At 35.5% G+C, this 72,089-nt stretch overlaps 1 protein-coding gene across 1 annotated transcript; it reads left to right on the top strand.

Annotated features, from left to right (window-relative positions):
- The first annotated feature begins 23,773 nt into the window (after nucleotides 1-23,773).
- On the top strand, nucleotides 23,774-65,355 carry LOC134850927 (uncharacterized). The gene is made up of 13 exons (XM_063866743.1): nucleotides 23,774-24,283; nucleotides 24,668-24,823; nucleotides 25,104-25,266; nucleotides 57,623-57,807; nucleotides 57,930-58,345; nucleotides 58,769-58,975; nucleotides 59,575-59,737; nucleotides 60,987-61,136; nucleotides 61,228-61,387; nucleotides 62,447-62,637; nucleotides 63,091-63,509; nucleotides 64,220-64,439; nucleotides 64,927-65,355. Exons 1-13 carry the CDS (start codon nucleotides 24,109-24,111, stop codon nucleotides 65,145-65,147), a joined length of 2,826 nt encoding a protein of 941 aa, XP_063722813.1. The 5' UTR covers nucleotides 23,774-24,108; the 3' UTR covers nucleotides 65,148-65,355.
- The last annotated feature ends 6,734 nt before the right edge of the window (nucleotides 65,356-72,089 follow it).

Raw genomic sequence — 72,089 nt, 5'->3', positions numbered from 1 at the left:
TTTTTTAAGTTTCAAGCAAAATATCAAATCTAATATATTATTTTAAAAACTTATGTTTTTGTCAGTATTTCTAAGGTCCTTTTCATAATGCCAGTAATTTTTTTGTTTCAAGTTTAGAAAAAAATTTACGGAATATGTAAAATCAGAAGGATTTTGGATTCAGAGTGACCGTCAATTTTAGATTAACTGTTTTGATGGACGCTTTTTTATGCTACGGAGGTTTTAAGCGGTTTAGTTAACAACCCGGGTTCACCAAAAATGATAATCATACATTTTTTACATATGGAAAAGTGCTGTTCATTCAATTTTCAAGCTACTTCATAAAAACAAAAAATGCATGAAAACTTTCATGAAGTTAGTGATTTTTTATGCAAGGAATTTGTATGACGCAAAAAACTTGATACGCAAAAACTTTTATTTGATACGCAAAAAACTTGATTTTTATTTGATTAAACCAAAAAAAATTTTATTTTGAATTTTTGGACTGTGCTTGTAACCAAACACAGCCACAAAGACCTTGGTTTACTCGAAACCAGAGTCAACAAGATTTGCGCGGTCTTGCATTTGCAATGCATAGAAGACAAACTGAATGGTTTTAGCGTTGTCTTACACAAATGATACAGAGGAAGTATCATGCTTTGCGATTTCCGCAAATTTTTTCAAGGATGGAAACTTTGAAATTTTGAAATTTCAATTATTCGAGCATTGATCATGGCATACGTAATCACGCTATCAAAAAGAAATGGGCGTTTTAAATGTTTTGTAAAAAATTTAAACAGTAAAACAAAAAAGGCAGCTTTTATGTATCCAGGACTACATTTTGTACATAAACATTTGTTTTTTTTTGTCTGCAATAAAACTTGTTTTGCGGTTGAAACATTGACAAATAACTTTTGAAAACAATTTCACAATCAATTCGGAAATAATTTTTTTTTGTCGCCACTAAAAAAATAAATTCATACAGTTTCCATATACAAAAATTATACGACTTACATTTCACGAAAAAACTTTTTTAATATATTTATGACGATACACTGACTTTTATGTCAAAGCAAGAAGATAATTCTTGAAAATTCGAAGCCACCGTTTTAGCAAAATTGATGAAATAAATATGTTTTTTTTCAAAGATTAGTTTATGGATTTGTATGATTCTCATTTTTTGTCGCGGCAGCATACTTTTGCAAAAAATCATGCGGGATATGGTCAAAATTTGTCATAAAATTGGGTTTTTTGCGCCCTTTTAATTATTTAGCCATAACATGATTTGCCATCTAAACGGCAAAAATAAGCAGGGACATAGTATCATTGGCCAAAAAAAAATCACCGATATTCCAACCGCAGTGAATTTGTTCCAGAGAATTTTCAAAATTTTGAATAATAATTATAGTAATAATAATAACATTGAATTATACCCACAAGACGGGGATTAGTTGCTCTTAGTCATTGATAACAAAGTTAGTAAAATAAACTTCAAAAGCATGAATCTGGATAAAGCGAGTATTTAAATGTTTATAGTTTGTCGACCAATAACAGGTTCAAGTTCTTTCTGAAGATTACAGGTTCTTAAAAAGGATCATAGCCAGGCAAATTGTTCGATCTCGCGAAGGAGTTTGACATTTCTGCGACACGGTAAAAGAAATTTTCACGAAGTTTAATCCGTGTTATCATTGGCATTCTCAAAAACGTTTTGTTTACCGTTCGATTTGACTCAGGGTCCTTGTCGATTGTCCAAAAATCAAAGAAAATTTATGGGAAAGTTAAAAAGAATCTTAAAAAGCAAAATTAAATCGCTACTGAGTACGTCAGTGAAATTGGCATCAGTTTGCTTTTATTCAAGTACAAAACATTATCCTCATCATTCATTTCATGTTATTTGTAACCCCATTTTAAGCATCGTCGTTGAAATTTTTCCTTTCGCTTATATTGGTTTTTAGTTGCAAAACAAACTGGAGATGCATAAAAAAATTAAATTGCATGTTTGCTTTTCTGAGCCTTTTGGTGATGTGATATACCCATGACATTTTGAAACTGCACCAAACACCAAGGTCTTTCACGGTGTCTTTCAAAACTATTTCTTCTCCATTAATAGATAAAAGATGACTTGAAGGGTAACACTTGTTTGATTTTTGAAGTCTTATTTGTTCAAATTTTTCAAAATTGAAGTCAGTTCTGTTTTCTGCTCCCCAGGTGATTATATTGCTTAAATCCGTTTGAATCGAAGAAAGGTCAAACCATTTTCCAAAAGTTTTTGTATCGTCAGCAAATAATAATACAATGCATAAAATGGAAAAATGCTTGTCATACAACTCCATAATTTAATTGATTTGAAACCCTCTGGGAAGCCAATCTGTTTATTTTGTGAATTGCCAGCTAATTCCTCTATAAGATTGCTCTCTTTGATCTTTCTGATCTTGTGTTTTATTTGATTGTAATATTTCCAAAACACTGTTTGTTTTGACTCTGTAAGGTTTCTATGACGTAGAACCCGGGTGGAGATTGTTGAGTCCTGCAGGGCCGCGAGTTTTTTTTGGATTCTAAATTTAGGTCAAACAGGTTCGATGCATAAGTCAAAAGGGCCAACACATGAATGAAACAACCATTGGGACTTTTGGCGTTGGGACATTTGGATTTCTTTCGCCATATATGATAAAATTGTCGCATGAAAATTGCATTTTTTTAAAGCACGTAGGAAATGCGTCGAACTTTTTGGCCTAAATGACTTATCTTCGAATTAAGTTGAGGAGCTTCAATCGATCTAAAACCCTGTTAATAAACATAATTTATATATCATTTTGTACTTAAATTGGGAGGAGAGCAAAACTTTTATTCACAAAAACCAAAAACTTAAAGAAAAAAATCTTTAAAATACATAATAACCCTCAAGGTGCTCAGAAAAAGTTTTATATAAAGTTTTGATAAACTAAAAAAACAAAAAAATCAAACCAATGATTCTGATTTTATTATTGTGTTTTTTAAGTTTCAAGCTAATTATCAAATCTATTATATTATTTTAAAAAACTTATGATTTTGTCAGTATTTCTAAGGTCCTTTTCATAATGCCAGTAATCTTTTTTTTCCAAGTTTCGAAAAAAAATTACAGAATATGTAAAATTAGAAGGATTTTGGATTCAGAGTGACCGTCAATTTTAGATTAACTGTTTTCATGGACGCTTTTTTATGCTACGGAGGTTTTAAGCGGTTTAGTTAACAACCAGGGTTCACCAAAAATAATAATCATACATTTTTTACATATGGAAAAGTGCTGTTCATTCAATTTTCAAGCAACTTCATAAAAACAAAAAATGCATGAAAACTTTCATGAAGTTAGTGATTTTTTATGCAAGGAATTTGTATGACTAGAACTTTTTGATACGCAAAAAACTTGATTTTTATTTGATTAAACCAAAAAAAATTTTATTTTGAATTTTTGGACTGTGCTTGTAACCAAACACAGCCACAAAGACCTTGGTTTACTCAAAACCAGAGTCAACAAGATTTGCGCGGTCTTGCATTTGCAATGCATAGAAGACAAACTGAATGGTTTTAGCGTTGTCTTACACAAATGATACAGAGGAAGTATCATGCTTTGCGATTTCCGCAAATTTTTTCAAGGATGGAAACTTTGAAAATTTGAAATTTCAATTATTCGAGCATTGATCAAGGCATACGTAATCACGCTATCAAAAAGAAATGGGCGTTTTAAATGTTTTGTAAAAAAAATTTAACCAGTAAAACAAAAAAGCCAGCTTTTTTGTATCCAGGACTACGTTATGTACATAAAAATAATTTATTTTTTTTTGTCTGCAAAAAAAACTTGTTTTGCGGTTGAAACATTGACAAATAAGTTTTAAAAATATTTTCACAATCAATTCGGAAATAATTTTTTTTGTCGCCACTAAAAAAATTTATTCATACAGTTTCCATATACAAAATTTGTACGACTTACATTTCACGAAAAAACTTTTTTAATATATTTATGACGATACACTTGCTTTTATGTCAAAGCAAGAAGATAATTCTTGAAAATTCGAAGCCACCGTTTTAGCAAAATTGATGAAATAAATATGTTTTTTTTTCAAAGATTAGTTTATGGATTTGTATGATTCTCATTTTTTGTCGCGGCAGTATACTTTTGCAAAAAATCATGCGGGATATGGTCAAAATTTGTCATAAAATTGGGTTTTTTGCGCCCTTTTAATTATTTAGCCATAACATGATTTGCCATCTAAACGGCAAAAATAAGCAGGGACATAGTATCATTGGCCGAAAAAAAAATCACCGATATTCCAACCGCAGTGAATTTGTTCCAGAGAATTTTAAAAATTTTGAATAATAATTATAGTAATAATAATAACTTTGAATTATACCCACAAGACGGTGATTAGTTGCTCTTAGTCATTGATAACAAAGTTAGTAAAATAAACTTCAAAACCATGAATCTGGATAAAGCGAGTATTTAAATGACTATAGTTTGTCGACCAATAACAGGTTCAAGTTCTTTCTGAAGATTACAGGTTCTTAAAAAAGATCATAGCCAGGCAAATTGTTCGATCTCGCGAAGGAGTTTGACATTTCTGCGACACGGTAAAAGAAATTTTCACGAAGTTTAATCCGTGTTATCATTGGCATTCTCAAAAACGTTTTGTTTACCGTTCGATTTGACTCAGGGCCCTTGTCGATTGTCCAAAAATCAAAGAAAATTTATGGGAAAGTTAAAAAGAATCTGAAAAAGCAAAATTAAATCGCTACTGAGTACGTCAGTGAAATTGGCATCAGTTTGCTTTTATTCAAGTACAAAACATTATCCTCATCATTTATTTCATGTTATTTGTAACCCCATTTTAAGCATCGTCGTTGAAATTTTTCCTTTCGCTTATATTGGTTTTTAGTTGCAAAACAAACTGGAGATGCATAAAAAAATTAAATTGCATGTTTGCTTTTCTGAGCCTTTTGGTGATGTGATATACCCATGACATTTTGAAACTGCACCAAACACCAAGGTCTTTCACGGTGTCTTTCAAAACTATTTCTTCTCCATTAATAGATAAAAAATGACTTGAAGGGTAACACTTGTTTGATTTTTGAAGTCTTATTTGTTCAAATTTTTCAAAATTGAAGTCATTTCTGTTTTCTGCTCCCCAGGTGATTATATTGCTTAAATCCGTTTGAATCGAAGAAAGGTCAAACAATTTTTGACGGGGCATTTTTTGAAAAAACGCCCCGTCAAAAATTTGGAATGAAAAGAATCAAAAAAATTGCAACAAATATTTCCTAGGTTTTTCTGATGATCTTGCGGCGGGATTTTTCATGATTTTCATTTAATAACTTTACTCTGGCAACCGGAAAACGAAACCTGTTTGCTCGCTTTAATGGCTCAAAATTAGGCAAAAAACAAAAATTGTCAGCCTATTGCCTTCAACGCCGAGAATGACCTTAACCATTTTCAAGCTTGCTGTTCTCTCAGCCTAGATGGTGTTGCTAAGAATTTTTTTCGACTCAACCTGATGATTACTTGAGGTGCCTAGTTTTACGTTAAAAAAATGAAACGTTTTTTTTTCAACAAAGACATAACCAATAATTTTATCTCACCGGAAATCCTCTAGGTTGGTTCGCAAAACCACGCATATAACTGGCATTTAAAGAGTTGCCATTTAAGTTGAAGTACTGAGTTTTACACTTAGCCAATCGAAGCCAAAAAACGGAAAATAAAATGTGAATAGAATTTTTCTATGGTTTGGACTATTTGAAAAAAATTTGATTAATCAGAATTAGCTGAAGTGATTTTTTGGCTAAAACAGGGAACAAAAAAATTTCCACAATTTCGGATTTTAAGTTTTTTGTCTACAAATTCCACAAAACTCGAAGCAGAGCAAAAGGACGACTATCTCCCATTTGGTACCAAGTAACGAATTTCTTCGTCTACAAAAAAGTTCAAAGGCTGAGTGGTATTGAATGTTGTACCTTGCAAGCTTTTCCCCCCGTTATTTGGCAAAAGAGGAGAAATATCTCACAAAATGAGTTTGATTTTAAAAATTTTGAAACGACAAATCTGGCCGCAAAATCATCAAACAAAGAGTTTTTTCTTGCTTTAAAATTTGACCACGAAAAACTGCACATTATCAACGGCAAAACCAGACATACGGCATTGCAGTTTTAAAATAAAATTTTTTCCAGTCAGCTTATTATTTAAAATCTGATTTCAAAATTAGCGTCAACAAAACTGCTGTAGACTTCAAATGACTATTTTTGGAGCCATCAGGCGTGTCAGTTTAGTTTTGCTAAGAAAGCGTCTAAAAATTTAGTTTTTTGTACAGGCGATTTTCATAGCTTTGTTTGGGCACGCGTGAAATACATGTAGAAAAACGCTTCGCATCAAAAAATATGTAGAAAAATCAAAAAACTAAAAATTTAATTACAATTTTCATTTATTCTCCAGAAAGAGCTATATCTTTGATAGTTTTTTTTAAGTTATCCGGTGAGTGAATATCATCAATATCAATCAACATCTCATAGGTAGTCGGCAAGGATAACCCAGGTGCAGTATAAATAAAATTTTGGGTGGCGAAAAATTTAAAATATTTTCAAAATTTTCTGGTAACTAATCAATCCAAAGAGTTTCAGGAGTGTTTTTTTGAGAAATTTTTTTCTTGAAAGCTTGTAAAGTGTCTTTCGCTTACTTTGTTTTCGTTGTTTGAACTTTGAAAAAATATAAACAGCAACTAAAAAATACTTGACTCCATTGTTTTGACTAGCTAACTTGTCTACAAAAGCCAAGTCCATACACCAGATTTCATTGGTATATTTGGAAAAAGTCTTCGAAAACGCCTGATTGGTGGACCAAATTTTGTATACGATGTCTTGCTTTAAAAGATTTGTTGTACTTTCTTTTTTGATAAAGTTTTGAGTTAAACCCTACGCAGCTCAACCCCTAGAATACAATCAGTTTAGTCTTACCTTTTCATATTTTGAAAAGGAACCAAATTCCTCTGTCTTTTGTTTTGGCGTTCTTGTTAATAACAAGTTTAGGTGGTAGTTGAGTTGCTTCCAAAATAGTCAATCGATTGTCTGGAAAATTGGTGTTTTTTTGCTTTAGTGCACACACAAAGTCTACGATAGATTCTTTTGTATCTCGTTTATCCAATATAATTTTTTCGGCTGAGTTTAATTCTAGCAAATTTCAAAAATAAATCAGAAAGGTGCTTATTGTAACTAGTTTTATACCTCGCATTTACAGCACTGTAAAAAAATCAAAATTTTTTTGTGCAATCTCCTCTTTTTCTTGTTTCTGTTCCAATTTTTGTTTTCTTTGAAGTGTACTTTCTGATTGATCAACTGAGTACGGAACTAAAACAAATTTTTCCATCCTATGTCAATCATTTAATGACAAAAAGGATGATGAGAGATATCAATTGTAATCCTTTAGTTGAACTTGAAATAATTATTATTTTGTGTAGAGGAACTCTTTTTTGCGTTAGAAAGTTTCTTTTTGGTATTTTACTTTGTCTTCATTCCCAAGGTTTTAGGGAAATTGTTTGAAATATTGAATGAATTGAGACGTATCGTGTACTCATCGTCTAAAATTTTTGACACTATTCCAGCTGGCTAGTCAAATTGTGTCTGAACTGAGCCACTATTAGAGCAAAACCTTAGTGAAACAACTGTTTTTGGGGTTAAATCATTAAGTAAAAGACCATAAGAAACTGATATTGCATCCTGATACCACACTTTCAATTGAGATCCTAGACCTAGTTGTTGACTTAATGTATTGATTTGTAAAACATCTCTCGGTGAGTTGAACAAGGTTATGTGTGTATTTTGTAATTCTACATCTCTTCCAAATTGCTTTGATGAAACAAATTGCGTTTGATGTAAAATGAAATCAGACCCCTGTGTCTCCCAGCAGTGGCAAAGTTTTCAAATTGTTTGGAATTTAAAATTTCATCACAAGAATCATCAAATATAAGCAGATACTTAGTTCCGTTATTGGGAAGATTTTTAATCAAGTAAAAATCTACCCCCTTGGAAAAATTTAAGGTTTTTTTTTGCATTTGACTATGAGGAGGTTATTAAAATTGATAAAAGTAAAAAATTGTTATCGTATGCTGGTTGAAAAGTACCAATTTTCAACCAGTTAAAAATAACTTGAGATTTTCCAGATCCACTTGGCCCAAGATGCGAAACAAAAATTCGTTCTTTGGTAGAGATTATTTTATTCATAGCTTCGGAGAAGGTAGAATATAACCAACTGTACCTGATCAGGTAGCTACCCAAACTGTCGTTTCTTCACATATTGTGGATAACATTATTCGACCGATTGCACATACTAGCATCTAAACTACAACAAAAATTTGGCACAAAAAAGAGATCTATTACTTGTACGTCCAAACAACTTACATGATTTTCATTCATTTTTTTCTTCGTCAAAAACAAAATTTCGTAAAATTACGAGTTTGTCAAATTGATTGACCATCTCAACTGTAGAAAGAAAAAGTTGACAATGACATTTAATCAAAGTTTTAAAAAGGTAGTACTATAAGATTATTATGATTAACATTTTGTTGCAAATGAACATTGAGTCCAAGTTCCGTATGCAAACGCTTTTCGTTCTGCTTAATGAATAGTTTTAGCATGACAAAAAGGGGAGTTGCTACACCTCCAATCATATTCGTCATCTTTGAATATCAAAAACTGAACTTTTGGGCCAGCGTAGTCATCCAAATCAATAATTTTTGTTACCAAAACTTCGGACAGAATCTTACGTTTTTCATAAATTTTTGCGGTAAATTCCATTTCTGTGGCTTCTACATTTTTCAATATTTTCTCAAGTTCAGTATATTTTTCGTAATCACTGCTCCAACTGTTTCTATGAAGATGCTTGTACACCAAGAAGATTGGGATGTAGGTTTGAATTTTTTGGGAGGAAGAAAGTAATATCGTACAGTTTTTCCATCGTTAAAAAATTCTAATTCTTTCACTATATCTTATATAACAATCCAAATCCAAAACAACCAGGCACATTCTGTTTAACGGTTTTCTCTGGAGTTTTTTTGTTAGAATGATTAACAATCGAACAATGCATATACTGATGAAGCAAATATATTAACAGATAAACAGAAAAGTTATACAATTACGTGACCAAGAAAGCATAAAATGGGGAGACTTGGTGCAACCTAATAACACACTGGTCTTTTTTCCGTAGTAGATTTTGCAGATCCAGCAGATTCAAGTAGAATGGCTTGTAGTCTATAGACTTTGGAGTTTGCAAAAAAAATAATCCAAACAGGAATTTCCGTATCAAACTAGACCTCCAAAAGGAAATTTTTTGTACATTTCTTTCAAATTGATGTCCGGGTCCAAAACAATACAGGTACAATAAAATATTTTTTTGTTTTCGTTTTTGACGGAAAATCTTGCTTTTTAACCTCGAAGTTCCTTAAAATTTGATTCAATTTCTGTACGTTCGTTTTCTACAGTGCATTCGCCAATAATGATGCAAGATTTTTTGAATGTCTCTACAAAACCTAGTAATGAAGGAAGTAACACAAATTTGTTTATCATATTCTTCTCTCTGTAGTTCTAAAGATTGATTATTTTTTCATTGATTTCCTTTTCTACGATATTCCATTAGATCTATCTTTTTTTGGTATTGGCTCAGTATTCTATGGAATTTTTTTTCTTCCATTATGCAGAGTCCACTCAAAATGATACATTTGTGAGTGTAGGTCCAAACTGTTTGCAAGTTTTGTAATTTTTAAGATTCTATAAAATTAGTGCAATGTTGTGGTTTTTTTTGTCGAATCTAAATTTAGGTAGGTTTGTTAACATTGTACTTCTTGATCGGGACTCACGTTTGTATTATCTTGTAAGTAGCTATGTCATACAATTTGCTGCAGTTGGCAAGCTCCTGATCCATAGAAGAGTCCTTGTCAGAAGTGAGTTCCAATATAGGAAGGAGTCCAACTTGTTCAGCATCGTGAACAACAGTATTTCTAATTGCCGAGATTGCTTCTCCTTCTTTTTCACCAAGATAGCCTGTCTTTTTTCGAGTTGTCCCAACTCATTTTTTTTGATTAGTTGAAAGCAGTCTTCAAAATGAATTTCCCCTTGTAGGATTTTTGGGACCAAGCAAATCTCCTAATTCTTGTTTGATTTCTTGAGAATTCAATATAATTGGGACTAATAACTTTTCTTGAGTACATTTTCAATAAGAGAACAGACTGGTCAGGTGAGAAGAAATGAGAGGAAATATTTTGAGATTAAATGAAAATGGAACTAAACAAAATGAGTCATTCAGGTAACCATAAAAGGAAATGAAATTATAAAGGGAGCTATCGTGTGAAGTATCCATATACGGAATTGTATAGGTGTTAGTGTTCCTATATACATCCACATTTCTCAGCAAAATCATTGATCCAGATGGCTGCTGATATGTCTCAAGCTCTTCCCTGCCCTTTTTCAGATTCTTGTCAAAAAACATAACCAATAATTTTATCTCACCGGAAATCCTCTAGGTTGGTTCGCAAAACCACGCATATAACTGGCATTTAAAGAGTTGCCATTTAAGTTGAAGTACTGAGTTTTACACTTAGCCAATCGAAGCCAAAAAACGGAAAATAAAATGTGAATAGAATTTTTCTATGGTTTGGACTATTTGAAAAAAATTTGATTAATCAGAATTAGCTGAAGTGATTTTTTGGCTAAAACAGGGAACAAAAAAATTTCCACAATTTCGGATTTTAAGTTTTTTGTCTACAAATTCCACAAAACTCGAAGCAGAGCAAAAGGACGACTATCTCCCATTTGGTACCAAGTAACGAATTTCTTCGTCTACAAAAAAGTTCAAAGGCTGAGTGGTATTGAATGTTGTACCTTGCAAGCTTTTCCCCCCGTTATTTGGCAAAAGAGGAGAAATATCTCACAAAATGAGTTTGATTTTAAAAATTTTGAAACGACAAATCTGGCCGCAAAATCATCAAACAAAGAGTTTTTTCTTGCTTTAAAATTTGACCACGAAAAACTGCACATTATCAACGGCAAAACCAGACATACGGCATTGCAGTTTTAAAATAAAATTTTTTCCAGTCAGCTTATTATTTAAAATCTGATTTCAAAATTAGCGTCAACAAAACTGCTGTAGACTTCAAATGACTATTTTTGGAGCCATCAGGCGTGTCAGTTTAGTTTTGCTAAGAAAGCGTCTAAAAATTTAGTTTTTTGTACAGGCGATTTTCATAGCTTTGTTTGGGCACGCGTGAAATACATGTAGAAAAACGCTTCGCATCAAAAAATATGTAGAAAAATCAAAAAACTAAAAATTTAATTACAATTTTCATTTATTCTCCAGAAAGAGCTATATCTTTGATAGTTTTTTTTAAGTTATCCGGTGAGTGAATATCATCAATATCAATCAACATCTCATAGGTAGTCGGCAAGGATAACCCAGGTGCAGTATAAATAAAATTTTGGGTGGCGAAAAATTTAAAATATTTTCAAAATTTTCTGGTAACTAATCAATCCAAAGAGTTTCAGGAGTGTTTTTTTGAGAAATTTTTTTCTTGAAAGCTTGTAAAGTGTCTTTCGCTTACTTTGTTTTCGTTGTTTGAACTTTGAAAAAATATAAACAGCAACTAAAAAATACTTGACTCCATTGTTTTGACTAGCTAACTTGTCTACAAAAGCCAAGTCCATACACCAGATTTCATTGGTATATTTGGAAAAAGTCTTCGAAAACGCCTGATTGGTGGACCAAATTTTGTATACGATGTCTTGCTTTAAAAGATTTGTTGTACTTTCTTTTTTGATAAAGTTTTGAGTTAAACCCTACGCAGCTCAACCCCTAGAATACAATCAGTTTAGTCTTACCTTTTCATATTTTGAAAAGGAACCAAATTCCTCTGTCTTTTGTTTTGGCGTTCTTGTTAATAACAAGTTTAGGTGGTAGTTGAGTTGCTTCCAAAATAGTCAATCGATTGTCTGGAAAATTGGTGTTTTTTTGCTTTAGTGCACACACAAAGTCTACGATAGATTCTTTTGTATCTCGTTTATCCAATATAATTTTTTCGGCTGAGTTTAATTCTAGCAAATTTCAAAAATAAATCAGAAAGGTGCTTATTGTAACTAGTTTTATACCTCGCATTTACAGCACTGTAAAAAAATCAAAATTTTTTTGTGCAATCTCCTCTTTTTCTTGTTTCTGTTCCAATTTTTGTTTTCTTTGAAGTGTACTTTCTGATTGATCAACTGAGTACGGAACTAAAACAAATTTTTCCATCCTATGTCAATCATTTAATGACAAAAAGGATGATGAGAGATATCAATTGTAATCCTTTAGTTGAACTTGAAATAATTATTATTTTGTGTAGAGGAACTCTTTTTTGCGTTAGAAAGTTTCTTTTTGGTATTTTACTTTGTCTTCATTCCCAAGGTTTTAGGGAAATTGTTTGAAATATTGAATGAATTGAGACGTATCGTGTACTCATCGTCTAAAATTTTTGACACTATTCCAGCTGGCTAGTCAAATTGTGTCTGAACTGAGCCACTATTAGAGCAAAACCTTAGTGAAACAACTGTTTTTGGGGTTAAATCATTAAGTAAAAGACCATAAGAAACTGATATTGCATCCTGATACCACACTTTCAATTGAGATCCTAGACCTAGTTGTTGACTTAATGTATTGATTTGTAAAACATCTCTCGGTGAGTTGAACAAGGTTATGTGTGTATTTTGTAATTCTACATCTCTTCCAAATTGCTTTGATGAAACAAATTGCGTTTGATGTAAAATGAAATCAGACCCCTGTGTCTCCCAGCAGTGGCAAAGTTTTCAAATTGTTTGGAATTTAAAATTTCATCACAAGAATCATCAAATATAAGCAGATACTTAGTTCCGTTATTGGGAAGATTTTTAATCAAGTAAAAATCTACCCCCTTGGAAAAATTTAAGGTTTTTTTTTGCATTTGACTATGAGGAGGTTATTAAAATTGATAAAAGTAAAAAATTGTTATCGTATGCTGGTTGAAAAGTACCAATTTTCAACCAGTTAAAAATAACTTGAGATTTTCCAGATCCACTTGGCCCAAGATGCGAAACAAAAATTCGTTCTTTGGTAGAGATTATTTTATTCATAGCTTCGGAGAAGGTAGAATATAACCAACTGTACCTGATCAGGTAGCTACCCAAACTGTCGTTTCTTCACATATTGTGGATAACATTATTCGACCGATTGCACATACTAGCATCTAAACTACAACAAAAATTTGGCACAAAAAAGAGATCTATTACTTGTACGTCCAAACAACTTACATGATTTTCATTCATTTTTTTCTTCGTCAAAAACAAAATTTCGTAAAATTACGAGTTTGTCAAATTGATTGACCATCTCAACTGTAGAAAGAAAAAGTTGACAATGACATTTAATCAAAGTTTTAAAAAGGTAGTACTATAAGATTATTATGATTAACATTTTGTTGCAAATGAACATTGAGTCCAAGTTCCGTATGCAAACGCTTTTCGTTCTGCTTAATGAATAGTTTTAGCATGACAAAAAGGGGAGTTGCTACACCTCCAATCATATTCGTCATCTTTGAATATCAAAAACTGAACTTTTGGGCCAGCGTAGTCATCCAAATCAATAATTTTTGTTACCAAAACTTCGGACAGAATCTTACGTTTTTCATAAATTTTTGCGGTAAATTCCATTTCTGTGGCTTCTACATTTTTCAATATTTTCTCAAGTTCAGTATATTTTTCGTAATCACTGCTCCAACTGTTTCTATGAAGATGCTTGTACACCAAGAAGATTGGGATGTAGGTTTGAATTTTTTGGGAGGAAGAAAGTAATATCGTACAGTTTTTCCATCGTTAAAAAATTCTAATTCTTTCACTATATCTTATATAACAATCCAAATCCAAAACAACCAGGCACATTCTGTTTAACGGTTTTCTCTGGAGTTTTTTTGTTAGAATGATTAACAATCGAACAATGCATATACTGATGAAGCAAATATATTAACAGATAAACAGAAAAGTTATACAATTACGTGACCAAGAAAGCATAAAATGGGGAGACTTGGTGCAACCTAATAACACACTGGTCTTTTTTCCGTAGTAGATTTTGCAGATCCAGCAGATTCAAGTAGAATGGCTTGTAGTCTATAGACTTTGGAGTTTGCAAAAAAAATAATCCAAACAGGAATTTCCGTATCAAACTAGACCTCCAAAAGGAAATTTTTTGTACATTTCTTTCAAATTGATGTCCGGGTCCAAAACAATACAGGTACAATAAAATATTTTTTTGTTTTCGTTTTTGACGGAAAATCTTGCTTTTTAACCTCGAAGTTCCTTAAAATTTGATTCAATTTCTGTACGTTCGTTTTCTACAGTGCATTCGCCAATAATGATGCAAGATTTTTTGAATGTCTCTACAAAACCTAGTAATGAAGGAAGTAACACAAATTTGTTTATCATATTCTTCTCTCTGTAGTTCTAAAGATTGATTATTTTTTCATTGATTTCCTTTTCTACGATATTCCATTAGATCTATCTTTTTTTGGTATTGGCTCAGTATTCTATGGAATTTTTTTTCTTCCATTATGCAGAGTCCACTCAAAATGATACATTTGTGAGTGTAGGTCCAAACTGTTTGCAAGTTTTGTAATTTTTAAGATTCTATAAAATTAGTGCAATGTTGTGGTTTTTTTTGTCGAATCTAAATTTAGGTAGGTTTGTTAACATTGTACTTCTTGATCGGGACTCACGTTTGTATTATCTTGTAAGTAGCTATGTCATACAATTTGCTGCAGTTGGCAAGCTCCTGATCCATAGAAGAGTCCTTGTCAGAAGTGAGTTCCAATATAGGAAGGAGTCCAACTTGTTCAGCATCGTGAACAACAGTATTTCTAATTGCCGAGATTGCTTCTCCTTCTTTTTCACCAAGATAGCCTGTCTTTTTTCGAGTTGTCCCAACTCATTTTTTTTGATTAGTTGAAAGCAGTCTTCAAAATGAATTTCCCCTTGTAGGATTTTTGGGACCAAGCAAATCTCCTAATTCTTGTTTGATTTCTTGAGAATTCAATATAATTGGGACTAATAACTTTTCTTGAGTACATTTTCAATAAGAGAACAGACTGGTCAGGTGAGAAGAAATGAGAGGAAATATTTTGAGATTAAATGAAAATGGAACTAAACAAAATGAGTCATTCAGGTAACCATAAAAGGAAATGAAATTATAAAGGGAGCTATCGTGTGAAGTATCCATATACGGAATTGTATAGGTGTTAGTGTTCCTATATACATCCACATTTCTCAGCAAAATCATTGATCCAGATGGCTGCTGATATGTCTCAAGCTCTTCCCTGCCCTTTTTCAGATTCTTGTCAAAAAACGCTTCTAATTCCGTTTCCAGTGATTTTTACGAAAAATATAAAAAACCTATAAAATTTGTGTCTCTACCCACAATTCTTACAGCTCTTTGAAAAATTGTAAGTTCTACATTTTCTGATTGGTTCATCTTTCGGTCAAATTTTTCAACGATTGGGTAATTTTCATTTCACATTCCAAAATTTCGATTATCTTTAGACTCTTTACAAATACAAATTTTTTTTTAAAGTTATTTGATCAACTAGCGATGTTTTCAAACAACTTCATCGCGCTGTTCATCACAATTTGAATTGGAAAGGAGCAGAAAAAAAGCCAAGTATTGCTAAGAAAAAAATGTTACGCAAAAAAATTCAAACGTCATTATTTAAGTTCTTACTAGAAACTAAGAAACAAGCTTCCACACAAACTATTGGTTCAACATTTCTGGAAAGGGTTCGTAAAGTACAAAACTCAAATTACGAACTTGAATTGTTTAAAGTAATTGATTGTTTTGTTTATAGCTACGGATTTGTAAATAGTAACCATGTCAAGTTTTCAATGAAAAATTAAAAAACTTTTGATAGTCTATTTTTTTTTCAAATGTTAACAAAAATACTGAAAAATTTGAAAAAAAAAATCAAAATAATGGAGGAAATTGCAAAAAATCTCTGGAATTTTGTAAGCCAGATGGTGTATTTTCGTCTGACTTTCATGAAGCTCTAAAAAACATTTCAATTTTTTTAAACAAATTCTGAAAAGTTTTTCAATTTTTTTGACAAGATGCAAAAATTTTTTCACTTTTTTGACAAAACGCGAGAAGTTTTTTAATTTTTTAACAACATGGAAAAAGTGTTTCATTTTTTTTGACAAAATATGAAAAGAGGAAAAGAGTTTCACTTTTTTCCTACAAAATGCGAAAAGTGCTTCTTTTTTTCTACAAATGCGAAACGTGTTTTAGTTTATTTGACAAAAAAATTAGGTTTTTTTTCACTTGTGTACGACTTTTCTATTGTTTTTTCTCTAATATGTGTGCAAAAATTAACTAAGTTTCCTAACATGTGTGCAAATTGGGAGCACTAATTTATGTTTTATTCTAATTGTTTTTCAATGGTTTACCCTGAATTCGCATTTTTTCTCATAAATAAATTGAAATTGGAAATTAATCAATTATAAAGAACAAAATAAGTATCAAACATCAATTATTTAGAAAAAAAATCAATCAAAGAGCTGTCGAGCAGCAGAAAAGTTCTGGAGGTTTTCTATACAACTCAGAGCTGGACGAGGTTCCATCGCTGGTGGTTATTGTGGAGGGGTGTTTTGAGGAGTTTTTGTTTCTGAGAAGCCCTCATCTCCATCTATTGTGATGGGGTTTTCGGCTGATCCCATCTCCCTCTCCCAAGGAAAGAGGAAATTGTTGACCTGTTGAGCGACATATCTAGAGTCAGGAATCTCGGGGTAGCTCATTCCCACATGGTCAGACACTTCTTCCATCATTTGCATTGTTCCAAGTTAGTTCTCTGTGATGGGTACTTGTATCAAATGATGCTCGTTGAAATCTCTTCGCATCACTCCCACCAAGTGCCAGACTTGGATTGGGATTTCCATTCATGCCAAAAACACTCCAGACACTGTTTCTCGTACTTGAATTTAAACTAGATCAGGCGAAAGTTCTACAGAGTACATAAGGTTGCTGTTTTGCACTGAGAAGATCATTTTGAGCAAAAAACTGAGTACAAGAAACAGCGTAAAAACAAGAAAGATTTAGAGCTGAGAGAGAGGGTAGCTGACGGTTTAATTATTGTAATTAAATTGTTTAGAGCTGAGAGAGGAGGTAGTTGACGGTAGTTAAGTTGAAAATGAAATGATTTTTAGTTAGGAGTGAGGGGTACCTTCAACCCGAATCAGAATTAATTTTTCATAATTATTCCGTAGCCGTGTCCAACCAGATTTTAGCTTTTTTAAATGGAAATTTTTATATATTAGTCGTGACCAATCGGAATCAAAGTTCCATTTTAAGATCTTTTTACATTTTGTTGTTTCCAATCTCAAAAACGTTCTTTTATGTTATGGTATTGTATCAAATAAGAGAACTATTTCAGGGACTTAAATTTTCCAAATAAGTAAAAACGTAAACGAAAGCAATCGCAAAAATTATTATTCAAAAGTTGCTTGCTCTAAAATTAAGAAATTTTGCCGATAAAAAAAAAGAAAATTAATATCAGTAGCATATCCACAATTTTTTTCATCAAGTTATTTGATTAAATTTTTTGTATGTAATCAATAAGAGTTTGCTGATTTTTAATTAGATTGTCAAGTTTTTTGTTTTAGATGTAAAGTTTTAGAAAAATTGATGTAAAACTGTAGTTGGAGAATTAGCCAGGCGAGGTATTGGAAAAATTGAGAAAACCGAGAAATTGTTATGGTTCAACAACCATATCCTTCACACAATTGATATTGATTCTTTTTTCAAGTGTTTTCGATGTCCTAGATGTGAAATTTTCTTCCACAAATCAGATCACTCCAACGAGCATCTAATCAGATGTAAAGATAGAGTGCGACATATTTTTCCCAAAAACGCGTACACACTACGTGAGACAATTTTCGAGAAACTCGACGGGTTCAACATTCCTTACGCCGAAGAACATAAATCATTTAGCAATATAGCAATCTTTGACTTCGAATCATTTGGTGTTCCCACGGACGAATTGAGAGCAACGGAAACAACTACTTGGATTGAAAATCATGTCCTCATTTCCATCTCAAAATGTTCAAACTTGCAAGATGATCCAATTTTCTTGTGTGAAAGATCCAGAACTCCTAATACTTGCTTTTGTTTCCAACTTGGAATTCTGGCTGAAAAAAAAACAACCAAAAACTACAAAGTTTCGAATCAGAACCAAGTTTCAAGAAATCAAAAACGCTGTTATTGATCGAGTCGAAAAGATTTTTGATAAACTCAACGCTAGAACTTGAACTACAAAACTAGAAGTCTTCAATTATGAAGATGAATGTTTTGAAAACGGAGAGGAGGATGACACGTCGACTCGTTTCTTGAGAATTCAAAAAACCAGCTGATCGGCTCGAAACAGCATTTAGAGCGTTATGTTATTACCTTACCGGTGTTAGTTTCAATAGCGGTAGATACGATCTAAACCGTATCAAGTTCTATTCAATCCAGTAATTTATATCTGATAAAGAAGTTGAACCAATAGTCATTAAAAAATGCAAAATATTTCATATCGTTCAAAATTGGAGATAAAAAAATTCTAGACATAATGAAGTTTCTTGCAGGAGCAACAACATTGGATTCGTTTCTGACAGCTTATAAAGCAAATGAAAACAAAGGTTTTTTCCCTACGAAAAGTTTGACAGTCCATACAAGCTGGAATGTATAGAATTGCCTCTATATGAAACTTTTTCCTGCAAACTGAGAAAGCACAACCCTCTCGAGAAAGTTTCCAACGATTACCAAAAACTGGCTAATGGAGGACGTGATCACTAAAGTGTGTTTTACCAAAGAGAGAGAGAGAGAGTTTTACCATGATAAGGGCCATGACATGCTGAAACTGGGATTAACGCTTCCAAATCTTGCAAATATCTGCTTACACAAATCGACAAATCACAAATTCTACCCGTTCTTTGAAGGAGACAAGGACTTATACGAGAAAATTAGAGAAGACATGACTGGTGGTCCATCAATAGTTTTTACGCGAAAAGCTGTTATCGATCAAACTTATATCCGTAACTCGTCAATTGTTTGCTGACAATAGTTGGAATTGACTCTAGCCGATTATATTCATTCTCAATGTGTCAAGAGATGCCAACCGAACTTTACACAAGATGGGAGTTGGACTCTGAAACTGATCGATTGAAAGCTAGAGATAACAGAACAAGAAATTTCGAGAACATGGTTATGTCCTTCTATCAAGAATTGAGACCAGAGTGTAAAATTGAGAGTTTTTACACAGCCGGAAAGCAGAAAATAATTGACTGATTCCATGTTGAAGGCTACTGCGATCACTGTAAAACAGTATTTGAAGCTATGGTTTCCTACTATCACTTCTGCTTATGCCTAGAAACCCGTCTATTTTTGTCAGAACAAGCTATTGAAAGGGGAAATAAGAAGCAAGAAATGGATGAGATGAGACGAGAGTACATAAAAGAAAGAGGTTACAATATTCAAGAAATGTGGGAGTGTGCCTGGTAGGAACATTTTAACACAGATTCTTCAGTCAAGAATCATGTCAAGACAAGTTGGCTTTATGAAAGACCTTTGTCTACTGATTCTTTACTTGAAAAAACAAAAAACGGATCTATTTTTGACTATGTGCAATGCGATTTAATAGCTCCCGACCAGTTGAAGCCCACATTCTCAAATTTTCCTACAAAATTTTAAAACATATATATTGACCTCTGCCATAACCATATTGCAGAATACATGAAAAAAATCTGGTGAAGAAAAAGATTTGCTGAAAAAACCACAACGAATGTTGATTTCCAGTTTTAAATTAGAAAACTGCACAACCATTACACCCTTTCTTAACTTCTTTCTAAACTTTGGACTGCAATGTACACAAATTTTTCGGTTTGTTGAGTACACACCTGAGAAATATTTCAACAATTTTGTTCAACGCGTACACACTACGTGAGACAATTTTCGAGAAACTCGACGGGTTCAACATTCCTTACGCCGAAGAACATAAATCATTTAGCAATATAGCAATCTTTGACTTCGAATCATTTGGTGTTCCCACTGACGAATTGAGAGCAACGGAAACAACTACTTGGATTGAAAATCATGTCCTCATTTCCATCTCAAAATGTTCAAACTTGCAAGATGATCCAATTTTCTTGTGTGAAAGATCCAGAACTCCTAATACTTGCTTTTGTTTCCAACTTGGAATTCTGGCTGAAAAAAAAACAACCAAAAACTACAAAGTTTCGAATCAGAACCAAGTTTCAAGAAATCAAAAACGCTGTTATTGATCGAGTCGAAAAGATTTTTGATAAACTCAACGCTAGAACTTGAACTACAAAACTAGAAGTCTTCAATTATGAAGATGAATGTTTTGAAAACGGAGAGGAGGATGACACGTCGACTCGTTTCTTGAGAATTCAAAAAACCAGCTGATCGGCTCGAAACAGCATTTAGAGCGTTATGTTATTACCTTACCGGTGTTAGTTTCAATAGCGGTAGATACGATCTAAACCGTATCAAGTTCTATTCAATCCAGTAATTTATATCTGATAAAGAAGTTGAACCAATAGTCATTAAAAAATGCAAAATATTTCATATCGTTCAAAATTGGAGATAAAAAAATTCTAGACATAATGAAGTTTCTTGCAGGAGCAACAACATTGGATTCGTTTCTGACAGCTTATAAAGCAAATGAAAACAAAGGTTTTTTCCCTACGAAAAGTTTGACAGTCCATACAAGCTGGAATGTATAGAATTGCCTCTATATGAAACTTTTTCCTGCAAACTGAGAAAGCACAACCCTCTCGAGAAAGTTTCCAACGATTACCAAAAACTGGCTAATGGAGGACGTGATCACTAAAGTGTGTTTTACCAAAGAAAGAGAGAGAGTTTTACCATGATAAGGGCCATGACATGCTGAAACTGGGATTAACGCTTCCAAATCTTGCAAATATCTGCTTACACAAATCGACAAATCACAAATTCTACCCGTTCTTTGAAGGAGACAAGGACTTATACGAGAAAATTAGAGAAGACATGACTGGTGGTCCATCAATAGTTTTTACGCGAAAAGCTGTTATCGATCAAACTTATATCCGTAACTCGTCAATTGTTTGCTGACAATAGTTGGAATTGACTCTAGCCGATTATATTCATTCTCAATGTGTCAAGAGATGCCAACCGAACTTTACACAAGATGGGAGTTGGACTCTGAAACTGATCGATTGAAAGCTAGAGATAACAGAACAAGAAATTTCGAGAACATGGTTATGTCCTTCTATCAAGAATTGAGACCAGAGTGTAAAATTGAGAGTTTTTACACAGCCGGAAAGCAGAAAATAATTGACTGATTCCATGTTGAAGGCTACTGCGATCACTGTAAAACAGTATTTGAAGCTATGGTTTCCTACTATCACTTCTGCTTATGCCTAGAAACCCGTCTATTTTTGTCAGAACAAGCTATTGAAAGGGGAAATAAGAAGCAAGAAATGGATGAGATGAGACGAGAGTACATAAAAGAAAGAGGTTACAATATTCAAGAAATGTGGGAGTGTGCCTGGTAGGAACATTTTAACACAGATTCTTCAGTCAAGAATCATGTCAAGACAAGTTGGCTTTATGAAAGACCTTTGTCTACTGATTCTTTACTTGAAAAAATAAAAAACGGATCTATTTTTGACTATGTGCAATGCGATTTAATAGTTCCCGACCAGTTGAAGCCCACATTCTCAAATTTTCCTACAAAATTTTAAAACATATATATTGACCTCTGCCATAACCATATTGCAGAATACATGAAAAAAATCTGGTGAAGAAACAGATTTGCTGAAAAAACCACAACGAATGTTGATTTCCAGTTTTAAATTAGAAAACTGCACAACCATTACACCCTTTCTTAACTTCTTTCTAAACTTTGGACTGCAATGTACACAAATTTTTCGGTTTGTTGAGTACACACCTGAGAAATGTTTCAACAATTTTGTTCAACTTGTTGTTGATGCTCGACGAGAAGGAGACGAGAATCCACATTCTGGAGTTGTTGCTGAGACGAGGAAACTTCTCGGTAATAGCTCGTACTGTTATCACATTATGGGCAGATACAGACAAAGATCTCGGCAATGAGAAGACACACAATGCAGTATATGATAAATTTTTCAAGCTTTCAAGCAATTGAGCAAAAAAACACTTAATTGAATTAGAACTGTTGAAGTCAGCAATCAAACATAGAGAACCAATTATTGTAGGCTTTTTCATTCGTCAATATGCCGAACTTAGAATGTTGGAGTTATACTACAATTTCTTCCACAAGTATGCGATGAGAAAAATTTCGAGGAATTGGAGATTGACACGGACTGTTTGTATCTACCATTAGCAGAAGATAACATAGACGATTGTTTATTACCTGAGAAGAAAACTCAGTAGACACTGTTTCGTCGAAATGATTGTAGAGGCGACTTTATAGCTAATGCATAGAGGAATTTTTTCCACGTAAATGCTGCCCTGTTCATAAAAAGCATGAAAAACGTTAAGCTGGATTATTCGACGAAGAGTTTCGCTGTACTGAAATGTTGTGCCTGTGCAGCAAGACGTATTGCTCCTATTATAGTAAAAGCGACAAATTTAAATTTACTAGCAAAAGACTCAATTAAAGAACGCTAGAAGATACTGGGGATGAATCAATGTCCAAATACAGATGAGTTCTTGATGAAGCTGTAAATTTCAAGTCGACGAATCGCGGATTGAAAATCTCCATCCATTTAGTCGGAACAGATGAACAAACTAAAAAAGGACTCAGTTACTTTTACCCGAAAAGGGAAGTACTTAATGATGGAATACATACTAAGCCTTTGAACCTGTAAATTTAACCTGAAAACTGCAGTAAAATTTTGTACGATGCAAGGATTTTTATGTTATTCAACTTTTCAACTGTAATATGACAATTTACACTAGTTTAATTTTTTTAATGAAAAACTTCATTTCTTCTTCGGCGCTTCAGTTAGGTTTCAGCATAGTTTCAGACACTTTAAATATAAACTCAAATGGTTTAGAACAATATCAAAAAAATATCTTAGTCCTTTGAGAAAACTATGCCCTATCGGATTGGCGCCGAAAAATTTTTCTGAAACTTACCATCTCAAACCTATGGTAAAACCTATAACCCATCTTAATACATAGGAAATCCATTCGCTATCTTAATACATTGGTTGGTGACCGGATACTCCATTCCCTAATTTAATACATAAAGGTCACCGCTCACCCTCCCCCCTCCTCCTCACTTACGCCTCAACATATACTACTACTAACAATAATATTCTCAAGCAACTTGAGGGCCTCTCATTCAATTTCGGTTTTTAGTTCTTTACTTTAACCTTTTCATCTAATTTCTTTTGATCTGATCAAAGCTTTTACCGCTACTAATTGTTGCCATGCCCTTGAAGTCAAATCTCAAACTGCAATTTGCGAGATTATTGCGACCTAACTTTCCGGTTTTTTTATATGAGCAAATCCAAGTTTATTTTTTTCTTGGAGCAAACATAGAAGTATAAAGCGAAGTTCAAAAAACAATTTTTATGGAAAAATTTTAGTCGTAAAGTTTTTATAAATGGAAAAAGCTTATCATACTACGCGCAGTTTTCTGTACGTACGGAATTGCATGAATAAAATTATTTATATATGGTAGTTAAAAGAAAGTTGTGAGATGTCGACATCATGAGAAAGTGAATATTTGTTTCTTCAAGGCAGGTTTGTTTGAACTACAATGTATATTTTATTGTTACTTTCACCACTACACGCAGATACAGAACCATGATAATTCAGTTTGGTTCTAAAACATTCTGGAACTCATAACTTATAGATGGTGTAATACTAAAACATCGTTTGTACAAAATCAGCTCGACAAAACATGTAAAAACTGATATAACTTCAGTTGATTTGGATTAATAATGCCTTTCAAATTGGTACAAAAACGATTGAATATTATTCTCTGCTATACATTTGTGTCCGAGCGAGCTTAGTTTTCTCGTCTATTTTTGTTGAGTTGTTGTTAACTAATAATGGGGGTAGGATCCAGCTCGGGCAAGCTCTCCTTCGTGCCCCAGGGGGGTCTGTGTCCGGGGGAGAAGGTGAAGGTGGGGGTGAATAAGCAGAGGCTACAGATCCTCCAGAAGGGACACGGAGGCTACAATGAGGAGATGGATTATATCCTGGACAGGCACCTCCTGCTAGAATGTTAGTTTAACCCTTCTCAACTACCATTTTCTGAATTGCTCTGAAACATTCGGAACTGTTCGTTTAAACAAAGTCAGCATTTATAATTCGACCAAGTTGGAAAAAATAGCTTGAGTAAATTCCATGGGAACTACAAAAAAGTTCGCATCATTTAGCAAGCCAAATAAGCACATAATACAACAACTCAAAAAGTTGATAGAACAAATTTCAAAATGAAACTTAATATATCTGGTCATTAAAACGTCTTAAAATAATTTATGTCGGAAGGACTTCGCTGGAATTTTATTAGAATCCAGTAAAAACGAGGTGTAAGCAATTTCTTACTGTCCTTTGACGGTATCCGTGACTGTATGACAAACACTAACGTGACTGTGACTTATGCAGGCTTTGACAAGGACGGAGATGCGATGGTGTCGTACAATAATGGGAGGGGGTTCTACATCAACTCGCAGGCACTGCAGAGGGTTGGGGAGAGGGAGGAGTTGCAGATATGCTGTGGGGACAGGGTGCAGATTACAGTGGACGACAAACAGCACACGGGTCAGTTTTTACTTAGAATATATGATACGTCAGTTGATACGTCAGTTGAACGAACTGGATACCACAGTTCTCATATTGGCCTCATTTTTAACATTCTCATTCAAGCATAAAATTTAGATTCAGTCATAAAAATCAACCATCCATCTCTTTATACTCTAATTTTGCTGAAATGATCCTCAGAAGAACAAAATCAACGTCATAATCAACTGTTACTAAATCAAAAACTCATTGATTAGATCGGTGATTAGATCGGATTTGATGATTACTCTAGTTGCTTAAGGTCTGCACTGGTTGGACGAGGAGCCAGCAAGCGTGGGATGCAGCTCTCTGGTGGGGTGCAAAGGGGTAGTCTTCAACGTGGAGGGTCCCTTCATCCATACTGCCCTCATTCTACCCAATGGAACCGTACACAGAGCCAACTGCTTCAAGGAGAACCTCAAGTGGTAACAACAGTTCACCTTTGTTCGCAACGGTTTGCATTAAACTCAACTGTCGAAAAAGTTCATATGCTTAAATTGATATTGCATTCCAGTGTAACTTCAACCTTTAACTTTAAAAACGTTTGTCTTCAGACTCTGTGACGGTAAAACACTATTTTTTGCTTTTTCGAAGCCAGGCTTGGCGTGCATATAGGTCATTTGAAGAAAAATTATTCGATCAGCCAAATGAAGAAGCATGACGACCGACTTGATGAATGGCGACACAACAGCTGAAAAAAATTCAATCTTTAAGCAAGCACACGAAGACAAATTTAAAGAAGAGCTCAATGCATTGAAGAACATAATCCAACCAATGCAACCAAAAAACTTTAAAAAATCATGACAACTTTGAACTTTATTTTTTATCATTCTAGACATTAAGTAGGAGCTGTTAATAAGTAAAAAAAATATGAAGATTTGCAACTTAAATTCATTCAGTTATAGTTATGTCTGATACGAATCTGACCTCGAAATCATGAGAGAGTTAGAGACTCATAGATAGCTAATGATTACGCTTTTGTAAGTATTCAAACAGATTAGACATCTATATGTTTAAGTTAAGTCCTTGTTGTATCAAGTATGTTTATTAAACAGAGCTAAAGTTCTGTGTTTTAGTACTGACAGTTTTCCATGGATATCCCATATATCTGTATGGATAATATCCCCCCTTTTTCGGATATGATGACATCATCTTAAATCTGCTTTTTCCGGGATGTGTGTTCCTGTGGTGTTCTTTTCGAGTCCTGTCACCGAAGTTTTTTCCTTACTGAGGCTTTCCGCTGTTGGCGTCGCTTCGATCGCTTTCTGCTCCGTACTAGTTCGTTTTTGTCCAATTTTGTGGCTCTTTGCTTTCAGTCGGGTTTTCCTCTAACTTTGTTTTGGGAATCGAACTTGGTGCGAATCGATGTCTTTTAGAAATTTGATGCTCGGATATGTTGTAATTGTTATGGTCGGTCAAGTACGTACCTTCAGCTGACCACTTTTTGTGACGACGAATGCAATAGCTGTCGTCGGGGCTGATTGTGGTATTCTTTGTTCTGTCCTTCTTGTGGTTCTTAGTACGTAGTGGTTTGTTCCGCTCGTATGTTCTCTGGAATTTTCTGATTTAAAATGGCTTCAATGCATTCGATGTCAATTGATATGCCTGTGTGTCTTCATGGCTTGGGTTTGCATGGAATTGTGTGTCCTCCGTTTGGAATAGTTCAGTAGGCGTAATGTTGCCTATTGTGTTTCCGATATCCTAGCTGTGACTGTTTCTTTAAAAGATCAGATGTTTTCAAAAAACATATAATCAGATGTAAAGATAGAGTGCGACATATTTATCTCAAAAACGCGTACACACTACGAGAAACAAAATTTTGAGAAACTGGACTGATTCAACATTCCTTACACTGAAGATCAGAAACTATTTGGTAATGTAGCAATCCTTGACTTCGAATCAATTTGTGTTCCCACAGAAAAATTGAAAGCAACCGTGTTGTATGATCGAGTGGTTGTGTCGTCGATTTGATTAATCGGGATTGCGTTTTCGAATTTTTTGGCTAGGGTACTGGTTCTAGTCCTTGTAGAATGTCGACAGCCTATGGTGATATTTTCGACCGGCATGCGTTTGAGGTCGATGAGTTTTGCGGCTAGCGGCTGGTTTTTGGGGCGACAGTTTTACGTAGTTGTTACTGGTTTCTCGTAGTTCGGAGTCGTTCGATGACAAGGAGATTGACATGTCGCGTTATTTTTGTCTAGTTGGGATGTTAGTTCCTCCTTTTTTTCCTTTGTTTTTCGATTTGGGCTTATTTGGCTTTTGTCATAACTGATTTGAATATCCGTTGGAGTTCGAGTTCTTGTCTGTTCATTGCCTGTCTATTATTTCTTCAATGTTTTTTGGCGGTGGACGCTTTATATGCTACAAAGTCTGGGCTTTTGTGCCTAATAACGCGCGGCTGTTTACCGTCCTCCAGTTTCTACGCAGTCTTTTGTTCTATCCACGCAGTGAGTAGTTATTGGTAGATCCGTTTTAGAACACCCCAGGGCTTTTGCTTTTGCGAGATATTGTCCCGGATTTTCTAGCTACTTGTTCGATACGCTTTCGCAGTTTGGGGTCAAAATTGCGTTGTGGTCCCTCAAATCGATCTTTTACGAAGACAAGAGGCACCCTTTCCAATTTTTTTTTCTGTGCGGTTAGCTAACGGATTGGATTTAGTGTTCTTAGTGTTGCCATGTCAATTTTTGGATTTTCCGCCAGAAACTATTGTGTTACCTTTACCATATCGTGTGGTATGTTTTTTAAAGGTAGATGCGCACCTATTGTAAGAAAAATTTTTCAGTCTCTGATCAAATTCCTCATCGCTGCTATCCAGGCTAATTGGTTTTTCTGACAAGATCAAGGTGTCCGTTGTTGTTTTCTTTTCTTTCTCTGGCTTTTGACTGTATTTCCAGTCGGTTGTGATTGCGTTTTCTGGGACTGTATCCTCCACCAGTGGGTTGTTTGTTGGTTCGGGTAGGTAGGGGAACTGTTCTTTATACACAAGATTCAGCTCGTCTTCGCTATTTTGTTCCCAATTCCACATTGCTTCGGCCGGTAGTACAGGTTTAGAAAAAAAATTTTCGTCTAAAAACAAAATTTTTGAGTTTTCCCATTAAGAAGTTAGACGCTTTGTTTGATTGGCAAACAATACTTAGTGGTGTGTTGGGCTTACGCCCATAATTGGCTTCAAATGGTGCAAGCATTCGATCGCAATTTTCTGGTAGCATTCGGTGTAATACGCAGCGTTTTGTTTAATTCAGCCACATCTGACGCTGATTTATTTTGGCCGACTTTGATGAGTGACAGTCTAGTTTTCAATGTTGTAATTAATCTTTCGACCATACCCATTGAGCGGTGGTCGTCGACCGGTGCGATTTTTAATTTAATGTTATTCAGTTTTTGCAGTATATCATAAATTTTTTCGATCTGTGCCCTTGGACTTAGTCGCAACGAATGCGTCGAGGCACTCCATGGTTTACAATGTATTTCCATAAGTTTTATGATTTTTCCGCTTTATAATTAGCAACAAATGTTGCCGACACAACATCACTAGCAGTGGCCTACTCCAACTGGTATGTAAACATCTATACTGTTTTCATCTGGTAGAAGCTCCGCGAAATCCAGCTGGGTTTCTTCATTCGGTTCCACCACCGCATCAAGAGCAGTGAAGTTTTTGTTTCCAGAGATTACTTTAAGGTTTTTACCCTTTGTTCGGCAATTTTGGCAGTTTTCGGCTGTTGCTACAATGTCTCTGTGTAGGTACGGATACCATACGTGTCTAGCCGCCTCTAAGATACAGCCCTGGCCTGGGTGTTTTAAGTGTAGTGAATCTAAAATAATTAGCCTGAGTTGCTTAGGAATGACTGCCCGCTCGTCGTAGAGTAGAATTTTGTCTCGCACTGACAATCGGTTTCATACGTTATAAAAGTACGGACCGTAGCATGCTTTGATGTTCTTGAATTTCGAAGCAATTTAGGAAATCTTCAAAAACCGCTCCGACAAATGTTCATCCGAGTAAGCTGGGTGTTGAGGCTTGACCACTGGGTGACTTAAGTTTTAGTCGATTAGCCCCATTTTGCTACCTGGGAGGTGTTTGGTATCAAAGTCGAAGGGTAGCAGGCGGTCTATCCACCTTGTTAGACAGCTTTGATATGTTTTGTTAGTTTTTTTGATTTGGAGTGCACTACTAGAGAATGATGATGTGTAATCAAAGTATATCTTCCACCACATAATTACTATTTGAAGTGCTCAACGGCCAGCACCGCAGCCAGTAGTTTCAATTCGTTCACGGAATACTTACTTTGACATGTGTTAAGAAAGCACGATTCATACGCAATTGTAGCCCAGCCATCGGGTGCTTCTTGTTCGAATCCCGATGCAATTCCGTCTCCGCAGGTATCGCATACTAATCTAGGTGGACGGAACCCATAAACCCTGAAATTGCATGAATGTTTTCGGATAAAGGAGTTTTGTTATGGCTTTGGTTTTTCTGTGCATTAGTATTGTGCCAAACTCATTGATAACGATTCCTAGCCAATCCGATTTTCTACGTTAGAATTTGCACTTTTTTATGGATATGACCATGTTTTATCTAATTTATCTAACACTTTTTCAGTTTCTCCATGTGGTGTTCTTCTGTTCTGTGAGATATAATCAATACATCATCTTAAGACGCGAATGTGTCATTTTCATTAATCGATGTTAGATCAATGGCTATCTGGAATTCTGCGGGCATATCCATAAGCTCGTAGAATCCAATTTGGAACTGATATATTCCTGTCACTTGGCCTTGGAATATGTTGAAATTACACAGCGTTCTAGTTGTATCATTTAGTTATAGTTTACTGTATGCATACCGGAGATAAAGAGTTGAAAAAAGGTAGTACCGAGCTCGGATTGCCTGCTTGTACCGATTGAGCTACGTTGTCGAAGAGGAGGTCTATGTTTGGCATTTGATATTTGTTTTTATGGAGTGTCTTGTTTGTTTGTTTTGAATCCATTGCCAGTTTAAGAGTTTTGTTTTTTTGAGCTTTACGATATGACCCTGGATGTGGATTGATTTTCTCCGTCATAATCAATTGCTTGTTTAAGGGTTTTTGTCTCCGCCAGTAAGGTTTATTGCACCTCATCTATGGCTGTATATAAGTCGCTCTGTAGTCGCTTAAGAATTTCGTAGTGAGCCATAGGCCAAAGTCTGTTGTTTCTTACCTAGTTGGATATTGTTTTGTCTAATGAGTTATCATCCCCGACAAAAATTGCTGACTTACCACGTGGTTTTTGTTGGTGAAATTGGATGCCAATTAGGGTTAAAATTTTTCTATCGTGGTTGTTTGCCCTCTTGTCGTCTACCACGATTAAGGATGCGGTGTTGAATGTCCAGCCTCCTGATGCAATTGGGGTGATAATCCCTCCAAAAGGTAGTGTTTTGTACCCGCTGTAGCACACCAACCTGTTCGCTTCGTCTTTATCTCCAGTTGAATTCTCCTAGCGTTTTTGACGGAATTTTGTGATGCGGTAGCAATTTTGTTGTTTACGAATGACGTTGGGGATCCTGTATCCGCAATAAAGACCAGGTTGTTGTTGCCTGCTTTTACTCTAATCAAGTGTCCCATCAGATCGTCCTCCGTTACTTGTCTTACGTGTCTGTTTTGGAAGTGGGTAGCGTTTGTTGTTGTGTGATACGGGTGGATAAGATCGCAACTTGGAATGACATCTCCTGCCTGTTTATAGCTGTGAATACTCAAAGAACGGTTGTAAAACAAGAATCAATTCTCCTTGTTTATGTTTAATAGTAATGTAAATAATATAGATAGTTCAGTACTTAGATAATGTCATGACAAATCTTTTATATACAACTTAAATCTTTCATAAGTTGTAACAGAATGAATAAGAGCTTATAGTGATAAATCTATAAAGGATTGGCAGGTCGGTCACGACCTTGATAAACAAAAAGGCAAGTTTAGCACACTAATGACGTCATAATAATCTAATAAACTACGCCACACCACATTTCCCCCTCTCGGGAAAAATTCAAACAACGTTTGAATTTCTTTACAGTAAGAAAAAAAAACTAAATGTGCCCTCACAGACGATAAACAATACTTCTTGTATCAGATAAACACTAAGAGTTTTACAAATTAACTGATGTGACTTGAGTGAGAAAACGAAAGTTTTGCAAGTTTTATTTAGATCGAAGGTACGAAAGTTTTATTTGTCTGACCGACGCAATGGATGGTCGGAAGAACTCTTTTTAGGGAAGCGTGTGAATTTTCGATATAAGCCTTCGGAATTATCGGGAAGAACAACCAGAGACTGTCCTGCTTGGTTCACCGGTTCTGAATCAGCCACGACAAAGCGAACTTTCTTGTCCGGCGAAGCAGGAGTTGACGGAGGTGTAGACATCGACTGTGATTGAGTAATATTCACGGAATGTCTGATGGGGCTACCGTAAAATGTGGTCTGTTTTTTCCGTCGAGAAGAGGCACGAGACGAATTCGAAGAGGATGAGACATTTCCATCCGGTTCGGACATTATGACGGGACCGCCGTGGGTGGGAAAGCCCGATGCTGCCAAATTTGTCGAAGTTCCTTCTTGAGATTTCGGAATTGAAGATTCATCGTCTGAAGAAATAGGGATGAGGTCTGGACATACTGGATTTTTTATGACTGAAATTGGTGACTTTGGTTTAATACTAATGGGAACCTCCGTTCCTTGATTTCCAGACGTGGAAGAAGATGCTGTTAAGTCTATTACTGGAGTAGAGTGTTGTGGAGAAGGGATAGTCTGTACACCTGGAGCCTCCGAGACTGAAGTTTCCTTTGACTTAGTCGACACAATTTGGCCACAAGATGGAGTATATGAAGTTGGCAGAGATGGGAATTTTGGATGAGCAGGAATCTTTACCGTTTTAGCTGTGATACGTTGGCGAGAACTCGATTATTTGAGAAGCCGATTGTCTTCTGATGATGACGGTGAAGATGACACAATGGGGCGTTTCTGCCCCTTCTTGACAGGCGTTAGTTGTTTGCCTGAAAAACTTAGATCGGTTGATTTAAGACGTACCGCCAAATGACTTCTTTTAATCACTTTTCCCTTATCAGAAATGTATGTGGACCCAGTAATCCGCACGATTTTGCCCTTAAAAGGTTTGAAAAGTTCTCTGCCAGACTTCCTATTTAGAAATTTCCTAAATATTTCGACTTTATTTGGTTCATTCAATACTAAGTAATCCAAATTACGTTTTGGTAACGACGGGCGAATTTGATCCGTTTGCATCTGGTTCCTAAATCTAAGGGTACCAGCAGACAAATTGGAGCGAAGGGTGGCTGCGAGGACTTGATTCCTTTCCGTCAGCGTCTTCAATGCTTTGACTCCCTCAAGGTCAGCCACTGATTGGCGGAATGTGCCAGGTTCTCCAGAGCGCGGTCGTGAGGTGTATACGAAACTGAATCCGTCGGTCCACCAAAGTATGGAGACACCGTCGGGCTTGTTTGCCCCTTCCTGACCACTTTTATCCTCGGTCGGCTATCGCACTGCTCCCGACGCTGTTCGGGTGTTAATAGGTCCCGTTCCAATTGTTCGTTATCTAAATTAACGCCCGTAGATAAACGCTCAGCCGCAATAGATAGCTCCGTATTCGGAGGACGGCCAAAATGAAGCTCAAACGGTGAAACCCCAGTAACAGAATTTTTTGTAATCCGAATATCTTCAATAATATTTCTAAGAGTATCTTGAACATTTGAAAAATCCGAACTCAACCGCGAGGCGCCCAAACGACGTTTAATCGTTTGGATCGACCTTTCTACTAGACCGCAACCACGATGGTCCCCCACCGGGCAGAAATATTGTGCAATATTTTTATCTTGACAAAAATTTTGCACTAATTTGTTCTTAAAACCAGAATATTGGTCAGTTTTGATAGATTTGGGGATACTATGCTGTTGAATATACGATTTAAGAAATTTAATAATCTTCCGTCTTCCCGTAGAACGTGTAATCATAGCTGACGGATATTTTGAGTAACGGTCGATCGCGACCAAGGTATACATACTGTTACCAAACGAATCGAGTAGAGGGCCTGCGTAATCGAGCTGCAGCTCTTCATTAGGACCAGACAAAAGGGGTAAAGGCTTCGAAGAGTTAAATGAAGCGTTCGCTTTCAAATTCTTACCAAACTTCGTGCACTGGGGACAATCTTTGCAAAGCTGGACAATATCTCGATGCATTCGGGGCCACCAGATGTATTGCGCAGCATCAACCATGGCTAACTGACCCACATGCGACCTATGTAGCCGAGACAATAATGGTTTTCGTAGGCACATGGGTATAGCGATCCTATTGTCTACAAAAATACAGCCATCAACCACCGCTGCACAATGCCAAAAGGATTTTATGTAGGAATCGATACGACAAAATCCTTTTTAGTCCCGGTTAATGATTGCTCGTTTCATGAGGCATAGACTGGCATCTTCGTCCGTAAGTTCCGACGGTACATCGAAATCCAAAATGCCCATCAACCCGGTTAACGATTTCTGGTCCTTAGCGACCACTGGTGACTTCAAAATTTCTAAACTATGAACTGACTGAGATTGACGAATTGTTAAAGTAGTTTTCCTGGCTCAATTTTCTTCCACTGTCTCATCTGACTCAGCTTCTACATTCGCTACGTTCTTAGAATTACAGCATTTGGCAAAGTGACCTTTCTTGCTACAGTTCCTACAAGTGACATTTCTGGCTGGACAACTATGCTTGTGATTTGCTGAAAATCTATTGCCACAGAAATAACACGACTTCGATTTCTCGTTGTTCCCCTTTGACTTACTGTTCTGTGTCGACTAATCCTATCAGATAGTTTCTTTCCCTGGACAGAGAAGGTAGGTTCCTGTTTTATTCGGGAGTTTTGGGACCCGAAGTAGTGCCTGACTGGGAGAAATTGCCCGTCGAAGACGAACTCCCAAGTTGCCTTTGCAAATCGGTGGCCGTTTGTGCCCCTTTTTCTTGAAGTAACGCTGATTTCAGAGAATCCTCTGGAGTAGCGCCTGGACGAATACACAGTTCTCTCTGAATATCCTTATATCTCATCTTGGCAATGAAGATAACTCTAACAACTTATTTTTCCTGATCGATTGTCCACCCACACAGGGCGGCTTGTCCGGTCAACCGCAGATAAAATGCTTCCAAACCTTCTCGATCTGAATGTACCGCGTTGTACATTTGCATACGTTCGATAATGTAATTTTTCTCCTTTCTGAAAAGGAGAACACAGAATTCGTGAAATTCCCGAAATGATATTGCACTGAGATCCGCGTGTGGGTAATTTTGGAAGAATCTTTTCCTCCCTTCTGAGCCGAGCGAGAAAAATAAACGAGACTTAATTCGTTGTTCAACCTCGTAATAATACACTCCTAGTGCAACTCTGGGACCTTTCGCCCGGCGCTCTTCGTTCATTTCCGTAATTCTTCGGACAGCTGCGTCGTTTCGTGCAATACGGTTTGCGATTGCTGCAGCATCTTCATCCACCCCCACAGCTTCTGGTTTTGGAACAGGATCGTCATGTACTATACCCGGAAGTTTTAACAGTTCGCGTGGATCACACCTTTCTCTCAAAGTGATTGCCAAGTTGAATTGTCCTATCCAAGAATCCCAACTACAGGGTGGATCAGCAGTTGGTTTATGCCAGAATACGGGTACGCCTAACATGTCAGTTCGATCCTCTGAGGTCGAAACTGCTGGCTGCGCCATGTGAATACTCAAAGAACGGTTGTAAAACAAGAATCAATTCTCCTTGTTTATGTTTAATAGTAATGTAAATAATATAGATAGTTCAGTACTTAGATAATGTCATGACAAATCTTTTAAATACAACCTAAATCTTTCATAAGTTGTAACAGAATGAATAAGAGCACATAGTGATAAATCTATAAAGGATTGGCAGGTCGGTCACGACCTTGATAAACAAAAAGGCAAGTTTAGGACGAATAGCTAGCACACTAATGACGTCATAATAATCTAATAAACTACGCCACACCACACTAGCTAACATCTGCTGCCATATCTGTGTCCTGTATTGTTTGCTCTGGGCTTTGTTTGTTCTGTATAGCGTTGACATCGGAGGATTTGTAAAGTCTTGCATAGTGGCCTCGTTAAGTGGACCTAATGAATAATTTGCCCTTTACTGGACTTTGTTGAATGACCACCTTCCAAAAAAACTTCCGCGTTTGAAGCAGTGCTGCTTTTGGTCTGCTCCCAGGCTTTGTTAGTTTCCCTTTTGTCATTGTGGATGGCCTCTACCGCCTCGTTGATTCTTCCAGTTTGAAATTCCTCTCCTCTGTATGAATCCGACTGCTTCCGCTTTTCTCCCCAACTGCTGGTTTGACGATCCTGTTACTCCTTGTTTACGGATTTAGTTCTGATTTTCAAGGTCCTTCTGTATGGATTGCATTATCGAATGCTTGTTTTGGGTTTTGTCTATGCCGTTAAGTCTTTTTGCACCTCATCGTTCGTCATATTGTTCGTGAAAAAGTCCCCAATGACTTTGGCTTCGATGCCACCCTCTTGGCAACAAGTGCATTTAAAGTTTCCATTTTACCACTAATTCCGTCAGGCCGCAATGGAATTGTTCGAGTTTTGCTGTTTTGCCTTACTTCTCTTGAATGCTTCATATCTTTTAAAGGTGACATTGCGGTCTTTGACGAATAGATGTTGTAACCTTGTCCAAAAAATTCTGGTTGTGATCTTTTGGGTTTTTAAGTCTGGGCAGCGACGAGTGTTGGCTAACTCGTCGCTGCCCTTCAATTACTAAGCTAAGATAAATGTAGCTGCGAACCTTAATATCGGCTTCGTCTCACGGTATTCTGTCCACTGTGGGTCCTCAGTTTTCAAGTTGGATGCATTGGGTTTCCCACTGGACTCTTTTTTCTCTTGATTTCGGATACCTCGATCTTTTGATTGCTTTGCCGTTTCCCAGTCTAACTGAGGTTCGTATCCAGCCTCTCAATTTTTTCTAACTGAGGATGGATCTAGCAATAGCTTTTGCAATTTAGAACCATCTTTTGCGAAGATGCCTAGAAATAGTTGTTAGTTCCACTTTTCTCACTCGATCGGTGGTTCCGCTGAGGTTTTCTGTCAGAACGGTGCGATGGCCAGTGGTTCTTTCTTACTGCTGTCTGTGGCATGTTGTACCCACGGAACGTGTGTAGGTATGAGATCTATTCTTTGTGAAACTAGCTGTTGATAATTAAGAAATAAGAAGATTCTTTTGCAACTTAAAATCATTCAGTTAAAGTTATGTCTGATACGAATGTGACCTCGAAATCATGAGAGAGACAGAGACTCATAGATAGCTATTGGTTATGGCATTAGTCTTAATAAGTATTAAAAATAGATCAGACATCCATATGTTTAAGTTAAGTACTTGTTATCAGGTATGGTTATCAAATAGAATTAAAGTTTGGTGTTTTAGCACTGGGCAGTTTTTTATGGATTTCCGATATATCTGTATGGATAACTGGTTTACTTCCATAATATTTTTATTGTCCTGCACGAAGAATGTTGTTGTTCAATTACTCTTTCGACAGAATCCGCATCGGCAATCAGCTTTAGCCTCGCTACGGCACACGGGATCGTCTACTTAAGGAATAACATCTTTTGCGACTGCGGACCGACAGCATGTAACCGAAATTCAGCCTGAACTCTCGCACCTACCCTCTGCTAGACTCCCAAACGTCTAATTTGTCGCTTTCAATAAACCTTTCAGAAAAGCTGTTCGGACCAATTGCATTTAAAACTACATGATTCAATTCATATGGAGGGTATTTGTCAGTATAAGCCAGGGCAAATCAGCAAACGCCTTCATCAAAACCCGTCAAAAATTTTGCAACCAAGTGCAATGCCAAAAGAGCTTCTGAAAATGGTAAAAACTTATAGGAAATAAAACAAATTGAAAACAAGAGTTCAATGACGAATTCGCCTGACAGTTTTAGCGCGAGAGTTCTTGAGAGAAAATGATTGGATTTCCATCCCCACTTATGCTTTTCGTTTTGAAGATGTATAAAAACTACAGATCAATTGAAGACTCGTTCTCTGCCATTATAGAAAACCAGACGCTAAGCAACCCTAATTTGACCAGATCAACACGCATCAAAACATTTTGGTCGTACTAGGATAACGTTGAAACCCTCACGCCGAACAGTTTTATGCTCAAGACACTACAGGCTTTTGCTCCACCTCATCAACACTCAAACGGCAATTCCGAATTTCGGAAACAGCTGATCAAGAGAATCGTATGGACGCTGCTGTTTCAACAACATTGGACGAAAAAGACGCCGAATATCACAGTTGGAGAAATTGTTATGAGTTTTCAGCTCAAGAAACCGATAAGTTTCTGGCCAATTGGGCACATCATAGCAGAAGTAACAGACAAATGATCATATCGATTCCAGCCTTTTTTCTCCAAGCAGGATACAACCGAGAGCCATTACCGGCAGCCACAGGTGCAAGCAATATCATCACCATAACCAGCTGCCATAAATGCCACAGCTGTCAAGCTTTCTAAATCAGCCAATCCGCCAAACAATCAGTTTAGCTGACAATCTCAATAAAAGCCCCGACCGACTAAGTAGCCGAAAATATAGGAAACAGCCATTGTTATAAGGTCTTCAAGTAGGAACTACTCCCTTCATTTATTACACGCATAAGCCGCCTGTTGTGAGCCAATTTCAGTCAAAACCGTCAAATGAATTCGTTTATATCAAAACTAGAAATGAAATAAAATCAGAAATGAGATAAACTCATTAATTGGCACGTCAACTAAACGAAGTGCAAACAAATTTTGAAATCATAAAAATCAGAAGATAAAAATTCACTTATTTTAACATACGAAGTGTGCTACAAAAATCACCAAGAGTCTTCGAATTGAGTGTGCTACAAAAATCAAATTGAGTCTTCGAATTGAGCGTAAAGCTTCAAAAGACGGCACATATCGAACATCCCTTGAAGTTTTATTCCAAGCGGCAAAAGCAGAAACAGAAAAGTTTGCTGTATATACTTTGTTCTTCCTCTTACTTTGAGTCGCGGTTCAACAGTTCTTCCATCAGGGGCAACAACATGTTGCAGAGATAATTTGGCGAGTGTTTATCTTACAAATTTTGGAAAGCATTGGTTGCAACTATAGAATTATTTCATTATTTCATTGGCAGCCAATGTAGCTCAATTAGAGCCGGAGATAAATAATCATTAGGCTGAACTCTCAGGCCTAATTGGACGTTCAAATCAGGAGATTTTACAGCTGCTCAAGCAAAAACGGGATCGAGCTGGAACCTGATCTAAACTACATTTTATGATTGGATAAATTAGATATTTTACCAATGTAAAGTATTTAATATTAACCAATCATGATCCATCTGACTAACAATCCACTTATTTGTAAGTGCTGAAATTACTTGTAATTTCAGCACCAGAGAGATTTGAATTTAACTTAGAAATTAGTTGACTCTCCAAGAAGACTTCAGCAACCGCAATAAACCAGTGTACCCTAGATCTATTGAGCCTAGCAGAGACTAGTTAAACAACCTGAGACTAGATAGTATAAGAGTAAGATTAGGATCGGTATTAGACTAAGAAGTTGCACGAATCTATCCGGCCGAAAATAAGATAGCGTGACGAGCAGACGGTGTACCCTATCCGAAATTACTCTATGAGTTATACCCATCGGTCATAACTCATCTGGTGCGACCATAAGTCTCGAACAAGACCTTAATAGCTTAGAATTAACCAATAATAGATTAGAATTTAGACAAAACATTTACAAAATGTTATACGACAATAATTTAATCGAAATGTCTCTACGACTCAATAGATCAGAGCCAATATTCCGAACGATAACAGAACTACCCGGAATTGGAAGAAGACCTCGAACCAGAGACGACATACGACAAAGCAGAAACTTACCATATAGTTATATGATAGTTCGGCAAAAGCCAGAACAAACTTTTGTATTTAGAATACTACTAGCAATGAATTTATATTTTCATTTGCAAACATAAAATTTTGAAGTCAATCTTCAAAATCATTACAGGCGCTAAACAAAATTATTAATATACAATAACGATTGATAAAAAGATCTCAGATCGTTTTCCTAATTTCTGCAGTAATATACAAAACATGTTTAAAAAATATTTATTGAAAAAACAAAATAAAAATTAGTAGCATGACAATAAATGGTTAGTAATTATAAATCATCCTGTTGTTCCAGCTTCATCACCTAAACATAACAGCATTCATAAGCTCACTAATATCATAAAAATACTAAATCTTTTCTTTACACAAATTTAAATCATTTTAAACTTAAATTCACTTAATTTTAAAATCAGATCATCAAGGCTTATCCTTGGATCTTAAATCATTTTCTATTTAATTAAATTTAAAACTTGATCATCAAGGCCTATCCTTGGATCAAAAAGAACAACTTTGTTCTCCCCCACCCACTTAACTAGTGTCTAACGACCTCAAACGTCGATTCACTATCCAACCCTTTCTAAAAACCCAGGACTAATAGAAATTTTTGAACAAAACTAATCATTCAAATTAGGATAAACAGTGAAGAACTTCGGTTATTCATCCTTCACTTGATCCCCCCTCTTACCAGACCCAGGATAAATCTTAGACTTAGTAAGTTTAAAATAGTATCTAACGAACTACTCGCGTTCTAATTATACCTGAACCTTGTGGATCGATTTACTATTCTCCAACCCTGAACACAATCACTACCCTCAAGTAAGATTAAGTAAGTTAACACCTTAGCTTATACTAGCCACGAGAAAGTATAAAATCATTCTTCGGAATTGATATACTTTTCTCCCCAACCCTGAACAAATAGACCCAGGTTAGGCTAACAAAAAAAAATGGTAAGGACTAACAGTTTAAGCAAATAGAAATCATTTAACAACCTTTTGCACCCGTCATCCTAAACCTTATGTCATTTAAAAACCTAGGAAATAAACAAACAATCGTTTTACACAATTGTGAAATAGATAACAAAAAATACGACCTTGTAATCACACCTCATACACAAACAGTTGGATACATTAGAACAAAACGACAAACATTAAAGAGAAAAATAATAACTAAACAAAGACAAATAACACGAAAAAGATTTTCAAAAAATCGAAACGCATTTTCAGAATCAGAAACCAACAGTTTAGACGAACTTTATAAACTAAAAGAATCAATAGATAAAAATTGCCCAATTCACGATCAATTATATTTCTCTGACTCAGAAACAACTTCAAATTCATCAAAAAGAGGAAAAAGAAGAATAAAAAAGCAGTATAAACACAAACCAGTACATTTATACAATTGGAATCAACCAATTAGACACATTGATAATTACATATTAACAGTCATCGAACGAAAAAATGAGCTCAACGCACACCCCAGGTGAAGAAAGTCCAGATGATGATGATATCTTCCCCTTTATCGTAGATGCAACCACTGATAGAGGACAGCATATATTTTGCAAAAATTTACTCTTAAATTTGTTTGAACCCGGAATCAGTCCATGTAAAACAGAGTTCCCAGATGTAAAAATCAAAAGACAAATTATCGATCACTATCTAAAAGATATATGTAACCTAACACAACAATACGGAATCTACTCCATAGAATTCAACTCACCAAATCAGAATCACAATAAATATATAATTCAAACAGACGACCTTGATTTAGAATTTTCAAAAGTATTCTCAGAATATATAAAAAGCATCCAATATCATAACTCACAAAGAGCAAACTCCATATTCACCAATGAAGTTTTTGCGATAATATATAGTTATATATCGATATTAGAAAACGAAATCCAGATACCAAATGTCTCACCGACAGAAACATCTAAACATATAAGAGTACGACATGAAATCACACTACTCTCTAGTTTTCTAAATATAATTAAAGAAAATTTCACGAAAGATGAAGTTTCCCAACATACAAAACACGACTTACAAAAAATTTTGGCATGGTTCATAATAGATTATTTCACACATAATATTGATTTTATTTCACAAGCAAGAAAAAATTTTAGACCCCAAAACTCAAACGATGATACTGCCATCACAGAACAATCAGACTATGTTTGGGACCCCGAATGGTCTCATCCCGCATTCATAAACTTCCCACAATCAATCTCAAGTCAAGCAATAAGTACGATATCTTATGTAAGAGATTATGTAAGAGTAATACCATTAACCATTGATGCAACACCATTAAACTATAATACATTCTTACCCGATATGCAAAATAATAGTTTAAACTCTACAGTCATACACAATGAAAACCTCAATGGAACTAGGAATCTTACTCAACAAGATATCCAGACACCATCACACTTCATAAATGAAGAAATCGTACACACAACAACTACACAACAAAGTATTTCACCAATACGTCCCAACTTAACAACACCAAGAAATACAAACCCTTCACAAACACAGGTAACCTTACAATCAACCGTTAAACCTTCGGTTGCCCCAAAATATTCACACATGGATTACCAAACATACAGACCTATGACAATACCGCCAAAAACACGCAAAACGTTCACTAGAAACAATTTTGCAGACCATAATTATAATTACACACATCCATCAAAAACAAATTATCAACCGCGAAAAAAATTTAGTAATTATACAAGATCTCGAAACTGGGATAACTCAATGGCACCACCTAATTCAGTAAATTTCCAAACAAATTTACATCCTCCACAGGATTGTAGTGAAAACTATCCATTTTTTCAACAAAATAAAAATAAAAAACAAACATCTTATCAAATGGATTACTTATCCTCAGATGATGATTTCTTACAACCAGATATATTTGCACCCTATAATCAAGAATATCGTGGACAAGGAATACAGAAACCACATAAAAATCATAGAATTTTTTCTCCACAACCAATAGATACACAAAATCAACATCCAATTCAGCAACAAAACCCAATTAATACACAATCTTTTCAACCAATTCAGCAACAAAACCCAATGATTGCAAACTCGTACCAACCAACACAAATGCAAAATGAAATACCACTCCCATATTATCTTCAACAACACGAAATAACAAGAAATCAACTTTCAAATTTTTCTCAAATGCCAAATGCAGCAGAATCATTACAAATGACAATGAATCCATACCTTATTGGTGGATCATCAATAACATCAAATAAACCTTTAATGGTATTCACAGGAACAGACCCTGAATATTCTGTAGAAGACTATTTAAATGCAGTAACAGCAAATTTGATTTTAAATATAGGACCTGAACCAATTAATACGCCACTACATCAAAACTGGATACATCGACGCACAGCGTTGATACAAACAACTTTAGATGGCGCAGCCCAAAAATCGTTTTCAGTATTGCCTGTAGAAATAAAATCAAATTGGAAAAGATTTACACAAGAATTTTCAAAAATGTTTGACTCCGAAAGAAACAAACAACAACAAAGAGTTTTATGTAATGAAATACGCAGATTACCAAACGAAACCATCAAGCAATTAGCAGTACGAATCGAAACACTAGTTCGAAAAGCATATTCATTAAATACACATGACTATAAAAACACAAAGATGACAGAAATCTTAATGATGACCTTAACACCGCAATTAAGAAAAATAGCAATAAAAAAGAGAGCATCCCATCCTTCTTCAATTCGAGAACCCGATTTAGATTTTCGAAAACTAGTAGACAAACTAGAACAAGCAGAAATCACAATGAAACTCGAAGAAACGGAAAATCTGAAATTACAATACGTTAACAGAATTGAAACAGCTTCCACAAATATAAACAATATACAGGAATCAGATACAGACCTCGTTGAAAAAATCACTGAAATACTCAATATTTACGAAAAACACCCAAACTTTAAAGGCAAACCATCTTTCAAAAAATGGTGTAATTATTGCCGACGATACGGACATAGTATTTCTGAATGTAGACAAAAACAGCAAGACAATCAAAATAAACCTCAAAAATATAAAGAACCAAATAAATCATTCTATCAATACATGAAAAAAGATCAAAATCTACCGAACAAAACTGTGTACAGCAACAACAGTTCAGGAAAACCACTCCCGAACAATACAAATTATACAAGAAATCAATCACCATATAACTCAAATTATAGAGGAAGATCACCAGAACGAAGAAACACGCAAAATTCATCACAAAATCACTACAATAGACCAAATAGTCGAAATAACTATTCCAGACCAAATTCAAATACACAACGATTTGTTTCTAGATCTAATTCCCAATCAAGAAATAATTACTATCCAAACAATCAATCACGAAATTCATCATACAATAGAAATAGAAACTACTCCAATAATCGGAATAGAAGTTATTCAAACAACCGAAACCAGAATTACCCGAACAATCAATCAAGGAATAATTCATATAATAGATCGAACTATAACAGACCAAACAATAATTACCAAAATAGATCGCGAAATAATTCACAAAATCGACACTCAAGTTATAATAATCGTTATAGAAATTATTCCCAGTCACCACACCGGAATAATAATAACTATAATAATTCTAATAATCGCCACAGAAGTAGTACACCTAAACATCAAAGACATATCAATCAAGTACAATCTAATCCAGAAACAACATCAGACCCTCCAGGTATTGATGACACAGTAACTGATACGTTACAACTCAATCAAATAAACTGTGGATCATCAGATTCAGAAAGCGATGCAGAAAACACTCTCTCCATCAATATGATAAAAGTCGAAAATGACTATGAACCTGTTATATATGAAAAACCTTTTTCATCACACATATATGAGAATCAATCAGAACTCCTTCACAATTATTATATTGAACCCGTCCATTCCACACCGACGACACAAAAAACTAATGAAATTAACACTACAAATCAACCCAATGAGAACGAAAAAACAAAATGCTTGAATACAAATCACATCTATCAAAACATACAAAAAGAACAACCCAAAGAAAAAATTTGGACAATACCATTTCTTTTAGAAAGTCCAAGAAGCAAAGAATTTCAACCATCAGATCTTGAAATTGATTTTTTAATTGATTCAGGAGCAGAATCAAATATAATAAACATTCCCACATGGAATGAAATTAAAACCTTACACCCAAAGCTAACACCTCTTGAAACCTCCAGCAAACTAGCAACAGCACAAGGATCAACATTAATAAACTACGGAAAAATTCAATTATTTCTTCTCCCCACAAGAACAATGGAACAAAACAAAATTTTAACCAAACCAATTAAACAAATATTCCATATCACTGATATTAAATATAATATCATTGGAATACCATTTATCTCTAAATATATACCAACAATCAACATATTGAATAGTAAAATATCAATCAAAGATAAATATACAAAAACAAAAGACACATCCCTAACATTTTTTCAAAGATTAAATAAACAACCACCATTCTTTTCAAAATTTTATCCAATATATAACCAACAAAGAAAACACCTGAAACCACTATCAGGAAACATCTATAATTTTTCAATCAAACAAGTTCACCAATATGATAAAAAACAAAACAAACAAAAATTTTATATGTCAGATTTTGAATTCAAACCTATTCATAAGTTTTTCAAAATCACAATCTCATCAATAAAATATTTGAAAAACTCGAATTCAGATATTATTTCCTTACATGTATACAACAATACACCTTACCAAGTAACATTACCTTTAGGACTTTTAGGCTATTGCGAAACCAACGCTACAATATCACCAATACACGAAAAAGCATATCGTGTAAATAATATACTACAATTACTAGATATTTGCCAATCAACAATCCTTAATGAAGAATTATCTATAAATAATATAATAAGTAACGAAAACAGAAATACGGATTATTTCACAAAAACCCCATATTTCAAACCTACATTCAACATAAGTAACTACACAGAGAATCAAAAGAAATTTTTAACAATGTTTAATTTCCAACATTCACAAATAACACAAGACGAATTTGAAAAACTAGCCAAACAACTAATTAAGTATTCATCAGTCTATGCAACATCCAAATTTGATGTTGGCAAAATCAGCTCATCACTACATCTCCCATTAAAACCAGACGCAGTTTTCAAAAAACAAAGAGCAAGTAAAGTACCAATTCACTTACACGATAAAGTAAACAGATTACTCGACATTTTAGAACAATACAACATTATATCACCAGTAAACAAAGAAGAACAACCAAAAGGCAACACATTTATCAACCCTGTTATCATTCTAGCCAAAGGAGAATCATTAAAAATTGTTCTCGATGCTAGATACCTCAACTCACTCATAGATGAATCAAAGTGTAATTGGCCTATTGAACCAATACAAGTTATTTTAACAAAAATAAACGGAAAATATTTTACAACCGCAGATATGAATAGTGCATACAATCAAATGCCATTAGATGAACAATCACGACGTTTAACACAATTTGTTATTGGAAACCAACAATACGAATTCAACCGCTTATTCTATGGAATATCCATAGGACCAGCAGCATTTTCAGCTTTTATGAGCAAAATTTTTCGACCACTAATACTCAAGAAAAACGCAATCACCTATTTAGACGATGTTTTTATGCAATCACAGACAAAAGAGGAAATGTTCAATGTTTTAGAACAATACCACCAAATACTTCAGAACGAAAATCTGAAGGCCGCCCCCGATAAATCACACTTCTTTTTGACAAGAGTTAAATTCTTAGGACATAATATAGAAAGAAAAACAATCACTCCATTGAAATCACGTATAGACGCTATTCAAAAACTCCAACCACCAACAAATAAAAAGAAAATCCAAGAATTCCTTGGAATGTTAAACTTTTTAAGCAAATATGTTTATAAAATGCAATTATATCTACGACCATTCTATAATATACTTAGACAACAAAATAATTTTGAATGGAATACAGAACATCAAGCACGATTTGAAGAAATTAAAAAACTTCTAACTGAACAAATTTCAAACACAATTCCAGACTCAAATCAACCATTTTATGCAATGTGCGATGCTTCGAACTTTGGCATCGGCGCAGCATTATTACAATCACATAATGGTACAAATAAAATGAACCTCATATCAGCAAATTCTCGATTATTCACTCAAGCAGAGCTACGACTCTCAAATCTAATGAGAGAATGTACAGCCATAATATATACACTAACAGAATACGAATTTCTGATACTTGGATCAAAACATCCCACAGTTCTATTCACAGACCATAAACCAATCATCTTTCTTTTTACACAAAAGTCTAATCCAAACCACCGAGTTTATAGATTTCAACTAATTTTAATGAAATTCCCAAACTTACATATAGTTTGGACCGCAGGAAAAAATCTTGCATTACCAGACACATTAAGTCGAAATACGCCACCTGAATTACTTACACGTAAAACCACAGTTGAAATACCCAAAAATATAAAATTCTACCTTGCAGAAAATGAAACATCACCCCGATTGGAATGCAAATATGCAGTAAAAACTGACGTTGAACAATCACAAATAAACAATCTACAACACTTCCCACTTTATTTAGATTGTCAAAATAATCACTATGAAGTTGATCTACTTGGAACATCAACTTTTAAACCAATCCCATATTCACAATGGATAAAAAAATAACACCCAACAAAAAAGAGTAAAACCACACTCGCATAAAAAAGACCGTTTTCCACTAATTGAAAAAGAAAATTTAACTGATAAAATAAACTTATCAGGACCACAAACAAACGATTCAAAATACACAATAAATCAAGTTTTTGACCTCCATGACCAACTTTATACAATACCCTTATCTAAATTAGAAATTGAAAACATTTTTCTCCCCCCAACAGAAACAATTACAATTTCAACACTGAAACAATATCAAAACCTTGACCCAGTAATTCGACAACTGAAATCATGGCACAAATATAAAACTAAACCTATCAAAGCAGATTCAACTATTCTAGGAAACAAAACACTCCTCCGATATTTTCGAAAATTCAATAATACAACAATTAACGAAAACACAGACCTTCTAGAATACAAACTAAATGAATCTACAGTTCCCTGTCTCCCTTTAAGTATGATTTTCATAGCTTTTAATATTTCACATACACAAAATATTAAAGGACACTCTGGATCAGAGAAAACATATTCAAATTTTATACAAAACTTTTATTTCCCAAATGCACCAATTTGGATAAAAGTACTATGTAATGACTGTATAGTATGTCAACTGAATAAACCTTACCCAAATCAAAAGCAAATAGCACAAAAACAAGATTTTAAAGGACAAAGTTTGTACTTTAATCATCGTATCTCATTTGATACCAAAGGGCCAATTTCACCCTCATCCGAAGGAAACTCCTACATTATGGTAATTGTTGACGCATTTACACATTATGTAGCACTTAACCCAGTACCACATTGTAACGCTTATTACGCTTACACAACACTCTATGAACACTGGATAGCCAAATTCGGACTACCAGAAATTTTAGTTACAGACAACGGTACAGAATTCATAAATAATGAAATCATCACACTATGTCATTTATATAACATTAAACACAAACCACGTACATCTCACGCACCTTGGACAAACGGCTTAGTCGAAGGTATGAACCGTTCATTACAAGAATATCTCAGATGTATCATCAATGGCAATGATACAAGATATACCGAATGGTCAGCAGATGTAAAACTATTTCCCTTAGCATATAATTCACAAATCACGACAACTTTAGGAATGTCACCATATGAAATGGTTTTTAACCAAAAGCCACGCAAACCAATAATGTTTACAGCAAACTCTCATAAAAACGCACAAGGTTATTGTCAACCAAATAAAGACTCAATTTGCTATAACCTACCATTACATACACACGATGAAAATCATTTTCATCACCCACAAATTCTTAAACTAGCCTCCGGTACACACACCGAATGGATTTTAAACAGAGATAAAAAACACAATGAAATTTACCAAAAAGTAACAAAAAAGTTGTTACAAAGGCAAAATATTCATGAACAAATAAATTCACGCTTTACACCAGCCTCCGATTTAAAAATTGGAACATTTGTTTTAATACCCAATTTTAATACTCAAAAAGGAATTTCAAAAAAATTACAACCCCTTCGTAAAGGACCATACCAAATAACTGCAAAACCCACTGACGTCACATATAAAATCACCGACTCAGACAAAAAAGAAATCGTTCAACACCGAAATAACCTATTACCTTATTATCCAAAAGAATACGCACTCCGCGAACTAACTCAATTATATTCTTTTACAGGTTTACAAGTTATTCAAAATGACCCACATACGGAAAATACAACAAAGGAACAAAATGATATTCACCTCGGAAATCAAAATACAAAATCAACCACCACAAAAAACAATACAAAAAAGCTAGATCAAAATACATCTCAAAAAGAAAGAAAAAGTAGAAAAATGACAGAACAAACAATACCCCAAGAACAAATCGACAAATCAGAACATAGAGAGTCTTCACGACTTAGAAATCAACCACGTAAAAATTATAAATTATTCATCCCACAATCTAAAATATTAAAGAAAGTTGAATTTCAAAAACAACTTTAATTCTACATTTAATAATCTTTGCACCTCTGAAACATTTTACACTTTCATTTTTCAAAATAACATGCCGACAAACAAGCAGCGATTCTAGTTCATAATTAGCCAATAGGATTCATCCAATCCGTCACCTTCTATAACTTTAACACAAACCAACTAGACGAAAAATATTAAACTCCAGGCATATCTATAACTGTAACTCTACGACCTCCAGGTCAAAAATAAGCAAACCACTCCAACTTGACAACTAAAATAAATATCACCATAATATCATAACCCTCCCTTATCTAATAAACCAAAGATCAACAATATTTCCCCAACTCAGACCTCAAATATCCCCCAAACAAATATGTTAAATTAGCCTAAAGTAAAAGAACGACCATTTTATTTAGCCTAAAGTATAAAAATCTCAAAAATACCCCAGATCATTTGACAAATGAAAATAAAGACAAAGAAGACCTCCCGATCACCATAAAAATTGCCCCCAACAATTTTTTACAAAACTCAACCCACTTGTCAAAAAACTAATAAATAATCCGACCACACTTGAAAATTGCCCCAAACAACAAAAAATATTCGATCACGAAGTCATTTCTTAAATGCTCTTCTATCAAACAGTCACTAAAATTATCACAAACCTCAAACAATTTTTTACGATACTTAAAACTTTCATAATATTTCTTTTTGATATCCTTGAACCTTTTCTAATAATCTTAATCATTTTTTGTAATATTTTTTTTAATTTTCTACACTATATTCGAACTATTTCTCCAACTTTCAAAAACCCTTGATTATATCCACAGGTACGATTTATTCAACTTGTCTAAATGATACGAACTATTTTCAGTAGAACTGATATTTTTCTACTATTCGTAACTTTCATAACATTTCTATCATCCCTCATTTTGACAATATGCAAATGTATAAAGAAAGCAATCATCACATTCGCTCTAGCAACAATCCTCCTAATTCTTTTCTTAGAAGAATACTATAATAAACATAAACTTTTTCACTAAAAGAATAGACCAAAAAGCTATCAAAAATTGCTACCCAACAGTCACAAAGTCAGTCTTCACCGACATCATCCCAAGATAACCCAACAACACCAACTACCCAAAATCCTCAAACATCTACACGAATTTCCTTTCAAGATAACCCATACACTTTTGAAGAACGACACGCTCGTTTATCAGAACCACTAGAACCAGTTCAACGACAAGCACCTCTAAGTGAACCAACATATAACTTATACCCAACACTACCACAAGAATTAAGTAGAATAAGAAATCCTAGTCAAAACCAAAATACAGTCGAAATAAATAGACAAATTATACATCCTCGACGAAACAGAAATTTTCAAACTCCCCGAGTTCATTTTGAAATACCTCAATCCCCATCACAAAACACTCCAGAAAACCCCATTGGTATATTACCAGAAACCCCTAAGCTTCTTTCACAACGTAGCACCTCAAGCTTACCATCAGATTATTTAGGTTCAACACCAACATCTGAACAAATACGTGAAAATCCCTTTAACCCCCCAAACCAGGCATCACGACTACCATATTGGACAACACATTCATTTACACAAGGTGAACTAAATTTAGACAATGATCCGATAGATATTTCTACGGATACAACAACATCCTCATCACTACCAGAAACATTATCACTACCATCAATAAGCCAGATTTCACCACCACCTTTTAACTTAAATTTTCCAAATAATCTCGACGCCAGATATAGAGAACAATCATCAACAAATATCCCTTTAAGACTAGATTGGAATACATTTACAGCCCCTCCACCATTATTTGGACAACATCTAGAAAGTAATCGCCTTCACAACTGGGCACTTAATAGATTACAATACCGGCAAGACATTCACGACGAAATCCGTGATCACAATATCCAAATACTGCAACAAAACAGTTTACAATTAAAGTTTGAAATCACAGTTAAATTAAACAACATTACTCAACATCCCTACCCATTAAACCCACCAAACATAACAGCTCAATCACTACCACCACCATTTATAACCACTGAAGTAATATATAAATACGACAGATATACCAAAAAGACAATTGGTTACATCACATTTTATAACCCATACGCAGGATTACATGTATATTCTAAAACTATTAATTTTTCTCCAACTCCTTTTTCTAGTAATCTCAAATCAAAACATAAACCCTTCTCCCCGCACAGGACCCCAAGATTTATTAGTAACACATTACGATTGTGAAGAAAACGAACAAAAAACACTACACAAGTATGCAATAAATCAAGTATCACAATGCGAAACAGAACCCCAAGCCATACAAACTACAAATGTAATAACAACACTTTATTCAAAAGCCCGAGCAACTACAGTTATAGGATATAAATTCACAGCAACATTTTCTGAAAAGAAAGTACATTGTTCACAAGTCTCAAACGGAAATAAAAACCGACTTGACCATGAATCATTCTACCAGAGTAATATAGAACGACTTTTACATCTCAATCCCGAAGATTGTAAAAACGAGTTACTCCGACTAAACATCACAAAAAATAAAAACACAGATAGAAAGTTAGTATATTTCCAAGTTTTTTCAGATTCTGTACATCAAGCAGAACTTGAAAGATATCAAGGACATATAAAACTAGATTAAAAGTACCCATATAACGGCGCACACGGACGATTAACTTATGATATACACGATAAACACTGGATACCACACATTGGTATAAATGACCCATCAAACTGCAAAGCAGACACAAAAAACAAAGGATACCAAGAGATCATGTTTTTCGATTGGAAAATACAACTCGAAAAAATACAACTCACACGAGATTTATCAGACAACACAATGATCTATCAAGGAATTAGATTACCTTGTAAAAACGACCAAGGTTATTGCGACCCTACAACAAGAACACAAGCAACAATTGTTTGGTTCCCCGAAGACACATGTACAACATTTCAAGTAGCAAAAATACACGCTCGTATGATAAAATTTCACGAAAAATATTTTATACAATCAATACCATATGAACAAGTAAATCCATTACGAAAAATAAGTTCTAATTTTAGAAACATTCATAATATAGAAAATAAATTAACACGTTTTCAAATATATCAAGAAACAGAACTTGCATGTAAATACAGAAACCCACTCCACAAAACACAATACTCTGAAATATTAGTTGAATACGAAAATGGATTCGACATGACCACTGGAAAACTAAAAGTTGACCCATACGCCACAAGTCATCCTCCAAATGAAGGAACATCATACATACCAGTTCATTTTCAAAAGTATACAGGTCAACCTGGTGGACATTTAAAGCCCCAAGACGATCACAGCACACGTTTACAAGAACTATCCCTAATGAATAGTACATATTTTGGTAATATCCACTATGATATTCACTTGGATATGAAACTAGACTACACGATTAGCCGAATTTTTCAAGAAATGTCACTCTCCGAATTAGAAACACTACACCAACTATGCGAATTAGAAAGAACACAAATATTACAATCACTCGCACTAGCAGCATTAAAAATACCCTATGCAGGATATTTACTATCAGGAAATAGATCAAATTTTTTAGACTATGAAGGAAACATCTTTTGGTTTTATACTTGTACTAAAAAAGTATCACCACTATACGTTTTTGAAGATAAACGATGCTATAAAAGAATCCCTATCTTTTATAAGAATAAAGTAAATTTCGTTGACACACTTTCACGAAGAACCTATTTCTGGGATACCGCAGTCCCACGTGGATCAGAAAATAGCCACAACGTAGTACAGCTAAACCCTGATGAAGATAAATATTACCTTCTCACCCCATATCCCACATTAATGCAATCACTCAAAAAATTTTCACCAGAAAGCATTCGCGCTATCGCTCGAAACCCAAATATAGACTTACAATCAATAGGAATATACTCAAAATCAGATATTCAACATCACATTAGAACACAACAATTCCAAGAATTATTAACACAAATGGACACAATACAAAGACAATCAATTGACCAAAACTTACGCAAACTTGCCGAAACCGCAGGATTTGCTGACATCTATACGCAAGACTATAGCGGATATTTTAAAGACATTAAAGATTATATATATCTAAACGGTGAAAAATACCGTCCCCAAGATATATCACCTATCAATATTTTTAGCTTTGTTACACTCAAGAATGAAATTCTTGATTTTCTAGGATGGCCCTACTACATCTTAGAAAAACTGACTATTTTATACGCAATGTTTAACTTTATTGGATTTCTTTTTTCACTCTTAAAAGGAATCTATAACACATGTGCTAACACACACAAGTCAATAGACAAGCAAGTGTAGCACGCATACTATTTGCAGGATTTTTTGGAATATTTTCTACATCTATAAACAAAACTCTTTTAGACGCACAAATAAAAGAATATAACACAAAAATAGCAGCAAGACAGAACACATACGACGAAGAACATAACAATGTAGATACAACACCAACAGCACCACAGTTACCACCCCTACCACATAACCATCCATTATCCCTAGTCCCACGTAATTTTCGAAATTTAGCCATAACACATAATCAAAATTTTAGACCAACTATATCACAAAGTCCCATCCAACATATAATGCCACACCACTCACAAGATGACAATACTTATGAACAAATTATAGAACAACCCCATACCACCGCTTTTCAGTCTCAAAATAATAATTTTTTTAGCCCACGATGAGCCGACAACTTGGATCCCTACACCGTTCAAAATCCCACCCAACCAACCTCACTACTCCCATTACAATAATACCACTTTTTGCTTTCCCGCCACCCGATTTCCCAACCAGTAATGTAACATCAGGCATGAATTCCGACACTAATTCACACACCTCAGTTTTATACTCCACATCACAACTCAATAACCCGAATATTGAAACCCCCGATGAATTTGCCGACTCTGAACCATCTCCATCCAATAATTTTCCCACCAACCCCTCAATTTTTTCCCAACCCCCTTTTCAACCCATATTACCAAATAACCCTGACCCATCCAATTCTACACCCTCTTATGCTTCCCAAGTCACTCCAACCTATTCCTCACTTCACTCAGACCAATCATCTCATTCTCCAGATACCCCCCGAATCTCCCCAGAACTAGATAACTTCATTACCCTACAACAACAACCCTATCACCTTGACATCCCAACCATAAACCAAATCTCATCCACAATAGATTCATCCAACCCTCCTACCCCTACAGCCTCTTCAATTTATACTGAATCATTAGCACCATCATCCACATCTACTGAATCTTCACTCAGCACTAATAGACCTTACCGCACTTTTAAAAGAAAGTTCCCCAACCATCCTTTCCCAGCGAAACCAGGAACAGCCCGTGAATATATCAACCATCCAAAACACACTAACACAAAAGAATTTTTAGCTATCACCTTACCCTCATTTCCACAATACACCTTAAACACCCCTCACGACACTAACGAGACACGTAACTTTGTAGACGAACACGTTTTAATGCCTACCCTTCCTTGGACCTCATATTATCATTTTACTAATCCCCTTTGCTTACCTTTATCTAACACTCACATCGATATAGAACGAAATAAGGACATGCTATATCGACTCACTACACCACTAACACCTAGACAATTTACTTACATTGGATATAAAAAATCACTAAAAACACACACTGCACCCCGAGCAAATGAATTTACACTAGAATATTACGATCATAACATCATCAGAACTAACCAAGATCAATTATTAGACGACGATCACTTCGCTAACCCACAAATCACCGAGAAATTTTTCATTAAAACACCATATGTATTTACACTAAATATCTTCGATCGCAAGTTTGACCACATTATTTCAGAAGCACTAACAGACACACAAGCCTACGAAAGTTTTAAAGAACGCTTCCAAATATTTTCACTAACCTTTCATTTCCTTGCACCACATGAAAGAGATTTGCACTGCTCACACGATATTATGTTGCGCACTAAACAAACACACACATACTTATTATCGTTTTATCCAAAATCACTTCGACCTACACACTCCCTCCAGACAACCACACCATCGTTTTCAATTCATCAATTCCAAATACACCTCACCATTCTTTCTTAACTTCACATATTGCATTAAAGATACTAACCTTCATGGTATTCTTCGAAATTATGATCCCATAACCCAAATGTATATTTTTTGTCCCATCACCAAGACCTTCAACGCAGAAGAATCCCGACCCTTCCTTATCCCACACGAGTTTGTACAACCTATAGAAATCCCCATTTTAGAATTCATCCATAACACTAAATTCAATCACAAATTATATAATCTAATCCAAAACACACCTTATGAATTTGCAGTTGGCACTGAAGAACTAACCACCATTAAAGCACTTCAATTGCTTTGGCCACTACTTCAAACTAAAAATATCATCCGCATTTTAGCTAAATTACTAACAACTTCAGATCTCATCCACGACATCTTCCACCACGGTTTCTTCCCCGACGACTAACAGGTAAGTATGAATTATACATATTACTAACTAATTAAAATATTAGAAACTCACCATTCTTTATCCATGTTTTCTTTAGAATTTTAGCCTTCACCCAACGATCATCTGAAAAATTCACAAAAGAAAATAAAAAATTGAAAACTTCTTCAAACTGTTTAAAACTCTATTAATTTTTTTTTCATCAAATAATTAAATAAATATAATACCAATGCAGTAATTTAATTTATAAATTTTTCCCCCACAAGCAGTAAATCTAAAAATAATGAAAATTTGTAACTTAATTTTCCCCAACAACTAGTAGTAAAATTAAAAATTCTATGTAGTAAATTAATAAGAAGCAAATGCAGTACTAACCTTTTGATATTTTCATTCACTCGCACAAGAATTCTATCCAAACTCGCACAGCTCGCCCACGAAGAATTGTTTAAATAATGAATTTCAGTTTCAAGCTTTGACAACTCAACAACTCTAACACACGATAACAAGTTTCAAACTTTCCTTTAACCCGGTTGGAAAGGAATTATATACTAAACAAAACTAACCAATGCAGCTTACTAAACACCACAACACATAGCATAACAGCATGACTAAGAAAAGGAAACCAACGGTACCCAAACCGGATTAACCCAGTTTAAAACTGGATAATTTATTCTTTTGAAGACTATTATAAAGTCTAAGAAAGAAATAATAAAACACAAAAAAGTCGAAAGACAAACCCATACCACAAACAATTTGATTTTTGAAAAAAGGACACAACTAACAAAACATAAGAAAAACCACAACAAACCCAACATAAAACGTTGTCACATAACAGGACCTCTCACAAAAACCGCATGCAATCATACTCCCACTCCTGGCCTAACCCACCAGGAAGGACGTCCTGAGCATGCTCTATAGCCGGCCTAACCCACCGCGCTACATCCACGCTTTGTGACCACACTCCTATTTTTAATAAGAGCTACTCAAGGGTGAGTAACTCTTCAAAATAACTGAACTAAAACAAAAAGCTTTTGTGAAAACAACTAACTAAAATCATAATTAAAAGATATTAAACTAATAAAAGTTTTATAAAATGTAAATTACATTATGCAATACATAGATCAGAATACAACACCAAGGACGAACATCCAAAGACAAAACGACCCCACTACACTCGAGAAAGAATGGCCAACTACAATCAATATGCCGCCCACAATCACAACTCAAAGGATTTAGAGTACGACTTGACTTCGCAGAAAAGGACTTCATTGAACTAGACCAATGACCACCTCGATGTTCAAGTATACGTACAGATCCGAGTAATCAGGCATCCCCTCCATGCACAATCTCCACGCCATTCCTAGACAAGATCAAAACACAAAGAAGTTCTCATTAATGAAACAGAAAAACCTGACATAGCCAACCATTCTGAAATCAGATTTGAGTTTGTTGCAAAGACCCAGTCGTTGTCTTGAGAAGACACAACGATTGAATCTGGGACTTCTCTAATAAGAAAGCCCAGAAGAAATAAGATGTTCGCCAAATACCAACGTCCATCATCCATCCTTTGAATTGCAGAAAGACTATTCTAAAAAACTCTGTAAAACCCGGATGGGTGGAACCTGATCTAAACTACATTTTATGATTGGATAAATTAGATATTTTACCAATGTAAAGTATTTAATATTAACCAATCATGATCCATCTGACTAACAATCCACTTATTTGTAAGTGCTGAAATTACTTGTAATTTCAGCACCAGAGAGATTTGAATTTAACTTAGAAATTAGTTGACTCTCCAAGAAGACTTCAGCAACCGCAATAAACCAGTGTACCCTAGATCTATTGAGCCTAGCAGAGACTAGTTAAACAACCTGAGACTAGATAGTATAAGAGTAAGATTAGGATCGGTATTAGACTAAGAAGTTGCACGAATCTATCCGGCCGAAAATAAGATAGCGTGACGAGCAGACGGTGTACCCTATCCGAAATTACTCTATGAGTTATACCCATCGGTCATAACTCAGAGCAGCTGTATTTTTAGTGCGCTCAAACTTTTAAATCTAATCAGCAGTCAAACCAAAATAGGCAGAGGCCGTTACTGTAACCCAGTCTTGAAATAGCAAGAGAGCTAGCTAAATGAGCAGCGTTTTCAGATGAATCATAATTACGTATTCCGCAGAGTTTTTGACATTTCTTTTAACTTCACTGTTTTCACCTATGATTGTCACATTCTGCAGCCAAATTTTCAGTCTTGATTTTTTGGTATGACGAGTAGTTCAGTATTCTCTGGATTCCCTATGAACAAGTCCTAAAATAATGAAATGGTTTAAAAAATGAAGTGCTATAGATTGAAACTGCAGCGCAGAGTACAAAAAAAAACTCATTTACATATAAAGATAAAAAGTATTTAACAACAAGGTATTTCTATTCATTGAAATGTTCAAGTGTTCAAGTGACTTTGTTCCACAATTACTAAAAGTGTCTTTTACATCTATAAAACTGTATCTGGATGGTTTCAGGAAAAAAAACAGTCACTGTTTTTTTTTCAATTTGCAAAAAAAAATTCATAATTGTAGTTTGCCCCAAAGACCAGAACGAAGACTTTTTAATACTAGGGTAAAGAATCCAGTGTTGGAGATAGGGGACCAGGTGAAGGTGCTGGACCATATGCAGACAGTGATGCACATGCAGGAGGGCCACGGCTCATACACAGAGGCCATGGAACTCATTCTGGGCAGAACAGGTCACGTGATCAACTACAGACCATTCGTAGGCTGCAAGGTTGAATTCCAACTGGTAGGCGAGTACAGTTTTTATTTTACAATTAACCTATCATTTTAGTGTAATAAATTATTAATTTTGTTTAAAAATAAAATGGTTCATTTTTTGTAGTACAAAATTTAAAGCTTTTCCCAATTTTAGGCAACAAAGTTGATTTCATGATCAACAGCAGCCTATTGGAAAAAGTATCCGAAGAGATAGAGTACATGACAGGAGACAAAGTGAAAGTAACCATTGACCTTCATCGATTCGAGGCCAACCAGAGTTTCCACGGGGGCTGGAACGAAAACATGGCCCGCTTCGCCGGAAAAGTGGGCGTGGTCGCCGAAATACGGAGGGGAGTCACTGTTGAAAACGAGAGCCACGGAGATCTCGGTCTTCGTTTCTTTGGAGTCGCTGACCAAATTGTCGTGAACCCGAGAAGTGTGACTAAGTTTGTGGAGACGTTCAAATCAGGAGATGATGTGTCTTTTGTGTTGGACTCGACTGCCATGACAAAATTAACCCGAAAATTGTCATCGTACACAACCTCAAACCTCGCCAATAAACAGAATCAAGTAGGTTAAAATTTGTTCAAGTTAGTTCAATAGAATGTTGGTAGAGGATTTAGTGAGTAAGAGGCTGGATTGTTCCGAAAGCTACTTTAGCGCCAATAAGTGTTTTTTTTTGGAAGGAGCGTTTGATTGGGCGTTTGGAGAGCACTGAAAATCAATTTGGTCAACTTAAATTGTCTTACTTGCGATCCAAAGCGTGGGCCAGTTATTTAGCCCATTGAATTAACAAACTGCGCATTCTGGTTTAACTGATATTTAAAGTTTACTATTTCTCTCCGAAATATAAGACCCTTTTGCTACCTGCAGCAATTGGGCACAACAAGAACTAGTTTTGAAAGCCGTATGAGCATTAAGCTTCAAAATATTTTTAGAGACGACAGCTGACTGTATATTGATTGCGCCAAATCGATCGTTTGTTTTTGCTAGAGTGGGAAGGTGAGTTCGGTGAATGGGAGTGGTGAAAATGCCACAGTGACAGTGAAGTATGCTGCAGACGGGAAGAGTGTGCCATTCCATTCATCCCACTTGGTGCGGGCACTCCATCTACCCTCCTCCTCCTCCTCCTCCTCCGCCCCAGCTGGCCCGCCCACTCTAGCCAGGGAACCCACCGTGGCGACACTAGCTAGAGCTCAGGTGAGAGATAAAATGACGAAATCACAACGAAAGGATTGAATTGTAGTATCGCATCTTACTTACATGTAATTAACTCCAATCCAATCCTAATACAAATATATCAGCATATCAAAGAAATTTAAAGTTTCTTTCCCCTCAAAATACACACACGCATACAAAAACTTTTTTCGCTCATCAAAGTAAGCAATATGAGGCTACTAAGTGTATATAATATATGCCGCAACCCATTAAGCCGAAAAAAAAACAAATTTCCAATAGGCCGGACATTATTAAAACAGCCAACATGCTCAAAGTGTGTTTGTGGCAGTAATTGCAACAGAAAACCAGGAGATAGATGAGTCCTGTTAACAAAACTGTTTACAGGAAAGAAAGACTTTCTTTCCTGTAAACAGTTTTGTTAACAGGACTCATCTATCTCCTGGTTTTCTCCTGGTTTTCTTCGAGTAAGACAATTTAATCACCCCTTATGAAATATATTTAAAAACCCTGACGAGGTATTTTAAGGCAGCCAGACTCTTGCTCGAAGAATCACCTTTAGTTATAGTCAATTTTTGATCTTCAAAAAACAGAGCCGTCTGATTCTCCTATTTGATTACCAGTCGTCCAGCAGTGACTCTTCTCTTGAGCCTCGCAACGGACTGTACCCGGGTGACTACGTGACGTGCAGTGAGGACCCGGAGACGATGCAGTTGATGCAGGAGGAGTACGGGGGCTGGAATGACCGCATGGCAGGCATAATCGGATCAGTCTCCGTGGTCAAGGGTAGGTCACAGCAGTGCCACTCAAACCAACCCCTCTTCTTTGCATATTCGTTTACACTCATGTTTTTAGTTATATAGTGTGTTTACTTAGCAATTTCAGCAGGGTTGTTGTTTTATTTTTGTTTTTTATTAGTTGAAAAAGGATTTAAAACAGTGTTTTTCACCCATGATAAAAACATCCGGCAAACTAAAACTTTTGCTTTGTTTCAAAACGTATCGTTGAAGACACAACTCAAAATTATGATTTGTTCTCCAAAACACTGAGGCAGAATGCCAACTTAGACACCTTTTGAGGGCCCACACGATTTCTTAAATCGCTACGAATGAAAATCATGGAGCTAAAAAGTTGCTCATTTCCAGCCGAACTTGAAGCAATGATAAATTTCAAATCTGCTAGACTTGCAAAAGATTCTGATATTTTTCCATGCAGCTTTTAGAGATGAAAAAATATTCAGTGTACAATACAGAGTCAGTGGTGTATATCTGTTTCCTGTTTTCTTTTCCGCCGCCAATGAGGCTCAGGTGAAGGTTTCTCTGCAAACACTCAGTCAACGCACGTGTAAACTCGGGTTGTGATAAGCCCGCTCTGATGTGCTTAGGGTAAAGGCAAAAATAACCAAAAGTTTTGATATCGAAAGGTTAAAGCGAATATCTGCAGCTCCTCTCCACTCCTCTCCTCAGAGCTCTGCCGACAACCGCTTCCATGCAGGCACGCCATCCGTAACAGTAACTTTATTTATCATTTGCGGGACCAATTCGTAAGAACTCTGCCTTTTGAGCGAGAACAAAACAAAACTACCTCACCTTAAGACCAAGTGGGAAGGAGTCTGGAAATCGTTAAGGCTCAATGACAAAGATAGTTCACTTCCTTACAGATTTGTAGAGTATGTTGTTTGCTTGACAAAACTCCATTTTTCTGCCACCCTCACAGACGAGAGCGCAAAACGCGCAAGTTCAGTGCATTGCAACAAGCAGCAGCGAGTTAATGTTTTAGACTATTTGGTGAGAAGGGATGACGATCTCGCAAAATAAGTGTCAGATTTTTTTAGAAGATTTTCTGTAATGACTTGCTTTCCCAGCTAGGGAACAGACAGAATTGAAAATTCAATCTCTATTCGGCTCTCTGGGAGAAACTCAAGTTTGTTCCCGGAACAAGCAGGGAATTATACGGAAGAGGAATTAACTTTCGAAAGATTTCGACTGTTTGCAAATTTTTCAAATGTTCCTCAGAGTAGCTTCGCTGTGCTTAGGTTTCAATGGCAACGGGGGAGTGGTCATTTCGGGGAGGGGAGATGACAATGTGGGCGATGAGTGGCACGTGTACGCAGGAGCACTCACCAGGGTGGAGGGAGACTCTGTCATTATTGGGGTGGGAGACCACGTCAAGATAGCCTCACAGGGTGAGCATTTCTTCGTATTAAATCTACAAAAAATATTATTTTTGGAACTTATCGGTCTTAGATGCTGTGATATCTTTCTTCTGTTTTCTAGATGGGGGAGATAGTGACTCGAGTAGTGAGGGTATCACCTTGTATGACAAGAGGGGAGTGGTGCGCAAGTGCCATGGCAGTGGCGAAGACTTCACTGTGGTAGTGAGGAGTGGGGACATGACCACAACCTGTGAACAGATATCCTTCGACCGACTCAAAAAGTGAGAAGAGAGAACAACTAACTTTTTAAATACGTTTCGTATGTTCTACAGTGCTCATTTGAATTATCCGGACAAAACGAATAAGACTTGAAAAAATAAAAAATGTTTTCTCAAATTGAATGGACTTTACACAAAAAATGATGGACGAAAATTGCTTAGAATTTCAGGTAAATTAATATGGTGTAACTTGTTTTGCGGAACTGGGGCCCAAGGTTTCGCCCACCCATCAAGGATTCGACTACCTCCCAACCCAAAGGGTCATCCCTTTGCACTATTTTGAGATACCCATATTTGGTGACGGACCCTTAAAATTTTCTAAAGGCGCCTTCAGCGCCAATCTATAATGTTTTTGGGAGGGAGTGCGCGCAGAAAAAACGAGAAAAAAAGCGCGCGCCGAAAAGTGCATAAAACGCCTTTTTTGGCTTGTTTTTTCAAAAATTTTCCTGCGGCGCAGAAAGTTAGGCCAAAACAGGGACCTTTTACTGCTTTGGGAGAGCTCGAAAAATCATTCGAAAGGTCTGATGTTCGAGGCCCACCATGATCCGTGCTCGTTGCTTAAGGGTAAAGCAACATTACCCAGCCCAGAGAAAATAACCAAAAAAATAGCAAGTAGTTCTTAAACAGGGGCACAACTGCGGTTCGCCGTGATGAGCTGTACAGCTCTTGTGTTGGTCCTTTCCCATGTGGATAAATGGTCTTAATCTTAATGTGGTCGACCTAAAAAAAAGTCTACAAAATTTGGTTAGAAAAAAAGTTGACAAAATCCGCAACCCCCCACCCCCAGCCCCCACTTCGAGAAAATCCTAGATCCGCCTCTGACTGTATTTAATTTTTTTTATCAGGCTAAAGGTGCCGAGTTAACTTCAAAATTTGCAAAAAGCTCAAATCAATCAGATGACCGTTCTTTGAAATTATGTTGAGAAATAACTCAACCAAAACCAACCTAACAAAAAAATATTGCATGCGTTCGTGCTTTTTACTTGCAAAAAATGACGAGATGCTCAAATATGAGAAATGATTGTGCATCAATCTACCTAATGTTTGCTGCTGCGCTGGCAGGTGTATGCAGCCAGTGATCATGGTGGGGGATGAGGTGATGATTGTGAATGACACTGAGTTGGTGCAGACTCTGCAGGAGGAGGTGAAGCTGCCAATCCCCTCCAATCTCTCTCTCCTGCTGGGCAAGAAGGGCAAGGTCACCAAAATCACCACCATGGTTGACATCGCTGTCAGATTCAGTCTCTCACAAGGTCACATTACTCTAGTTTCACTTTTTAAACAATTATGAGCAGAAAGTCAATCAAAGCGCAAACGAATAGGCCAGTATATTTCCTTCTTTGTTTCATAGTTCAATTTTTTGTTAACAGATCGTCAAACTCAAAACGCTTGGCGGGATAGCGAAGAACGTCAAAAAGATATTTGCAGAGATGCAAGCAGGGGCGGAGGCCTTCTCCTTTCAGGAACTCCTAACCCTTCCAACCTAAAAATTACCCAAATTGATAATTAAAGACATCCATTTTTGGCCGACTCTCCCTTAACTTTTTCTAAAGGCACCTCTGGCGCCGATATGTACTAATTTCGAGGAAGACGGGCACGCCAAAAAACACGACTTTTTGGTCAATATTCTTCGAAAAGTGCCTGAAAACGCCTTTATAGTGATTTGGGAGAGCTTAGAAAAAAAACAGGAATGGTCAATTATTTAGGTGTCGTCTCAGAAGTGTTTCTAAATGCGCGCCTTCTCTTCAAAGTGGCCAGTCGACAACCATTCAGACTGGGCGACAAAGTGGAGGTCAGCGAATCTCTAGCAAGCTTCAAGGGTTTGCAGAAAGAACATGGGGGATGGAACGAGAGTATGAGTGACTTGGTGGAAGAGACAGGGACTGTGGTGAAAATATTCACTGACAGTACAAGGGGTCACAAGAAAGACGACTTGGTAGTGTTGTTCCCACAGGCAAAGGAGCCATTCGTGATCAACCCGGCTGCTGTCAAACTGCATAATGACAACAGTTTTGATGAAGACGACGACGTAGTATGTGTTCTTCCCATTGAGTTGATGAAAGTGGTACTTCCCAGGGGTCACATGATGAGGGGATTTCATCAATTGAAGCAGAAGATTTTTGAGGTCAGGTTTGTTTCAAAATAGCAGCAGATGTAGCGAGGGGGGAGGCGTACGCACCCAAACAAGGATTTGGTTTTTCTTTGGGTTCTTCTTTGGTACTTTTTGCCGACATTCATTTACGGCCCTCTGGAATCTATTTTAAAGTTGCTTTAAGCGCCCAAGTATATTAATTTTGAGAAAGGGGGTCGCATGCCGAAAACACGATTTTTTGGTCCAAATTTTCCAAAAAGTGCTTAAAAACGCCTTTTTTGGCCAATTTTTTCAAAATTTTCCCTGCGGAACAGAAAATTAGGCCAAATCAGGGACTTTTTAGTGCTTTGGGAGAGCTCGAATAATCAATTTGGTCGACCTAAAAAAATGTCGACAAAATTTTCGAAAACTTTGGAAAATCCGCCCTCTCTCGAGAAAATCCTAGATCAGCCTCTGTACAAGAATAAACAGATCAGAAGGTTAAAGCCAGTCTGCTCGTGTCAGCCCAAAGCTTTCAAAAAGGTAAGAAACTCAAGTTTTGTTTTCGAACCTCGAATCTTCAGTTCCTCCTCACCTTCGGTGGTCTGGTCTCAGCAATAAGAATAGCGGATCAGTAATTTCTTGCCCAAGAAGAACACTATCTTCCAATCACAACAATTTTTACCTCAGGATTTTTTTTTACTGCCGAACGATACTCAGCTAGATTTGAAAGAAAAAGTTGTTTATGCATCTGTTAATTGCAGAAGGGAGAGGTCACTTCAGTGGAGGGCGAGGGTGAGTATGCACTTGTGGGAGTGAAATATGATGACGGCGTTGAGATGGAGTACTTTGCCAAACACTTGCACCAGTGGCCATGCTCTGGAGAGCAGGTGGCACACATGCTGCTAGATGCACTCAACACATTCATGGCATTCCAAATCAGTGCCTCAGAAAATGAGAACGAGAGCAATGAGACAGAAGAAGGTACACACCTAAAGCACCTTTTCGCGAGGAAACTAGAGACTTGAGTATTGTATGGACCGATATTTTTATTACTAACCAAACCTTCATTTTTCCAGTGGCATCGCCGGACGTGTTTGAGTTAAACCTATCGGAGAAGAATTCTCGGATCGTTTCCAATTGATCTATTTATTATACCCGATGCACAATGTTCTATTGGCTCGAAAAAAACTATTGCTATGATTAGTATCATGTATAAAGCACATAGACAAACGCAACATACATCAATGATCAATGTGATAGCATGTTTGACTGACACGGTCAAGATGAGCCTTTCAAGACATCAGAGCACTTGACCACAAGCTGCAAAATTACGTTGAACATTGAAGCAAGATGCGTCACACTAACATTAACAAGACATGCTTCAGTTTTTGACGGAATTTTGCATTGTTCTTTATTTTTATTTGCAATAGGCTCCTCAATCAGACCCATAAAACTGAGGTATCTTTAGACTCTTCTGCCGCCACCAGCCCAACTCACTCCACTGCCCAAGTGCGAGAGTGTCCCCTCTGTTTCGAGTCAGAGGACGTCCAGTGGGTCTCCTTCCGCTGTGGCCACCTGCTCTGTCAGGACTGTGCCGAGAAGATCTTAAACCTCTCCTCCGCCCCTGGACACAGACGCTGTCATCTGTGCAAGGAGCCAGTGGACGAATTCATTCGACTCTATCTTTAATTATCATTTACATCAATTTGTAATAGTGAGAGACATTTAAAAAAACTTTTACACCCCGTTGAAAACTTGAGATCAGATCTGTTAAATGTTGCCTGCTAATTTAAATTTTTACTCAACCTTCTAGATAAAGTTAAATGTAAGAACATTAATATAAAAGCCAGATCTTTCAGAAACTGAAACACAGTTATACAGTTTGCGCAAGTTTATTGGTTGAATTATGACTAATAACAGTTAATTTGATTCTTGTAAAATAAAATTGTTGAAATTAGATGTTCGAATTTCATTTTTTATTGCGTTCTTCTGATCAATTTCAAATCTATCTAAAAATGATAGCAAAAGCTCGTGATGTCTTTATTCAGATTCTAAATGTAGTTTTAAGAAAACATAGGATTTAAGCACAACTTGAGATTGGCTAAAACTCGAATGAATGTCACATTGTTTTGTAACTGGACATCAATATGTTGATGTTACATTTATTCTAAATTAAGTATTAATTTGGTTTCTGAAATACAATCCAGATTAGTTTGATTATTTTTGTTATTCCACCAGCAATCTAAATATCAATACCTCTCAACAACTTTTTGAAAGCAAGTAACGTTTAGTTTAACTTTGTTACCTGTGTGTATCTTTGGTAAAGCTGGATTTACTCCGCCACTTTTTTTTTGAAGTATTTTCTTAGGTAATAAAAAAAAACTAGCCGGCAGACAGTTAAAAAAACGATTAAGCAACTAATTAAACGAATATTAAACGAATATTTGTACAGAATCAAAAATGCGGACGCTCTTTCAACCAGGGATTCGACACCGTGATCACCCCAAGGGTCCCTTTTGTACTATTTTACGACATCCGTTTTCGACCAACCGAGCCTAAAATATTTCCCAAAGTGCCGTGGACGACAACATAGACTTATTTTAAATGGCGCAAACTTCAGAAAAAAAACACCTTTCAAAAAGTGCCCAGAAAATTTTCTCAAAAAAAAAGATCTTCATAGTGTTTTGGGAAAAAATTTTGAAAACCCCTTCAGACAATCTTAGATCCGCGTCTGAGTACAATAATATATGATTGCACTTCTCTGCTTATTAGAGCATTTTAAGATTGTTTCCTGCAACAAAAACGAGGAAAAAAATCAATACATTCTGAATCAGTCTTCCCACTGTTTGTTGACGCTTGAAATAAACAGCGATCTGCATCGTAATCTATTTATTTTACTATTAAACTCGGCTGTTCATCTTGTCATCTTGGCATCTGACTAAGCGAGAATTAAAGCTTCCAGTAGATACAAAGAATTTTGGTCGGGAAAAGACTTAACGAATATTGGAAACTAATTTTCCAACTGTAAGCTTAGCACAAGAGTAACATTTTAACTTAGGATTGGACTTAATCAACAGTGAAACTGCAGAAAAAAAATTCTGCCCATGAAAATTCTGCACGCTTTTCCTCTGCCAATTGACCAGGCATAAACTCAGCAAAACTTCGCTTATTTGCTCATCATTACTCAAAAGAAAGAAACAAACAATGGCCTTCCAAGTTTTGGAAACTATTCAGAAAATTTATTCCCAAAAAGCGACTTTACAAATTGAATAAGCCTAGGTTTCGAACTGCCACCGACTAGCGACAACCGTTTAACCAACTGCATAGTCCAAGGAAAGTTCTGACCACATTTTCGGAAACCACATTTTCAAGTTGGTGTGTTTTCTTGCACGTCGTGTGATGATAGAGTTTAATCTACGTGTAGAAATTCAATGAACGCGCGCAAATTCAGCGATACAACACAAACATAAACAAGACTGCTCGTATCAGGGCAAAGCCCTGAATGTTCCGACTGCTTTTTAAGGTTTATAGAGCAGTAATACCATTTAAAAAAATAAATGAAATAAAACACGCCAAATAAAGTACAAAAGGATAGATTTCGCTCCTTGTAACAAATCAATTATAGCGAATAAGCTTCTTTCAACTAATTTGGAACGCTTATTAAGACGGATTAATTCTCCGCTTACGCGTTAATAGCGCGAAATATATCGCGCGTTAATTGTCCCAAATTGGCCAAAATGGCAATCTTTAAACCCTCGTAACTTCACTAAAATTAATCACAGGTGAAATATCTTTTCAAATTTGAGCTCAAGACAACAATACTTTTTCAATGATATAAAAAATTGTCAAAAATGGCTGGTTAAAAAGTCGAAATATGTCTGAAGAAAAAAAACCCACGCCGAGCACAAATATTCCGTTACTTTCGTATCGAAAGTCGGAACAAAAACGTAAAACGCAAAAAAATTTCATGTTGAAAAAAAAAATAGGTGAATCAAAAATTTCAAGATAAAAAACTATTAAGGACCCAGCTAAAGCTGAAGATATGAGTTCAATTTTGAATGAATTTGCTATACTGATGCGGCACAAAAATGTGATTTTAAAACTAGTTTTTGTCCAAAACCTTAGTTGTTTCTTTCGTGAAATAAGTGAGAGGTGTAAAAACAATTTAGAGGTAATCATGCAGATAACATTTCATGCAGAAAAATTTTTCCATGCAGATAACATTTCTCTAACAAAAAAAATGACAAGCCGCCCTTTCTGCAGGAGCCATTATTGGAACCGTTTCTTTCCGTCAAATTGTGTATTTCAGATTTGACTTTATAAATTTTAAGGAAATTCGAAAAGTTTCAAAAACGGTCAAAAGTTCTACAAGACGATCAAAAGACTTTCTACAATCCATAACATTTTTTTCTGCTAAAAGCAAGTTTATATCGCTTAAACACGTACTGTAATTTTTGCGTAAAGTCAGAACATTTGCTAAAAATAACAGTCAAAGTTTTAAAACTTCGAGGTTTTTGAAGGCCATAACTTTTTCTTACAATAACTGGGCAGAGCCAGTTATATAGGTAGGCTTCACCAAACTTGTTGTTTCGATTAAACCTATGATACTAGATTTGGCAGGATAGTTACCGAGAAAAGTCTAAAAAAACGGTCAGCTCTTCAACAATTTGACATTTCGGAGAATCATAGATTTTTAAGCAAAAAAATAGCGCGTAGCCGCCTATGCAGAAGGGATTCACTCAAATTTAAATTTCGATTGAACCCGAAATCTAAAATTTGACAAGGATAGCTCTCGAGAAGGGTCAAAATGTTTTTAAAAAATGGTTAAAACCAAAAACTTGACTATTCCGAGGGCCATAACTTTGTGTACAAAAAAAGTTGCAGCCGTTTATGCAGTGAGCTTTTTGAAGCCACTCTGTTCGATGAAAGCAAAAACTCAGATTTGAGACGGGAACTTTTCGAGAAAAGGAAAAAAAAATTAAAACGATGGGTCAAATATTTCCCAACAGACTTTTTCGAAGGCTGTAGACAGATATCAAGTAAATAAAGACTCTAGGGGAGTATACAGGCAAACAGGGGACTAGGATATCTTTCAATTGATACCCTTTCAATTGAAACAGGGGAGTAGGGGATCTTTCAATTGATACAAATCAGCAGAAGTTTCTGAGAAAAACTAAATTTTGTTACCCTTGAATTTACCCAAAAAGTGAGTCATTAAGCCGATAAAAATAGGCCGAAACAATTTGGACCGAAGAATTTTTTCAAAGCGAAACAAGAAAACAAAGAAGGAATAAGAAGTCAAAGCAAGAAAAATTACAAATTGTACGAGTAAATCAAACACTAAGAGCAACATTAGAAAAAAAAATGCTCACAGCAAAAAAAATGATTTCAAGATGTGACAAAAGTTTTTTCGAAATACTTTTTGTTGTGAGAGAAGCGCTAAGCAAAGCGTCCAACAAAATAATATGTTCTTTAAGTAAAATCAAGTAATTTTTAGCCTTAATTAGCAATTTTTATACATTACGGACGATACTCGGTCGATTTACTCGCTAGCAAATAGACGAAAAACTAAAAATTTAAAACAGGTTTAGCCCGACAGTAGATTTTTTTATTCAAACATGTTTTAAATTCGTTCAAATCACGACTGAAAAGGCTTTAATATGATAAATCACTCCATGCATTCCGAGGAATAATTATCTTACCTGATTTTTGATGCAAAACAAAAACAAAACAAAAAAAACTCAAAGACATCCGAACACAAAGTTCCTCTACATTTTTTTATATAGTCGCAACATTAAGCAATTCAATTTGAGCAAAATGAAATAAATATATGTAAAAAGATCGTTATTTAGAGCAAAAACGTTTTCACGAAAAACCTAGTCGATAAACTTATTATTTTACTAGTTTAAGGAAAATGAGTGTTAATTTGCAATAAACTTAAATCAGACTATCTATCTAGCACAATAAAGTTGCAATAGGTTCTATAGGGTTATTTTACAAAACTTTCCATAAAATTTCGTTCATTAAATAGATAGTTGCTTTAATTAGCTCATCTAAAAAATGGTCTAAAAGTTTGAAGAAAATGAAATTCTTGAACAGAAGAACTTGCGGCTTTTTTTCATGAAAAAAACTGGCAGAGGCATGTGGACAAAAAGAAAAATATCCAAAAATGCGCCCAATGTTCTCCGAAAGAGTCCCGAAACTAAGTTATTTTTTATCGTTTTAAGGCTATTACACTTTAATTGGATCGTTTGTCAAATTTTGTTTGATAATTTTGCTCAGTCAAGTAAAAAATATGAGAAAATTCCAAGCGCATGGTAAGGCACAACACAAGACAAGAGTTTTCACAGTATTCTTGATTCATGCGAAAAATTTTGAAATCTATTAAAATCGGGAAACACAATAAAAACTGAGTGACGAAGAGCTCTCTGATCAGTTGTCTCATACTTAATACCCTGCTGCTTCTGAATGCAACAATTTATACATTTTGGAGAAAAACTTCAGAGTGCCAATTGATCCATTAACAATGGCAACCTTCTAATTTGCAACATATTTTCAACAACACAAAGTGTTGTTTTCATAGTATTTTTGATTTATGCGAACAAATTAGGCTGTTTTTTTCTTAAAGATTAAACTTTGAAAATTTGATCATTGGTCTAACTATTAAAAAAATGACAAATTTTTCCAACTCTGATCTACCTAATCGATTTTTTGAAAAATAGAAATGCAAAAACTTAGAAAACCGATGCAATTTTCAAGTAACGATGTGATGTAAATGATAGTGTGGTCGACATGCGCAAACTGAAAAACACAAAAAACTTCTAGACTACACTTGTTATATATTTTTTTACAATTTAAAGAAAGTACTTTTTTGTCGGTCGACGTATAAGTCGAAATCACTTAAATATCTTTATTGCAATGTTTGAGTAGCAAACATGACTTCGTATACTATTTTATTCATGATATTTTCCTAACTCTTTTTCGCGGGTGTAGCCTCGAAAAAAGGAACGTTTTTCCTAGACAACACAAACACTTCTGGTTTTACAATGCCTGTTGGCTAATTTTATCAAAAAACTTGGTTGGTCATTGCACTCTGTAAAACGTTCGTAATGTGAGCAAAATTTTATGGAAAAAATATATGACCTTGAAGCTCTTTGAATTTTTTTGAATAAAGTTTACAAAATTTCAGACAATTGGCACAATAGGTTAAGTTTTAATCCGCTAAAAATTGTCCTAATTAATACTCAAAGTGATCAGTTTCTCCAAATCTTCAGTAAGTTTGCTTTTGCAGAGTGTAAAGTTCCTGCTAATTGACAAGTGATTTTGAAATCAACATGAAAAAGTCAAAGTACAAAAAAAGATTGGGCGTGCACAAATTTTTGGTAATTTTTCCTGTAAAAAAAGGAAGAAAAATCCAACAAGACATAAGAAGATGCCTTCAATTAAATATTAACACTCAAAAAGCTTCTGATATAACCTAAACAAATAAATGTTTATATATGGGACATCATTGCTTCAAGTTAAAGTATCACGCGCAGTAGTTTTTTCAGCTAAAAAGAATACCTGAGCATTTTTTATTTCAGGTAAAAAAAATAAAGCAAAAAATTCCAACCAAGCTACTTTCAAACAGCCGAAGTCTTACAAGTCGAAACAATTGTTAAGGCAAACGAGCCATTAGAAATAGATAAACTGAGTGGGAACAAATTTGATAAACATCAACTCAGAGATTCCAGAAATTATTAAAGAATGAAAACTGAGGTTCGCAGTAAAAAATTTAAAAAGTAAATTTGAAACTGTTTTGGAAACACAACCAACAGATAGTTGGATAGAAGAGCCAGAAAAAGACAAGTTTTCGCAGTTTTTTTTTACCACTTGAACTTTGTAGACATACGTCATCAAGTCATTTTGATACTACTCTGATCAATTCATCAAATGAAGGGGAAAAATACGCTGGTTAACCTTTAAACTGAACCCAGATTTCAAATTAACTCATTTTTCCGGTTTCTTGTTTAAGGAAGGTTTTGCTAGCTCTTTTTTCTAAAACAATTTCCGATTTGCAAAAAACTGCGCGATGCTAGCCCAAAAAAAATAGTTAAAAAAATGTTCCACAAAACTTATAGAACTTGCAAAAAAAGTTATGCAAAGAAATATTTTGGTTTAAACTAGCGAGCCCTTCGCCATAAATCAATCGGCTTGCAGAAGTTAATTGTTGAGCAAACTATTCAAGCAACGACACTTTCTTTGAAAACGTTACTTTACATGATTAATCAGTTTGCGAAAATTCATGTTTTCACTGCAAGCTATTCAATCAATCGACGAAACTTGAACACACTTCAAAGTTATTCAGCTTGAACTGCTTCACTATTTTTTTCGGGCAAAATATTCTAGCGTATGAAATTTTGAAATGGTCGAAGTTTCGAAATTTTGAATTACCATCAATCAATTCACAAAAAGCTCAAACATTTTCTTGATATTTAAGCAAGCAACGGCTTTAACAATTGAAGTATTTGAAGTTACAGTCAAGGGTGAATCGAAGCGATATTTATTTGAAGCTCAAACCTATTCACAAAAATTTTTCAAACGCATTCCAGTCACAATTTTGGAAATTCATCAAAACGATTTATAGCCTCA

The sequence above is a fragment of the Symsagittifera roscoffensis genome, chromosome 7, assembly GCF_963678635.1.
Source record: "Symsagittifera roscoffensis chromosome 7, txSymRosc1.1, whole genome shotgun sequence".
NCBI lineage: Eukaryota > Metazoa > Xenacoelomorpha > Acoela > Convolutidae > Symsagittifera > Symsagittifera roscoffensis.
The sequence above is the reverse complement of the archived record's forward strand: the minus strand, read 5'-3'. Positions and strand labels throughout refer to the sequence as shown.

Coding starts and splice junctions, on each gene's coding strand:
- LOC134850927 (XM_063866743.1), top strand. CDS start 24,109: ATGGGGGTAGGATCCAGCTCGGGCAAGCTCTCCTTCGTGCCCCAGGGG. Junction 61,137..61,227: donor CGTCAAGATAGCCTCACAGG/GTGAGCATTTCT, acceptor TCTGTTTTCTAG/ATGGGGGAGATAGTGACTCG. Junction 63,510..64,219: donor TGAAGCAGAAGATTTTTGAG/GTCAGGTTTGTT, acceptor TGTTAATTGCAG/AAGGGAGAGGTCACTTCAGT.